Source organism: Elaeis guineensis, chromosome 6, assembly GCF_000442705.2.
Source record: "Elaeis guineensis isolate ETL-2024a chromosome 6, EG11, whole genome shotgun sequence".
NCBI classification, from domain to species: domain Eukaryota; kingdom Viridiplantae; phylum Streptophyta; class Magnoliopsida; order Arecales; family Arecaceae; genus Elaeis; species Elaeis guineensis.
In genome coordinates this window covers 124443722-124515810 of record NC_025998.2, presented here as the reverse complement: position 1 = coordinate 124515810, position 72089 = coordinate 124443722, and the positions used below count along the sequence as shown (strand labels likewise).

Sequence of the window (72089 nt, the reverse complement as noted above, 5' to 3'; positions counted from 1 at the left end):
ACAAAGATGAAAAGACAAATAAGCAAAAGAGGAAGATTACAAAAGCATTGGGCTAGAGAAGGCGAGCGCCCCAGTGCCAGTTGGACTTCATTATCTTCTTTTTTTTTTTGGAACAAGTGGAGGTTAAGGAGTAGCATCAGTCAGTAGTAAGATGGGATATGGCTAACTTGCCTGCATTCATCACATGGGACCTCTTCCTAATACAAGACATGTGAGACCACTAAGTTATCATTACATTTGTTGTGAAGTCTAGCTCTTTTTTAATTGTCTGATTATGATCGAGCACTGATTTCGGTAGTGGAATAAAAACAGTAATCTGTCCAGCTTTCCTTGGTTGAGTTCTAGTCCAAATTATTACCGTACTATATTCTAGTGATGACAACACAATTGCTTTATGAGATTGACTTTAAAGGAACATGCTTGTATTTCCCTTCTTTTTTGTTGTTTCATTTTCAGCAATAATTGAGCTTTTTTTCTCTATGATTGGACTGGCCCACCACTGAGTTGTTGGATTTGACCCGATCAATAATTTTACCACAAAAAATCTATAAAATTTATCAACAATTTATGATTCTATGCACTACAAACTTGCAGATGGTATAGCACTCAAGCAAGCATCTAAATCAAGCTCTCGACATGCAGTCCCAATGAAAGCTGCCATGCCCCCTTCACAAAACAAGAAGAAGACGATGCTAGAGGAAAGTTAGTAATATAAAGAGGTACTGCTTGATATGAACAAATTACAGTGATGTCAATTTTGATTTTTTTTTAGCCAAACACCAACTCAGATCAGGATTATGGATTGAATAATAATCTGATAGACGTCCTCTAACATTTTCTATTATTAAATGCTCACAGTTTGTAACTTTACAAACAAAATTATTTGTTTATAATGTCCTAGCAATGTCTGATATCCGAACGGAAAGAAGTAGACAAACCACGTGCCCGAGGATCCACTTTTTTGAGCCCCAGGTGTAAGTATTGCATGCAATATGCACTAGATGCAATTGGACCGCGCCAAATCCCATGGTAGATAACACACCATGTTATCCTTTGTATTTTTATCAATTTTTGATTGTGCGCTATCCACCTTGCACATGCTCTAAGATTTGCTCCGGATCACTTGGACCAATAATTTCACGTTCAAAGGCCTCCGCCACCCTTTGGAGCTCTTTCTATCTCAAATTCAATATTTTATACATTTTTACTGTAAGAAAAAAAAAACTAAAATTTTTAAAAAAAATAATATTAGATATATAATATCTAAAAATATAATTTATACATACTATTGATCATAAAAAAAGTAGTATACTGCATATTAGTTTATATTTTGATGAGTATTTTTTTAAAAAAATTATATAAAATAATTATTATATTCTCGATAAATTGAAAGATCTTATCCAATTCTATCTAAAAGCTTAAAAATATTTTTTTTAAAAAAATATCTCAATTTTCCATACATAGAAATTGAATTATTCCATATTTCATATAGATTTTTTTTACATAAAATATAAAAATTTTATTTTTATGAAAAAATTGATCTTCTATCACCGTCCTTTGAAAACTTCAACCAAATATAAGATTTTTATCAATTTTTTTGTTGACTATGCTGGCCTCATCCTTTTTCGCGAACCAAACGAGGCCTCTATAATTATTCTCAATCTAGTCCTCTTTCTCTTTACTTGGGAATAAGAATCAACGGCTTTTCTAATACCCAAGAAGCCCTTGCATTTTGCCCTTCTCTTGCCACGATGATGACGAGAAGCAGTAGGTCTCGGCACAGAGCTCTAACACGAGCTACCTCCACCTCAAGCTCGACGTAGGTGCCGCCGCCATCATCCGACAGTGGCTGTACAAAGAGGTGGTTCTCTGCCTCATTTGCTAGTGGAAATGCATCAACTAGATCCACACTGCCATTGCGACCCTCCTCGGCACATCTATAAGGGCCCGGTCCATTGACCAGCCCAAAAACTTGTGCTAGCCCAAAAGAATCTGCACGACTTTTAAAGCAAGGGTGGAAAAGAAAAAAAAAAAAAAAAGAAGAAGAAGTAGAGGAATCGGACTCTTGGAAGGAGTCTGACTTCTTTCCTGATTCTGGTGGAAGGAGGAAATTAGGACTCCATTTTTCACTCGATTAACTTTGGATTTTGACTATAAAAATCGATATTCATCCCCTCTCTAGCATCCATCTTTGAAAATATCTCAATTAGAGTTGTGATTCAAGTGTTTCTGTGAAGAGTTTCTTGGAAATTTTTCTTTGATCCAGCCATAGGATCTCTGTCGGAGTTGAGGTAAAGGCTAAATCTTTCTTCTCCATTCTCTATTCAGTCCTGTGAAGCTTTTCTTTGACCCTACTAGGGCCAGCAAGTCACCCAATTCGTGATAGAACAGGGCTTCCCCTATTTCTTTCTTATGTTCTTCTGACGAGCCAGTCGCCACCATTGGATGATGCCATGCTCAGGCTGTCGAGAGCTGAAGCCGTCATGGATTGTTGCCACTAGGGGTTGCCACCATGGGAGGTGGCTGGCAAAAAAAAAATATTTTCCTTCCCCCTATTTCTCCACGAAGAAGGAGGAAACAAGAAAGGGAAAATAATAATAATAATAATAATAATAATAATAATAATAATAATAATAATAATAATAATAATAATAATAATAATAATAATTTTTTTTTTTTTTTTTGCCTCCTCTCTTTATCTCTCTTCTACACTCTTTCTCTCTCTAAAAATTCTATAGATCAATATAGATGCCTAGGTAAAGTCAGATCAACCAATTGACCTTAGGAGTAAATCTATAGTGTTATGGTCGTTTACCATAAGTTTTTCTGCCCATAATCATCTATGATTTTTGTACTTGATCCTGATTGTATAAAGGGGCTACTGTGGGGCTACTGTCTGTACAAGAAGTTATCAAGTAGAATATCTTTTTTTTGAGTTCGTAAATTAAGAAATTTATTGATTGCTGTACTTCGGTCTGAAATCAATACAGATAAGAATCCCTTTATATGATCATCTGCATGTATATTTTTGTACTATAATGATCATTTCTAGCTTTACATTGAATATATGATTCCTTATTATATGTATCATATGCATGTTGACTTTTTTTGTGGCTGAGAATAAGATAACAGATGTTTTGAGATGGGTAAAAAAATATAGTATGGAATTATTGAATGATTAAATGATTGCATAAGAGGATTAGACTGGCTATGATATGGATGGCCAATCACGAGCTGGATTGTGATGTCTTGATTGTCAATCATAGACCGAAATATAACACCTTAGTTTGCCAGCATGGGCTAAAGTGTGGATATTTTGATTTGTCACCATGGGCCAAATCACGGATATCTTGATTTACCACCTGAGGCCAAAGCGCTGATATCTTGGTTTACCACTGCTTGCTGAAATATGGATTATAGTTTGCCAGATACGGATTGAAGCATGGCCGAGGCTAGTCTAAAATCAAAAGATAACTATTGATTTGGATCATGGTAATAAAATATGAATGATAAGTCATATGAATCCATTGGTGATATTCATGATGGATTTATGATAATATATGATTTATGATATATATTTATATAATTGTTGAGTTATATTGGATACCTGATACGAGATTTCGTGGTTTATATTTTCTATTTGATACTATTTATTTATTATTTTCAAATTATATTACTATATTGATGTAAGTGTGTAATAATTCTTATTAGATTATAAAACTCATACTACCTTTTTCTTTTCCTTTCAGAGTTATCGTATACATAGTTTTGGATGGATTTGATAACGAAGTTTACGTGATGGAGTCATTTTAAAGGGCTTGCATAATCTCTAGGACTTCACTCTGGGATTCATACAGCCATATCACGTGATCGACCTGAATATTGGGTTTAGGGTGTGACAACTTCTCTAAAGCCCAGTGGAAGGACAATGAGCCTTCTGAGTTATGGCTCGACGGCTCCTGCTCCATGAATCCATCGGAGGACTACCTTGGCTGGCTGTCAAAGTTGAGGCCCTATTTGGCTCTATGGGGCTTGTAAACTTAAGAGATACTTAATATTTATGGGTTATAGCCTGACGGCATATTCTGACTTCAACTCGGCCACCTCAGTTAGTTAAATAATATTCCCATGATACTATTATGGTAGTCACTATGAAAGTGCAAGCAAAGTTCTCAGAGACCCTGAAGTCCACGCACATGACGTGCCTAAATACATGCTTTCATGCATGTATTAAGGTACGTAGTTGAGATAGACCAAACTCGTGACCACCTTCATTTTGCTCCCAAGAGTATGTTTGGAATGCCGTTAACTTTACTAAGTTGAAGGTCAGTCTTGGTATAAAGTTGCTTCATTGTGACTTAAACTTTGCTTCATTGTGACTTAAACTTTATAAAGGTCATGGTATAAAATGTGAAAATTGTCTCTCCATATATGGGGATGAAAGTGCATACATATAAACCTCCTAAACTCTGCAATGATAGAAGTCATGTGCATTGAGCTATCTTTTTTTTGTTAACTTTGCTAAGCAGGAATTCCTTAGTGGCATGTTTACATAAACTTTCATGCTTTGTTGGATTCTGTATTAAATACTCATGCATTGACGTAGAGGTTACACCTTTTATCTTGGAGGTAATTAAAGTGGATAGCCCGCCTTAAAGGGTTGCAATTGAGCCCGTTCCGACATGTTTTAATTAATATGTCCAAAGTTATTTAAGCGTCTGTTCCGACATCTCAATAATAGAGAATGGAGTGCTTTATGATTTATGCAAATAGATAGATGATAAAAGACAATATGCTTTAAGATTTATGCAAACAAATGAATTATTGATAATAAAGTGCTTTAAGATCTATGCAAGCGGATAGATATTAGAGGATAGAATGCTTTAAGATTTATATAGACGAATGGATGATAGAAAAGCGAGCATTTTAAGATTTGTGAATGCAAGTGGATCATCAATGAAGTGCTTTGAGATCTTATGTGGGCAAATGGATCACAGATGGAGCATTTTATGATTTGTGCAGGTAATTGGATGACAGAATGAAGCACTTAAACATCTGTGCATGTGGATGGATGATTAAGGTTTGAACACTTTTAACATCTCTATTGGTAAATAAATGATGAATAAGACTGCAAATGGGTCGATTGACCCATGACCCAACATAACCCAACCCACTTAGATCCGATCCGACTCATTTTAAAAGACTCGTGGGGCCTGGTCAGATTTTAAAATTGGATCCATTCAATATTCAGGGTCGGATCTGGATTTACTGAATTAAGATCTGATCCAATTCTATTCAATCTGAATTCAGTATTAAATCAAATATGTAAACTATAGAGCAAATAGAGTAAGATTAGAATTTCAAATACTATTGCAGCATTGTTATTTTATATATAGTTTTACTCAATTTGACCGTAAGATTTTTAAGAAATTATTTATAAATTAATAGCTAAAATAAAGTAATATTTATTTTTTTTTATCATAAACTTCGCATATGTTGGTTTATCATACGAACCGAGCATGATTAGAATTTGAGGCCGAGTTGGATCAAAATTTTTTAGATTAAGATCGGATTATATATGAACCTGATCCGAATCAAATGATCCAATGGTATAGATTTTTTGATCATAAATTCGATCCAATCCGATCTGATTTTCAATTGGATTGGATCTGGGTCCAATATTAGGATCCGATCAAAGAATCGGATCAGATCGGGGTCATTTATGATCCGATCCGATCCATTTGTACCCCTAATGATGAAGGATGGGATGCTTTAAGATCTGTGCAAGTAAATTAATGACAGAGAATAGGGTGCTTTAAAATTTGTACAGGTAAATGAATGACAAAAGACATCTTCTATGAAGCATGAATATTTTTATCTTTTTTATTCTGTTTACGGTGTTAAGATCCAAATAGATGATTGAGCCACGTAACGATAAATTTGAAATTTTAATGGTTAATAGATTTTTTTTTTTTAGGATCTAAATATAAATAACTCAAATCTGGAGGGATAACTTTGTTATTTTCTTAAAAATAAAACGGTATTGCCACCTTGAAATAGAGAGAGAAAGAAAAAGATTGTGTTAGCTCAGTCATGGCCAAGAAATTCAAATTGCAAAAGTGGTTTTATTCCAGAACCAATATCAATAGCCAAAAAGGTTTCGGGTTCTAGAAGTTTACTTTTTCTCTGCTCGTAACCTACCCGTGGGGGAAACTGTGGATTGCCTAACGATGTAACAGGCTTCCTCCCATCTGCTTTACCTTGACACATACATGTACATATCCAAGTAAAATCCACTGTGAGTTGACCAAGTTCATGTTAGCAGAAGTTCTAAACTAGGTAACCAAACCAATTTTCAACTCAAATTCAATTCAGTTAGGGTCTGTTTAGGTAATCCTCTAGAAATATCGTATAGAAATCTGGCTTGTTAGCCTTGCTTGCCCATAATCTTCTAAGAGCCCATCCAAGTCCCAGCTTATGAGCTTGTTAACCCTGCCACATGTGGGTTCTTTTTAACCCTCTCACATGATTCGAGCTGAGAGCATGCAGGTTAATACGAGCCATTCCCAAAATGGGCTGTTAATTAGATTGTTTTGGCGTCCATATATTCAAAATTCTAAATTAAGCAGCCAAACCCATTTTCAACACAAATTCACTTCAGTTAATTAAATTGTTCCCCATCCATATATATTCTCATAGTTATTCATCGAATGTGTAAACAAACATAGTACACATGCATGCATGCATGTTGGACAAATCATGTTTAGAGTAGCCTCGCAGACTTACAAACTAGTGAATTATGCCTAAAGAAATATTTAATATTGATTTTGCAAGGAAAAGATTCGATTTCATTTTTGTCTCCATTTTTTTTTTTTTTTTTTTTGGCAAAGCAATATACATTTAGAGATTCCTAAACAATTTTATTCATGGATCCAACTATGAGTAGGGCAATAGTCTAAAATAAATATGTGTGGGATATTCAAAATTTGAGCCTCAAATATGTAATAAATATCACTAACTGTGTATTGTCTATCTCGTACCTATACCCCGAGAAAAAATTTTCCAGAAACCTCAATGCAAATAATTTTGAAAAAAAATAATTTATTTTTTTGTAAAATCAAAAATTAAATATTTTTTATGCAACGGGCTCACCAATCAGCTCAATATCAAGTTGGCCTAACTTTCACAATGTTATTTGATATTGTCTTACAGCAAGCCTCCTGCCCTAAAATATGGATTCGGTCGGGATGTTGGCCATGTTCCAACAGCCCAAAAGGTTTATCTATTGAGAAATTCTTTATGCACTGTACGTAAACACGTGATGATTGGCTCATGCATAAGACTGATAAAAAAAAAATTCTTCATGCGCTGTCTGACCCCACATGTGAGTCAATCACCGCATCTGCTGACACGTTTGCACACTGCAGCACAAAGAATTTCTCTCTGTTATACTGTACCCAGATTCAAACCTCCTTCTGCCCCTTCTCCTCCTAACCCAAGATGAGGAAGGACTGTTGCATTAGGAAAAATGTGTGTTTTTCAGTGTATTTGACTCTACTTGCTAGCATTGGATTGAAAGTAGTGGAGTTTATATTGATATTTTTATCATATTTCTGTAGTTCATTTCGGACTAGTTTGCATCATATTTATAAAATTTAATTCAAATAGTCGTTGAGTAAATTTCAAGTTGTTGCACATTAAATTGGGAGAATGCCCGTGCATTGCCCATGTTTTAAGCTTATCTTCTTTGTTACTATATATAAAAGTTATCCTTTCTGATGTTATTGTTGTCTATTTTTCACTTTTTCATATTCTTATCATATAATATTAAATTGTAGATGTGCATCTATTTTAAAAACAAGCACATCTACTATTGAGGGTTTGCTTAATTAACCAAAAATATTGCATCTAACTCTGCTAAAAAGTATAAGTATATGCTCATGAGATGGTACAAAGCTGTCAATTGCACAAAATACGCAGGCAACATGCTTTTTATGCTAATACTTCTTCAAAATAGGAGCTTCCAGTAGCTTAAACAGGTCCAGTTCTACATTTCATAATAAAGGGAGAATGCAACCATGATTGTAAAGGAAGCTTTAAAACTGAGATGTTTTAAAAATCGAAAGGATGAAAGTATTTCGATTTGGATTCATCTATCAGCAACTTTGTTTAGATTATTAAAGAAAACAGCTAATGACTACTTGTAAATTTTTGTTAAATTAAAGCTGTACTTAAATTATTCTGTCAAAAATCATTCAAAGCCACATGAACTTGGGCAATGAAATGGTGAGAAATCAACAATTTGTTGATTTAACTTTATTAATTTTAGACTTTAGTTCGACCGTTCTTTATCTAAAATCATTAGCAGTGCATTTGCTCATGCATTATAACCAGTGTGAAAGATTTGCGGGACGTGGTCTGTCCATGGGCCGTGCTTTTGTCGTGGTTATGGTTGAGGCTCCTGGAGTCCTGCTTGGAGTCTATTGACAACTTGACCAACGTCGCACAGACAACTGCTAATTTTATATTGATACTTATTAGGGTTCATTTGATTGGAATATCTCAGATTAGGAAATAATTTGATGATTTTTTAAAATCATTTATTTAAAAAAATATCTATAGAAAAAAATATAATTTTTATCATATTTGGTTAGTAAAAAAATCATTCTGAAAAATAGCACATAGAAATGATTATTATGTTTGATCGGAGATAATTTTATACGGAAGTATTGTCAAATTTTCTATCATACTCTTGCATAAACAATTCAAATAATGATTTTTTTTGTCTAGTCCATTTGTTACCGAATAATGGGGGCATTTCTGTCGACAATGATAATAATTCTAGATTATCTTCACTTGCTAATTTGGCATGGGAAGAAACCCACCTTGTGACGGTGGATCCAATTTTTATTTTATTATATCTATGACATCCTCTTTTTTGCATCAAAACGATAATTTAATTTAAAATTTATTTTTTCATGTCAAATTACTCCCAATCAAACAAGCCTTTGGAATTTCAAGGCCCATTTAGGTCTCCATGCATGTGCATCCAACGGCTTGAGAACTCAAGATATTTCAGAGGCTGTTTTGTGCTGATTAAAGAAGGGAGATCAAATGGTGGAGGCAGATTTAACCTCATACACGCCTAACCAAAAGCAAAGACATCCAAAATATTGAGGCTGCCACATGTCCATGTGGCCCATTTATATGAGGTGATCGCTACGTCTTGAATACAATAAGTATCTTCCTTGTGTTCATTACACCTGTCTTAGCCAAAGTTAGATGTGTAATTAATGTTTCACGAGTTATCGACTTTTCAACAAATCCAACAATTTGATCTCGTCTAGGATTTAATGGACTCACGATACGGTTAAAATTGGATCAAATATTAGCATATCCATATTTATTTTATCTGACGAATATAAATACGGATACGAATATTATTTAAATAAAAAAATTCATATCCATATTTATTTTAAATGAATACAGATATAATTCAGATATGAAAAATAAAGATATAATTATGGATATAATGTAGATAACTAAATTTTATAACTACTGAATCAAAGATATTACTAAATATATAATAAATCAAATTAATAATATATTTATATATTATATATTTTTTAAAAAATTTAATAAATACTATATAAAATTATATAGAATTATATGTATATTCGGATATTCAAATATGGATTGGATAGTTATTTATCTATATCCATATCTATTTTTCTTTGATAGATGTGGATACGAATACGGATATTAATCAAATTATGAAATTTTTATTTATATTCGGATTGAATAAATACAAAAATAGATCTAGATGGATAATATTAATATCACTTTCACCTCTAACTCATAAAAGTAAAACAAATCCCTTCAGCACTGAGGGTTAACTCACATGGCAGAGCAAATTGTATACACTAACATAATAGTCCAAATTCAAACCTTTGTTAGTTTGACCAATAAGAGGGTCACAAGTTGGCTGTGAAACTTTGTTGTTAGCTTATGAACTATGGGTGGCATATCACACCGGATGGAAGAAAAAAAGTTACAAATCGTTGCCTGTGGTTCTCAAAATTTTTCCTTATATGATCAGTCGATACAAACAAAAATCATATAAGGCAGGTACTAGAGAAAAAATTATGAAGTGGACTTCATAATTTATCATATTTCTTTTAAGACTAATCTTAAAGAATAAACCAAGACCTTTTTACTAATGGAATCATCAATCCTGTGATTATATATATATACATATATATATATATATATATATATATATATATAATTTTTTTTAATATATATTTTTTACTGATACATACTACATGGCTATATGATACATACTAAATAAATTAATCATCAAGCAAGTCAATATACACCTCCAAATAAATTGATACATAATTTTTAGAATATAGAGTTCACCAATACACGGTATATGGTCAAGTGATATACATTTAGCAAATTAGTCATATAGCAACTAATATATATTTTTAAATAAATTAATATATAATTTTTAGCATATTATATTTATCAATATACACTACATGGTATGATTATACACACTCATCGACTTCCTACCACATACTACAAGCTTCTTTGGTACATATCCAGTAGTAATCTAATATATATTTTCAGATAAAAAATATGTTCTGAAAACTGTGTATTGATTTTTTTAAAAATATATGTTAGATCATTGCTAGGTATATATCAAAAAAGCTTACAATATATAGCAAAACATCAATGAATATATATCCTCATGCCATTATGTACTGATGAGCATAATATTTTGAAAAATATTTATCAATTTACTTAGAGATATGCATTGCATTGTTAAAAATAACCATTTATTAAGTGTGTATCATCGGCTATATACTATATAATGATAAACTCCATATTCTGGAAACTACATACTGATATACCTAGAAGTGTGTATTGGCTCACTACTACGTATGTATCAAAGAAGCTTATATATGTATTAGAAGGTCAACGAATGTGTATCACCATATCATATAATGTGTATTGATGAATGTAATATTTTGGAGACTACGCATCAATTTGTTTGGTAGTATGTATTAGATTGCTAGATAACTAATTTACTAAGTATATATCATTTGGCCGTATATTGTATATTAGTGAACTCTATATTGTAAAAATTATATATCGATTTATCTAAAAGTATATATTGACTTACTTAATGATTAATCTACTTTGTGTGTATCATTTGGCTATATAATATATATCAATAAAATGCATACTATGAAAATAAAGAAAAAAAGAATATCATTCTTTTTTATTTTTAATTACAAGACTAAGGACTCTATTAGTATGTGGAGTCTTTGACTTTTAGATTTCTACTTTAAGATTAATATTAGAACAAATATGGCAAACTATGAAGTCCGTCTCATAATTTTTCTCTAGTGCCCGCCCCACATGATTTTTTGTTCGTGCAACTATATCTAGATCAACAACTGCCTCATATTTGATTGTATCATCGAAGTCACTTAAAACAGTGCCCCCGCCACCCCCCGTCCTCTGCGTGTGTGTGTGTGTTGGTGCGCAAATACGGGATGAAGGGTTTGTATCTATAAATATAGATCTAATCTAAACTATAATCCTATGATTTTACTAATGATACTGGTCAAACCTATGAATCTTATTGGATTTTCAATCTAATCATCCAAACAAGTGGTAACTTATTCATTTTTACATGAAAAAATTAGAGTAATACATGGAATGGATGCTCCAACATGATCGATCTATAAAAGAAACTCCAACTACAGTTTCCAATTACTTCACAAATATCTTAGATTTTATGGATACAAATACACCACAGACTCTAATCACTTCCTAAGATTCCAAGATTTTATGGGTTCTATATGCTAAACCTTCCAAAACTAGTTATTTAAACCACATATCAAGCAATCTATCGATCTAAATTTATTTTTAACCTTGAAATAAAGCTTTTTATCATTTATATGATCTTATTTTCCTTGATAAATTTTTGTGATCTGAATATTTTGTAGTTTCTTGATCTATAGAAATCCCCATGTTCTCAATTAATTACTGCTTGGTTAGTTTTGTGCTACATTTCTTAGCTAATGAATTACTCACGGATTGACAAAATAAACAAATTTTATGCCAATAAGTGGGAATATCATTTTATAATTTTGATGGTCTGGATGATTTGGGCTCTTACGATTAAATGGTTATTTAATTTGTTTCTTGGTCTAATATACATCACTTATTTATTTTTTATATTTTAAAAATATTTTATTGTTGCCATACAAATGAATGAGTTAACTCATCTACTAGTCCATTCAGATCAGTAGAAATCCAGTGGATCATGGTTCAAGTGGGTGAGTTTCCAAACAGAGGCTCCACTTGGCATTTGATTCTAATAAAATAGATGTCTTCAATATTTTTTCAGATGCAGCCAATAATTACTTCTAGCCCAGTTAGCTGCTCTCTCTTCCCTGTGAGCTTACCCATGGAGGAGGTTCATGTTCAAACCTTGGTTGTGGGTTGTGACCACATTATTACTCAAAAAACTTTCTTTCATACAATTTTGTGGATGACTTTTGAAACTGCTAGGATGAACCAAGCAGTTTAAAGAAAGAATTATGTCACCGCCGTCACTTCCTGTGGTTGGTTAGGCGGTCCCTCTCATCACACCTCACTCCTATGGCCGACCTTGGAGCATTATGGGAGGCTTTATGCTTATCAGCATCTGCAGGACCAAAAAATTTGGCTGAATGAGATTCCTTTGGATCACCAAGTCCATGGTAAGAGCAGAATGCTTTGCAAGACTTCCTCCACCCCTCAATTTTCAAAAAAATTATATCTTACATCATGCACACCATATGATGCCGGTGCACCACATCAATCGCAATCGCTCTTTTCTATAAACTATCAAGCACTCAGTGCACCTCTATAGGAACAAACAGTGCTTATGATTAATGTGGTACACCTTCATGTGGTACACACGATATAGAATATAATTTTTCTAATTTCTTTGCTTTTTTCTTTCTGAGTTAGCTATATCTTCCAAGTAGGCAACCAACCAACCTCTCCAATGAGCTATTTTGTGGGTGATGAGGTCTTCTCTAGTTTTTTTTTTTTATGCATATATAGTGCCGATCTTCAAGTTTTGAAGCTTTCAGCTGGTACATATTCATAAAAAAAAAAAAAAAAAAGTTTAGTTTGTATGATTGGATGTGCGCAGTATGTTGCAACGAAGTTTAACAAAACACGCAATATCTTGGAAAAGAGTAGTTTTATTTGGAAGTAATATTAAATCATATTATTTAGTTCTTGCTCGCAAAATAACTGGCAAGCCTAGACTATCCAAGCGGTAAAATGACGAATATGGTAGACAATTTTGGAATTAGTTTGTGGTGGTGGGGCTGCATGATAAATTGATGGAACCCGCTTTGCCAGTCTGCCACATGCATCCGAGAGGTACAATGATGAATGTTGCCTACCAGATCTGAAGTAATTTGTCATTGTGGGCATGCATGATGAACCATTCTTCTATAAATTAGCTGGCTTGAAACAGTGCACATGCGAACCAAAACTACAATGAGACAATTTTTCTCTTTTGCAAAGCCTGCTACCAGGGGAAACATTGCATTCAACTACTTTCTTATTTCAAGAAAATTGTTTCATGACACATGGGACCAACACAAACATAATATCTGATTGGTGCATATGGCAAAACTTACTAAGATTATTGCCTAAAGCATTTGTAATCACATCATTTTCAGATTTGATGTGCCAGAACTTTTCTTATTTTCAGCCATCCTTTGTCAGAATTAACATGTTTATAGAGAATGCACATGTTTTGATAATTTGTGATGCTAAAAATTTTTTAGAATTTAATCTGCCAATCTCTAGGAGTTAAAAATACCCGGCAATCTGAGATTTCGAGATAGCCTATTAACCCATAACCACTACCAGTAGTTTCATGTGCATAAACAAGTGCACAATACCATCATCATGCTACAAACTAATATTCTGCTCCTCTTCTTACCACAAAAAAAGAAAAAGTTTACATACTAATATCAAGTATTTTGCCAAACATAGTGTCCTACACTAATGATAAGCGCCATTCCACCAGCATTCACATATTTAACCACCTGCCAACACAAAGAATGAAATGTAGAGCTTGCAAAGGGGCCATCCAATATGATTGCAGGTTTAATTATAGAGACAATGACACATGATTAAATTATTTGATAATTTTAAGTTAAAAATTCAATAAACACGCATCTACTTCTGCAGTCGTTAATGGCGATCCTGCTTACATTTTTGCATCCTTTGCACGTGCATGGTGGAAGCGCCAATATCTCTGACCCGTCAACTAATCTTCCCGAAAACGCCCTCAAGACCAAACAAAAATGACCAACCAATCCCTCCGTGCCGCCGCCGCCTCAAAAGCTGGCTCTTTTCAACGATGTCAGCTTCACCGACGAGCCCAGCGCCGACGAGCCCACCTCGATCTCGAAGGAGTCGTAGCGGAGGAATAGCTCCACCACCAGCATCCGCGCCACCAGCACCACGAAGTCCTTGCCCGCGCACTGCTTGTTCTCCGTCGTCGGCGCCTCCGTCTCGGGCCCGTTCGACCACAGAACGTGGCGGAGCATCGCCTCCCCCGCCTCCCCGACGAACCGCTCCGCCACGAACTCCTCCGCCCGGTCGAACACCCTCGGGTCCTTGGTCGCGAAGGGCTGGTACCCGAAGAGCATCTCCCCGGCCCGCACCTCGAACCGGGAGTCGTGACTCTCCACCACCAGGTCTCGCTTCGCCCGCCCATACTGGAGCGGCACGGGGGGCTCGATCCGGAGCGTCTCGTACACCACCGACTTCATCAGCGGCATCGCCTCCATCGCCCTCATGCTCACCTCGCCGCCGTTGGCCCTCACCGCCGAGCGGATCTCGTCCGCCAGCCGGCCGTGGAGCCGCGCTCCGGCACGCCCCACCCACTTGATCAAGCTCGGGAACAGGATCTTCATCCCGCCGAAGGCGTTGAAGCTGGTAGCGAAGAGGATGTTGTGGACCGCCTCTGCTCTCGAGATCCCAAGCCGCTCCGCCTCATCCAGCGCCGGGCCCGCGAATTCCCGGAAGAAATCGGCGAGCCGGTTATAGTCGGCCCGGACCAGCGCTGGCGGGAGGCGGAAGGAATGGAGGAAGAAATCCTCTAAATAGTTGGGGAGGCCTAAAGTCAACAGGGGACCGAGCTGGAAGAGGACCCATTTGGTGATCAATTTGGGGCCGTCAAGGCCGAGCTTGGTCTCGACAGGATCCTTGCCTAGGAGCGATCTTGCGAGGAAATCGAAAGCCGCCTGGTCGTTGGCTTCCCCAAAGTCGGCCTTCCCCTTCTTGGCGAGCTCTGCTTCGAGAGTATCAAAGAGGGACCCAAAAGTCCGGCGGAACTCGGGGATGATGGCGTGGCGGCGGGAGGAGAGGAGGAAAAAGAGGAGCTTTTTGAGGGGGGCGTGGTTGGGCTCAGAGGGGTCGAGGTAGGAGAGCACGCGGTAGCCACCGGTGAGTTCGGTGGAAGGCATGAAGGTGCCTGTAAAGAGGTCGCGCTTCTCGACGAGGCCGGTGTCGAAGAGGACGGGGAAGCTGACGGCGTCGAGGAGGGCGACGACACGGGGGTCGGGGGCGACAAGGGGACCTGGGGGCATGTTGACTCGGAACACCGTTGACCCGTGCTGCCGGATCCGGGAGTTGAAGAACTCGTCGCGGCCCTCGAAGTAGAAGTAGTTGAGGCGGTCGCGAAGTGGGCCGATGAAGGGAAGCCCGTAGTCTCCGGGGATTTTCCGTAACGGGAGCTTGGAAGACGGCGAGGAGGAGGAGGGAGCTGCTGTAACAGGTTTTTCCGATACGGAAGCGGCAATACGGGTAGAGATCGGGCGGCGCGGGTTGATGCGAGTTTGATAGCGGCGCGGGATGGTGGGAGAGGAGAAGGAAAGGGAGGCGGAGGCCATTTTTTGTTCACTTGTTCTTCTTTCTTTTCTTTTCTCTTTCTTGGATCAAAGGGCGTATTATTGTTATTACAAAAGAAGAGGGGAGGTGAGGATCCGGCGGCACTCGCAGCGGTTGGGTTGGACGCAGAGAGGGTGGGGTAGTATTTGAGAGGGAAAAGATGGCTGGGCCACTGTTGTTGCCCAAAGCCGTGCAGCGACCGTGGATCGTGGATGGGAAACGTGCTTTTGATCGGCTGGGGTTTTAGACTTTGGATCCGCTGCAACATGAAAACTTTTATTACTCATGCACACGAATCATCGCGAAAGCACTCGTGGTTCGGGACGGACGCTCGAGCATTACGTGTAGCGCTCGGATACCCGCACCACTCTGCGATCCTCCCATCGAGGCATGCATCTCGGGCCAGCACGATCTTTGAAGCCCTGCGTGTGTCGCGCCGGGATCCGAAATGTAGCTAAACTTTCCGCCGGCTTGGCGGAGGGGACGCGCGCCGAGGTTGCTCAGTTGGTGGCGGTAAAGCGAGGGGGAAGGTGAGAGCTGGTCGGTGCGAGCACGAAACACGGCAGCTTGTGAGTAAACGCACAACACGTGTCCGTCAGGTGTCAGCACGCGGGAGCCGCGGCCGAGAGCCGGTCTTTGGCACCGAGTGGAACCGGCCAGAGTGGACGTAAACGGATGGGTCCAATTTGGGGACTACAACCGACGTAAGAAGCCTGGGGGTTAGTCTCGTTTGAGAAAGATTTAGTCTTTGTGACGGATCTGAATGGGGTGGAGGAACGGTGATGTCAAAGCCACGAGGGGGAAAAGTATACGGAGGGAGTACCTTTTGGACAAAGGCCTTATGTTTAGAAGCTATATGTCAACCCTCAGAATTGAGCCATGGTCCCATGGAAAACGCTTTTGGAATGCAGGATTTCAAGCAGCGTGTGGAAATGTGATTCCATTCGTTGGTCGCATTTCAACACATTGTGAATGAGCAGTCGAACACATTGAGCTCATGCATTGATCGCTAGACGGGTAAGAGTAGCCTTTATTGAGCTAGTGGGAAGTCGTCTAGAAAAGTAAAGAGATGGGAAAAGTCTGATGTGCCGCGTGTAGCGCTGAGTGTTCCACCGTGTTTAGTTTGGATAAAAGGAGCTAAGGATAAGAAAGACTTGTTTTAGCCACTTATTCTAATGGTCATTTCACTATGATATTTAATGAAGTTATGTATGTGTGTTGTTGCGGCCAATCGCCTCGTCGCCCGATCGCCGGGAAGCGTGCACCTGCAAGAGGAAGTCCGCACTGACCGGAGGCGGCTCCGGCGGGGACCCTCCGACGGTCAAGTCAGAGAGGTGACTGGGCAACAGTGAAATGCAGACAGAGAGCTCTGAGAAAGAGAAGAGGAAGAGAGAGAGAGGAGCGAGCCTGCGTATGCGGGAGAGACGGGGGGATCGATCCTTTGCACTGTTGCCTTCCCCGGTATATATAGTGGAGCACGGTATGGCGCCGTCATTAATGGCGCGGACAAGTGAGGAACTGTCAACTCACTGTAGACTGTCAGAGCCGCCGTGAAAATGTCATGTCGCCGCGTAGCCGTCTAATCACCAGGGTTGACCCGGCTCTCGGCGGGACAATGCCCCTAGGTAACTGTGCCGCATGTCCGTGTCAGAGCTGACAACGTCTGGCGGCCGTACGATGGTTGGTGGAGTCGGCCGACCCAAGGTCGGTGGCCAGCAAAGTGGCGTCGGACTCCTCCGTCGGTCGGCGAGCTTCGTGTGGGTCGGCTACCGGACCTCTGGGTTTAGTCGGTCGGGAATGGACCGTGGAATGGCCGTAGTTAGCCGCTGATGGCGTCCGACGGCCTGTCGCCCGACCGTAGTTAGCCGCTGATGGCGTCCATCGGCCTGTCGTCCGACCTACGATCGGCCAGTCAGAGTCGTCCGTTGGGCCGTTGGCTAGTCGGTCGGGCTGCCAGCCGGTCGGGCCCTCCGATAGTCGGTCGGTCGGTCGGGCCGCCAGCCGGTCGGGCCCTCCGATAGTCGGTCGGTCGGTCGGGCCGCCAGCCGGTCGGGCCCTCCGATAGTCGGTCGGTCGGTCGGTGGGTATCCCCCAACAGTTGCCCCCCTCCACTCCTAAGTCGGGTGGAGAGCTGGCCGATGCCTTCATTCGGGTAGCAAGACCGGACGACTAGGAGTGGATTTGTCGCATATGCAGATCCGACCGTACCGCCGGCTGATCCGTTGTCAGACACCTCACGAATCCCAAGGGATCCGAACGTCTAGTCGATGCTAGAAGTCGTGCCGGCGTCCGGTGTCAGACGCCGCGTCTTGTCGTCGTCAGTCGTCACGTCGGTGTCAGAAGATCGGGTGCCGGACGATACGGCGTCAGTCGATCGGATATTCGGCACCGATCGCGGGTGAGGCGTCCCATCGGGAACGCGGACCGGCGCGGGCGGCCGACTGCGGAGCCAACCCCCGCGCGTCGCGTGTCAAGGTGGTTGGCTGGCGCCCGCTCCGGCATTTAATGCGGGCGGTGCGGGCGTCCCGGGACGAAGCGCGCCGAATCCTCAGCCAACCGGCGGGCGTCACGCGTCGCGCATCTGGAGGTCTTTGGTCGGCGCGGGAGCATCTCGGCCGTCGGTTGGCCCTATATATATAGGACCTCCCGGACCCTGACCCACATTTGCCATTTGCTGGGGGAAACTCTGTCCGGGCGATTTCTCGGTCGTCGCGGGCAGAGCTCTTCTCTACTTCCGGAGGGTCCATCGGTTCGTGGTCCTCCTTCCCCCTCTTCCTTCCTTTCTTCTCTTTCTCCTCTTTCGGTCCCTGCACAATGACCAGGAAACCGACTCAGGGAGCTCGGTCGGGGAACCCGACCGACGACACCCGATCGGCTCCGGAAGATGAGGCCTCCTCGCTTTCGGGGCCGAACGTCGATCAGCTTCGGGAGCACTATCGCATCCCGGAGCAGTTTCGGCTCTCTGCTCCAGGGGCCGACGGTCGGGTCAACAACCCTCCGCCTGGCGACCTGGCGCTGTATGTCGAAGACCTTCGCGCGGGTCTTCGGCTCCCGATTCCGGAGTTCGTCCGGAATCTGCTTGATTACTACGGACTCTGTCCGGCGCAACTGGCGCCGAACTCTGTCCGGCTAATCATTTCTTTCGCGCTGTTGTGTCAGCTCTTGCCGACCAACCCCCGCGTTTCCCTCTTCCGGGCCTTTTTTGTGCTCCGACCCCACCCTAAAGCCCGAGGGTGGTGGCTCTTCAACCCCCGGAAGGGTCTTGCTTTCATAACCGGTCTTCCATCGTCCATTCATGGATGGAAGAACCAGTTTTTCTTTGTTTCCTCTACCTCCTCTTGGGGCTTTCCTTCTCGCTGGGGTGTACCCCGAACTGAGGCCAACGACAACAGTCGGGTCGATGTGGACGACCGGGAGGACTTCCACCGACTCAAAGACATGTCGGTCCCGAAGCAGAGGGAGCTTGTTACCGAGCAAGCTCTCTATGATGCTGGCCTGAGTCTGGTCCCCCGAATAGGTATCGCCCGATCCCCCAGCTTTTCTTTCTGTTCGGCTTTAGGGTAGTTCTGGTTCGGCCTTTGACATTGGTCGGTTTTGCAGGGACACCGCCGAGGATGAGGCCGACCGATGCCGAGATTCGTCAGTTTGCCACCGCGAGGAAGAGGCCAGCGTCGGGGGCTGGCCCTTCACGCCCTTCCAAGAGACCAGCCCCGGTCCTGCCGACCGTGGAAGCGTCGGCGACCGAGGGGTCGGAGCCGATCATAGCCCTCGCGGCTCCGACTGTCCGAGTCGAGGAGAGGCCGACCGAGGAAGTGGCCGAAGGAGTGTCGGCGGTTTTGCCGCCGCGGGTGGAGCCGGATGTCGTTCGGGAAGCCGAACATCGTCCGGAGGCATCCGCTGGCGCAACGGGGGGCGCCGGGTCGAACTCCAGCGTCCCATCGCTGCCAGCCCCGTCGGTCGGGGCAGCTGATCGGGGGAAAGCCCCGATGGAGCCCTCGGAGGAGGAGAGATCAATGCCCCCCAGCGCATACTACCCTGAGGGTGCATCGGCCTTGGCCGACCACAACCTTGCGAGGAGGTTGTGCCAGGGGATCCTCCTTCCTACCGACGTTCAGTCGTTGCGGTCTCGGCAGGTGACCGAGATGCTGTCGCGGTTCTACCCGATAATGGTGGAGGTAAGCTTCGCGTCCCCTTTTTTCTTAGAAGAATTTTTGCTTGCCACATAATTCTGACAAAGCTTTTTTCCGTCCGCAGCTGATCTTCACCATGTCCGAGTTGGAGGCCGGATACCGAAGGTTCGGCGACGTTCGGGCAGCCTTTAAGGAAAGGTCGGCGGCGGCCGAGGCCGAAAGAGTGAGGCTGGTCGACCAACTGCAGGAGTCGGTCGACCGGGAGGCCAAGTTGACGGACGAGGTCTCCCGGCTTATGGCCGAACTGAAGTCGGCCAAGAAGGAGGCCAAGCACAAAGGTCGGGTCGTGCGTCGTCTTCGACGCGAACAGGACGGTGCCACCTCCGAACTCCAAGGGGAACGCGAGCAACTTCGGGCCAGCCTGGGGAAGCTCGCGGAAGCCGAAGAGGATTTGTCCATCGCCCAGATCGACGCCGAAATTGCTAGGGCCGAGGCGGAGTTGGCGAGGGAGGAGCTGGCCCACACTGAGGACGAGGCACGGTCGGCGAGGGAGTCGGCCGATCGTGCGGTTGAGGACTTCCGGGCCTCCGACCGATACAAGGAGGAGATGCTTGAGTCGGGCTTCGCCTCCTACCGGGTCGGGTTCGAGGACGGTCGGGATGCCGTCCGTGCCTTGTACCCGGAGGTGGACGTCAGCCGAGTCGTCCCGCTACTCGCCGAAGAGGAGAGAACCGAAGAGGAGGCCGACCATCTGTCGGGAGGCGTCATCCCAGCGGAGGAAGCAGTCCCGGAGCAGGAGCCGACCGAAGGTCCCTTGCCGACTGAAGGACATCCTCCTGCCGTTGACCCAGCGTCGCTTACGGTCGAGACGCCGATCCTTCCCGATCCTCCGTCGGTCGAAGAGATGAACCAGGACGAATGATCGGTCCAGCCGACCGTCTTCCTTTTGTTTCTTCTTGAAAACACATGTAATCGGGCTTCGGCCCGACTTTGTAATTTCCTTTGATCAATGAATGAAATTGTCTTTTCTTGTCTTTTGTTTGAAATGTCTCTTATTGCTGTAATGTCGAACCTTAGTTACCAACTTAGAGAAGTCGCCAACTCGGGTAAGTCGGTAGGACTTAACCGGCTTGCACAGCTCCGAAGTAGCTTGTGTCCCGACTTTAGGTCGGCTTTCGATAATTATAGTCGCCAACTCGGGTAAGTCGGTAGGACTTAACCGGCTTGCACAGCTCCGAAGTAGCTTGTGTCCCGACTTTAGGTCGGCTTTCGATAATTATAGTCGCCGTTCGGGCGCATCTGCTAAGTCGGGAGCCGACCGAACCTGGTAAAGGTTCGGCAGCCGGACCTCCGTAGATGCCTTAGTCAATCATCGTCCGGAGCAGTGTCGGGGGCACGATAGTAAGTCGGGTCCCCATGCTCTTGCGTCGGGTTTCATGTCCTTTGACAGACGGTGGCGAGCCGAGTGTCGTTCAGCCGGCCGTAGGTCGGTCGGCGAGTAGTGGGTGCGACTAAGGTCGCATCATGTGATAGACGGTGGTAAGCTGAATATCCCTCGACCGGCCGTAGCCTGGTCGGAAGTCGCGGCAATAGCCGCGTGGGCCTTTAGCCTTTCTTCGGTCGGGGCCCGATCGGCCAGTCGGCCGAAGGATTCTGCCCGAAAATTCGACCGTAGAAGGAGTATGAACTCCCGTCATCGTGGATGCATCGGTCCGTGTAAGGGGCCGACGTGTCGTTGGTGCCAGGTCCGCGTCGATGCGTCGGGGCTGAGCGCCGATCAGTAGTCGAAGAGTTAGAACTCCGATTTTTCAAACTGAACATGTATTCCGACAATTGAATTACAGAATTCACTGGCAATACAGCTTCAAGTTGTCGGCGTTCCAAATCTGGAGAATGGTTTTTCCCTCAAGGGTCTCCAGCCGGTAGGCCCTCGGCCCGAAGGTGTCAGCAACCTTGTAGGGTCCTTCCCAGTTGGGAGCCAACTTCCCTTGGTCCAAGGGCTTCGACACCTCCGCCTTCCTCAAGACTAGGTCGCCAGGCCTGAAGAGCTTTGGTCTGACCTTGGCGTTGTAGCACCGGGCGACCCTCTGTCGGTATGAGGCCATTCGGATTTGAGCCTCATTTCGCAGTTCGGGGAGAAGGTCAAGGTCGGCCCTCCGGCTTTCGGAGTTGTCCGGCTCGCGGTACTGCTCGACCCTTGAAGATGGCAGGCCAATCTCGAGCGGGATCATGGCTTCCGTCCCGTAGGCCAAACTGAACGGCGACTCTCCAGTTGGGACGCGGGGGGTCGTTCGGTAAGCCCACAGGACGGAGCCCAGCTCGTCGACCCAGAGGCCTTTGGCTTCGTTCAGTCGGGTCTTGAGTCCATGGAGCAGGGTTCGGTTCGTCACCTCAACCTCGCCGTTGGATTGTGGGTGCCCGACTGAAGTTAGTCGATGACGGATGTGGAACCTGGCGCAGAAGTCCTTGAAGTCTTGGTTGTCGAATTGCCGTCCGTTGTCGGTGATGATGGTGTGCGGCAATCCGAACCTGAAGATGATGGACTTTTGGACGAAGTCCTCCATCTTCCGCTCGGTGATCTGCGCCAAGGGCTCGGCCTCGACCCACTTCGTGAAGTAGTCGATGGCGACAATGATGAACTTCCTCTGGCCTGACGCCGGTGGGAAGGGGCCGAGAATATCGACTCCCCACTGAGCGAAGGGCCATGGAGCGACAATGGGAGTGATTTGGCTGGCCGGTTGGTGCTGAATATTGGCATACTTCTGGCATGGCTCGCACCTTCGGACCAACTCTGCCGCATCCTTCCTCATGGTCGGCCAGTAGTAGCCCTGTCGTAAGACCTTGAAGGCTAAGGACTTGCCCCCCAAGTGATTCCCACAAATTCCTTCGTGAACCTCTCGGAGGGCGTAGTCAGCGTCGGTCGGTCCCAAGCACCTGAGCAGAGGGAGGGAGAACGACCTCTTGTAGAGTCGGCCGTCCATGATCACATATTGCGACGCCGACCATCGGAGTCGCTTGGCCTCCGCGGGATCCTCGGGACTGGTCCCGTCGGACAGGTACCGGACGATCGGGTCCATCCAACTTGGTTCAGACGTCAGCTGCTGTACTTCTTCGACCCGATCGATGCTCGGCTGTTGGAGGTTTTCGACAAACGTCCGACCCAAAGAATCATAGGCCGACGTTGCCAATCTGGAGAGAGCATCGGCACGGGCGTTCTCCGTCCTGGGGATGTGGGAGATCTCGAAATGCTCGAGGCGGGCCACGAGATCCTTTACCTTCTTAAGATACTTGATCATGGTCGGATCTCGTGCCTCGAAGTCGCCTTTGACCTGCCCCACGATTAGCTGAGAGTCAGAGAATGCCCGGAGGCTGTCGACGCCCAGTTCCTTCGCCATCCTCAAGCCCGCGAGGAGTGCCTCGTATTCGGCTTGATTGTTGGAGGCCTTGAAGTCGAACCAGAGGGCGTATTCGGTGACTACCCCATCCGAGTTCGTGAGCAGGAGCCCGGCCCCGCTTCCCTGAGCGTTGGAGGCTCCGTCGATGTGGAGTACCCATGTGGAGATCGGGTCTGGCTCAGAGACCGAATCTCGTCCCGGGCCTTCAGCTCCCGACCTTCGGTCGGTCGTCGGGCATTCAGCGATGAAGTCGGCCAGGACCTGAGCCTTCAAGGCAGGCCTCGGTCGGTACTGAATGTCGAACTCGCTAAGCTTCATTGCCCACTTAGCGAGTCGTCCGGATGTGTCGGGTCGGCGCAGTACGGCCCTCAGGGGCTGGTTGGTGAGTACCACGATGGCGTGGGCCTGGAAGTATAGTCGGAGCCGTTGCGCGGAGACGGTCAGGGCGAAGACCATCTTTTCCGTCTCCGAGTATCTGGCTTCGGCGCCGTGGAGCACTTTGCTGGTGTAGTAGATGGGCTGATGGGTTCGGCACTCGTTTTCCCGAACGAGCACCGAACTGATCGCCTCAGAAGATGTGGCCAAGTAGAGATACAAGGTCTCCCCGACCTGCGGCTTTACGAGCAGCGGCGGGGAAGCCAGGTACCTTTTCAGGTCTTCAAAGGCCTGTTCGCATTCATCCGACCAAGAGAAACCGTTCGCCTGACGCAGGGTCTTGAAGAACGGGAGGCACCTTTCAGCTGATCGGGAAATGAATCGGCTAAGAGCGACGATTCTTCCGTTCAGTTGTTGGACCTCCTTCTTGGTGTTCGGATGACGCATGTCGAGGATCGCCTTTATCTTCTCAGGGTTGGCCTCGATCCCTCTCTGAGAAATGAGGAATCCGAGGAACTTCCCCGAGGTCACCCCGAAGGCGCATTTGGTTGGGTTGAGCTTCATTCGGTGTCGTCGAAGGGTGCGGAAGGTCTCCTCGAGATCCTGAACATGGTCCGGGATCTGCGTGCTCTTTACCAGCATGTCGTCCACGTATACCTCCATGTTACGCCCGATCTGGTCTTTGAAGACCTTATTGACGAGTCGCTGGTAGGTGGCGGGGCATTCTTCAATCCAAAGGGCATCACCCGATAACAGTAGAGGCCCTTGGGGGTCACGAACGCGGTTCGCTCCTCGTCTTCAGGCGCCATCCGGATCTGATTGTACCCGGCGAAGGCGTCCATGAAGCTGAGCAGTCGAAATCCGGACGTCGCATCCACCAGCTGGTCGATCTTCGGGAGTGGAAAACTATCCTTCGGGCATGCTCGGTTGAGGTCGGTATAGTCGATGCAGATCCTCCATTTCCCGTTGGCTTTCTTGACCATGACGACATTGGCGAGCCAATCGGGATATGTGGATTCCCGAATGAAGCCTGCTTCGAGCAGCTTGTCCACTTCTTCGTCAATGGCCTTCTGCCTTTCTGGGGCGAAGGACCTTTTCTTCTGCCTCACCGGCTTCATTGTCGGGTCGATGTTGAGTCGGTGAGTAATTGTTTCTGGAGGGATGCCCGACATATCTGCTGCCGACCATGCGAATATGTCGGCGTTGGCCGTCAGCAACTCCGCCAGTCGGTGGCGTTCGGTGTCGGGCAATTGAGACCCGACCCAAACTTTTCTGTCGGGATTTTCTCCTACCGGGATCGCCTCGAGCTGCTCGGCCGGCGAACCCCGCTCTTCCTCCTCCCGTTGATCCAGTTTGTCGATTGTCAGGGGATCCTTTGTCTCGTCGCATTGGGCGGAGATTTGGAAGCATCGTCGGGCGAGCTGTTGATCTCCGCGCATCTCTCCGACTCCGTTTTTGGTCGGAAATCGAACAAGAAGATGGTACGTCGAGACGATCGCCCTGAGGGCGTTCAGTCCGGGTCGCCCGAGTATGGCGTTGTAGGCCGAAGGAACTTGGACGACCGCGAAAATGAGGGAGATCGTTCTTTGCCGTGGTTCGGTACCGACCGTCACGGGCAGGGTGATTTCTCCTTCTGTCGTGACGGTGTCTCCGGCAAAGCCGATCAAGGGGGTGGAGATCCCACTAAGTCGATCAGTCGGTAGTCGCATTCGGGAGAAGGTCGAGTAAAACAAAACATTTGTCGAACTTCCATTATCAACAAAAATTCGTTTTACATCATAGTTGGCTATTGTTGCCGACACAACAACAGCGTCGTCGTGGGAAGTCTGGATGCCCCGAACGTCGTCTTCCGAGAAGGTAATCACATCGTCCGGGCGTGGCTTTTTCGTCGGCTCCCCCCCTGTAGACGTCCCCGATCCCAGCCGCTTGGAGATCATGTTGATGACTCCAGCCGTCGGCTGGTTAGTCGGCGCCTCTTCAGTCGGCTGGGGGCGTCGATCGGCAGTCGGTCGGGTCGGCGGACCCTTTCGAAATTTGCCGAGATACCCCCGGTGGATGAGATTTTCGATCTCATCTTTCAACTGGATGCATCGCTCGGTGTCGTGGCCGTGGCTCCGATGGAACCGGCAGTACTTCCGATGGTCGAGGCCCTTTGCCTTCAGAGGCGGAGGCCGTCGCAGGTATTCTTCCCCTTCGATCTCCATCAGGATCTGCGCGCGGGGAGCGGAGAGAGGAGTGTAGGAGTCATACCTGGGACGCACCGGCCTCGGGGTCTGTCGGCGAGGTGATTTTTGGATCTGTCGGGGTGGAGAAAGCCGACTATTGGCCGGGGGCCTGCTTGGTTCGGCGGGCTCCCGACCCTTTCTTCGCTTCTCCTTCGGACCTCTGGGCTCGACCAAGCGTCGGTCGGACGCTCCTTCGTCCGCGCACATATACTTGTACGCGCGCTCCAGTAGTTCGGCGTATGTTCGGGGGAGGGTCTTGTCCAGAGAATAAGTAAACCGGGACGACCTCAGGCCCCGCTTCATGGCTGAAACCGCCATGTCTTCGTTGAGGTCCCGGACCTCGAGCGTGGCCGCGTTGAAACGCGCCACGAAGTGTCGGAGCGTCTCGTTTTCCCCCTGCTTGAGGGAGAAAAGGCTATCCGACGTTCGCGGCGGCTTTCGGCTGGTGCTGAAATGGGCCACGAACGAGTGCTCGAGCTGCGCGAAGGAATGGACACTGCCCGATCGAAGACCGGAGTACCAAGCCCTGGCAGCCTTGCGAAGTGTGGCGGGGAAGCCGATGCAAAAAAGAGCGTCGGTTGCCCCTTGAATCGTCATGAGAGCTTTATAGCTCTCGAGGTGGTCGACTGGGTCGGTGGAGCCGTCGTATGGCTCCACGTTCGGCATTTTGAACCGACTGGGAATCGGCTCATCAAGGACCAGTCGAGAGAGAGGCTGGGCGGTCTGGAAGTCGACGTCGTTCGAAGACTTCTGGCCGTCCATCTGCAGTTGGGCGAGCCGGCGGTCGATCTCCTCGAACCGTCGCTCGTAGTCGTCCGCTCGTCGATGCTGGGAGACCCCAGGGGTGGAGCCTCCGGAGGATTCTGAAAGAGAGGCCGACGGTGTGCGCGGCCGCTTTTCCTTCCTCGCCCGTTCCAACGGGGAAGGAGAGGGCCGCTGAGACCGTCGGTCGTCGCGCCGTGGTCGCCCCTCCTCCTCTCCGTGGGAGCGCTGTTGAGAGCGCTCGCATGGAGGCGACAGGGGTCGGCGCGGCCGTCGGCGGCTGCTCCTGGAAGGCATAGGTCGGGCCGCCGGTTGTTGCTGGAGGCTTTTGACTGCGTCGGTCAGTACGGTCATCTGCCGTACGATGGCCGCAATCTGGGCCTCCGTGGTCACTGCAGGGCGCGGAGAGCTAGGCTCCGCCGCCGGTGGTGGTGGGGAGGCTTCTTCCCGACGGGAAGAGCGCCTGGCCGACCCAGTGACTCTCGATCGTTGAGCTCTTGTCTTTGTCATGCTGCTCCCCCCTACCTGGCGCGCCAATCTGTTGCGGCCAATCGCCTCGTCGCCCGATCGCCGGGAAGCGTGCACCTGCAAGAGGAAGTCCGCACTGACCGGAGGCGGCTCCGGCGGGGACCCTCCGACGGTCAAGTCAGAGAGGTGACTGGGCAACAGTGAAATGCAGACAGAGAGCTCTGAGAAAGAGAAGAGGAAGAGAGAGAGAGGAGCGAGCCTGCGTATGCGGGAGAGACGGGGGGATCGATCCTTTGCACTGTTGCCTTCCCCGGTATATATAGTGGAGCACGGTATGGCGCCGTCATTAATGGCGCGGACAAGTGAGGAACTGTCAACTCACTGTAGACTGTCAGAGCCGCCGTGAAAATGTCATGTCGCCGCGTAGCCGTCTAATCACCAGGGTTGACCCGGCTCTCGGCGGGACAATGCCCCTAGGTAACTGTGCCGCATGTCCGTGTCAGAGCTGACAACGTCTGGCGGCCGTACGATGGTTGGTGGAGTCGGCCGACCCAAGGTCGGTGGCCAGCAAAGTGGCGTCGGACTCCTCCGTCGGTCGGCGAGCTTCGTGTGGGTCGGCTACCGGACCTCTGGGTTTAGTCGGTCGGGAATGGACCGTGGAATGGCCGTAGTTAGCCGCTGATGGCGTCCGACGGCCTGTCGCCCGACCGTAGTTAGCCGCTGATGGCGTCCATCGGCCTGTCGCCCGACCTACGATCGGCCAGTCAGAGTCGTCCGTTGGGCCGTTGGCTAGTCGGTCGGGCTGCCAGCCGGTCGGGCCCTCCGATAGTCGGTCGGTCGGTCGGGCCGTCAGCCGGTCGGGCCCTCCGATAGTCGGTCGGTCGGTCGGTGGGTATCCCCCAACATGTATGAAGCATATGTGATTGCAAATCAAATTGGATGAGATCAAGCAAAGGAGGGGAAAAACCCAATTAAGCACACGCAGTTAGCGATATGACTGAGTGCACAGATGCTAGAGGTCCAGCTGAGGAAGGGGGGACAGATATGCACCCATAAAGGTGGTGGGGATAGGAGAAATAAAGGATATACAACAGCCAAGAATCTCCATGTATTGTTGTGGAAGGGTCTAGCAAAACAGTATTCAACTTGGACTATCGAACAAATTCACATTCAATGTAGTTTGGATATCAAAGACTCAATCATTTGTACGACGCCGGTGGTTGCAATTATCCAACATCAAAGGTGATAGATGACAGCTTGCACCCACTTTCACTATTAGCATGAAGCTGATCGATTGCCAATTACTTGTTAGTCAATACAATATCGCAAATCCAATGATATATTTAGGCAGGTGTTCTTAAATTCATAGTTGAATTAAAGCCAAACTGTAAAAACTCAGTTAGATTAAGTTAAATGTGATTAGGAGTAGTAACCAATGAACACGTACCTGACATGGTTTGGTACGAAATGAGCCATGTATATGAAATCAAAATATCAAATGCAATTTTCAGGTCATCCGGAATTGGACAAATTAACTTCAACCAAGAAAGCCTCTGTCTTGAATCTATAAAGATCTCCCGATCTTATAATATTTGAAGCAGGTACTATACTCTTGTGTTGATACAAGAGACTTGGATTCAATGCTGCCCTTATTTTAATTTCTAGCCAGACTTCCATGTTGGTTCTGATGAAAGAAAAAAAAAAAACAGCGAGAGAGAGAGAGAGAGAGATTTACAGTTCCATTTTTTTATCCATATATGTAATTTTTAGTTACATTTTTTTGAGTTTTTTTATTTGTTTGGTAACCTTTCATAGAATAATCAAAAGACTCGTAAGAATGTCTTGAACAATCTTGTACTATTGTTTTTGTCGATGTAGATTGTTGATTTTACAAGTTTTCGCTATCAAGCTAATTCTAATTTCACTAATTGGTGATAATTCTAATGGATGATCTTGATCACGTTGATTCTTGCAAGTTGCTTATTGAATTCTTTATGATGATGCTAATTGACCTTAACATGATAATGTCAATTCATGTAAGTCCCCAATTGAAAACTAGCTGCTCTTTATCTTTAATAAAAGCGATGTCACAACTTATTTGCCCTTAAGTTTGTAGGCATCACCATCCACTTTAATAAGATATATATAATATCTTATTATATATACAATACTTTACCAAAAATAAAAAAAAAGATATATATAATAGGGTTATTGTTTAAATAAGCTACATGATTAACATTCTTACTTAATTTGGCTATATGCGTTGTCACACGTGAAGCCACAACAAGTTACCAAAATAATTAAATATATCAATTTACAAGTTGAGAATCTAGTTTAAAAAATAATAATTAAAAATGATTGGCTTCCATCACCACTTGATATATGTTTTACTTTCATTTTGCAATGTGATATGTCTAAGTTAAGCTCCTATCCGCGATTCTTTAAGCTTGATACAGACACATGCTCATAGATCCTTTTTTAAACCATGCTCATTAACCAAACCAAGCCACAAGGAGTGCAGCTTCTATAGTTATCCAAAGAAATCTTCTTGAGGTTCTCATTTGACAACGTGTTAGCAATTGTAATCTAATCACCTCTTTTCCTACTTTGTTTAGTCTAGTTTTGTCATAGAACAACATACGATGTACATGGGAATGTTATCATAAACAATTCACCACCAACCCTATATGTTATCAGACAAGCAACACCCTACAAACCCTATTTGGTCATACCCAAAAAAAAAAACCCTATTTGGGCATTTTGCTTGGATTATTTCAAATAAAATCTACTCAGCTTAGAATTCACAGTTAATAATAAAAAAGTTTTTGTCATCCTGATTTCTATGGCCTTGTTCATCCAACATAAGAAATGTCATTTGTTAAGCTCATCAAGCCGCGATCACTTTTTTTTCTATTTATTATCTTCATGTTTTCCTAATAGGTGTGCTTCAAGCAAATTATGGAGCACCTTTCTTGCTAGTTTCGAAGCTTTGATGCAAAGTCCTGCATGTAATCTTGAAAGCTTGTTATCAAAACACTGACAAACGGGAGTACAAGTTCCTAATGGCCCAGAAACAATTCAGAATGCAACACATTAAACCTGTGGCATCACAGGCAAACAGAACCCACACTTGAAACAAGAAGTTCCATCTGTGGATCTGAATCTAGTTCAACCTAGATCCAATCTGAATTAACTTCAGGTTTAAGGTTTATAGTTTCAAATACAACATATCCCCTTCACAGATCATGGACTGCAGTTTTCATATGCACGATCCATTATGATCCTATGCCGTACATATGATTGGCCAGCATAGTGATGGCGCATATTGCTTGTGGGTCCATGCTCAACACCCATGGCATGGGTTCATCATGCACATGGCCACACAATGTGGGCACAAACCATTGACATCTGATATAAATTATGGACCCTTTTGCAGGTAGCTCAAGCTTTTTGGTTTCAAGTGGTTGGTTGATATGGTACTAAGGTGTCCCCTTCCATGATAACTTAAAAACTTTTAGGATCTAGTGATTGGTTAACTCAAAGCACAAGCCACTCTTTGAGGTAGAAAGCCTGTAAACAATTTCATTGAACAATCTCCTTACAATTTAATCGATTCGTGTCCCACTTAAAAAATGCACAATAAGAAAGGTAAAGAGGAGGAAAATAAGATTGCAATATGTATCGACATCATGTTTAGCTAGCAATTGAGCACCTTCATTTGAAATATGAGGAAAGTAAGACACTCCAGATAGTATGTTTAAGGTACTCCCAACTTGGGTCCTTCGAGTGTCCTTCCCTCCATAAATACTTGTGTTCCCAATGACCATATATAAGAAAGCAAGAAAATACCTGTACATGAACTTGACGTTCTAATTGGTGCTGCCATCAAAGACATTCTAATTGGTGCGGAGCAGCTATCAATAATGTAAAGCATATCTAATAACCATGACCTCTAGAATCAACAACTTGTTGCACTTTTCTGGATTCTGCACTAGAGTACTGACCAACAACTCGGGCAGGAGGTACTGTGGGTTCACCATTAGGAAGGGCAGCAACATTCTGAAGAAAATATTGCTTCAGAAATCGGCCTACAACATTCCCCTCCTCATTTCCGTCTTTATCCAAGAAGGCAAAATGGGGGATGCCCGCTACTCTTGCTCCCACTTCGTGTTATCAATATTCAACATAACAATATTCACCCGATCTCTGAAAAGAAAAAAAAAAAGTGTCATGTTGATGTATCTCAAATGCAGATGGGAAAGAAAAAACGAAGACTGAAACAAGAATTGAAACTCAAATGTATATTTTCTTAGTTGACTGATTTGCATATGGAAATTATTGTGTTGTAGATTATCTTCTGCAGTGATACCAAGCATAGAAAAAGCTTGGAGACCGCAGAAACTTGCAGTACAGAAATGAGAATGCAGGTAGAATTGATGTACAAGTTCAAACCACAAATCAGGTTTAAAAAGACAAGCAGTTAAGCAGTTGCAATGTCCATGTCAATTCAAGTATCATACAACTACTACCATGCCATGTTAAATGTATCTCAAATTGAGATGAAGAAACTAAGACTTCAATAAAAAATCTAGACAGATCAATATTTGTACAAGGGAATTGAGTTGAAGTTGTATCTTCTGCTACCATAGCAAGTGTAAACTTGGAGACTGCAGAAACTTCAAGTCTGAAATAAGAACAGAGTTATAATTGAGGTACAAGTTCATACGACAAATCAAGCTTAAAAGGACAAGTAGTTCATCAGCTACAATGTCTAATGATATGTCAATTCAAGTGTTATACTACTATTCTACTGCTACTGCTGCTATCTGTACTGCTGATCGACTTTATAAATATCTGGAGCTAATTCCCGACAGACTTCACACCAATCTGCATAAAACTCGACAACAGTGGGCATTCCATTTGAAATCTTGTAAGCCTCTGCACATTAATCTTCTGAGCATCTTCCTCTCCGAAGGCCAGGTGCTGAAATCATTGTTTTTCAGTACATGCATATAAATCTTCTGAGTCTCTGCTAAGGCCCTTAAGATGTAGCTGAGATCCCAAATTCATCTAGCCTGCCTCTTGCCACTATTATTAGAGTTAACTATCTTAAGCAGTTTCCCTCATTATTCTCTGTAGTGACTTCTAAGCTTCCAATACTGTACTCCTCTTTAGATATACCTCCTCTTTATATCAATATCCTTACTCATGTTACATGATCATCTTATATGCCTCCATACTACCTAACATTTTGAAACATACTAATTATTAGTTTCCTTCGTGGCATCCTGTAAGTCTAAATGGTAGAAACAATCATGCAAAACAATACAGGCATAGTTCCACTTTATCCAATATGATTAAGTACTATCAACGACATTTCAGTTTCTCCTTCCCTCCATCTTTCTGCAGAAATTATTACTAGTTATGACTAGAAACAGGCTGGGGTCATCCTGCAGGATAAGCAAGTCAAGGATTTGAGTGTAGCCAGGCCTAAATCTCAAGGCTTGAAATGACTTATACCAAGGTTTGATCCACTACTGGTGTAACCCAAAAGCCCAACAGTGTTTATTAAATATAATTTAATACTGCATACATTGATAGTTTATTTCAGTATGGTTGATAGGTCCAACCTTCTTGTTTTCATCTTTTCATGTCTTAGCATTAGAGAAACAAAAACCAAAAAGGAGTTCATTTTTAGAAAAGAAACTTGTTTTTAACTGCTTTAAAATAACTAAATCTAAAGAATATCTACACAAGTAGAGCCATCATTACCTTGCCCCAAGGGGGCCATCCATGGGAAGCTGCACAACTTTCAACAGGCAACCACATGCCAAATATCACAGGTCCCTAATGCCATTAGTAAGTCATTTGTCTCCTCAATGTTGGCCATCTCTTAAAATATTTGGTGAGGCTCCACGTTGGCAGGGGCCCAACCTGAAGCAGGCCATTACTAAACTCAGTATGAGGTTTAAAAAAGTTTTGTTTGGACAGCTCTATGACAAGGATAGGTTCTAGTTATATTTGCCTTTGTTGCACTGTGCACATCTGAAACTTTGGTTAGTTCCGATCCAAGAAATGCTAGTATAACTAAAATAAACCAAGATGCTTTGTCTAAGCATTCTAGCTTCAAAAAAAAAAAAAAATCCAAAACTATGCTAAGTGATGTTGTCAAGCTGCATACCAAATACCTCAATGAGGCAAAATACAAAACTCATGATATAGTAATTTCCAACAAAGAACTCAGACATGGTTTTTTTGATTAAATATCATGTAAAAATTCCTTGCACTTGTTGAGCATCAAGTCATATGGTAGTTATGCATTGATTCCTTTTGTGTGTGCATGTGTTCATGGTGCAACATCCATCTTTTTGGAATTTGGCATGTTACCCACGTCCATGTTAACATTTGACATCCATGCACATGCAGCCATATCAAAGATCTTAATTTCATGCCATACCAAAACAAAGGAAAACAACTAGAAAATTCAGGGGAAAATACCAAATTGTTTAATGCAGTGAAATATTTTGTATTGAGCACCCAATATATGCTCAACTTCTGAACAAAGAACTCCAAGTTATGAATTTTATATTTAACTTGAAGTCAAATATAATTTAATTGGTGGTAAGAAATAAGGCAGGGGGAATAGTTAACCACATAAAATAGGAAACTGTAAGAAGAGCTGACCACTTCATATGGTACAGCAACAGTAGATAGATCATTAAGAGCAACTCCAAATTCTAATCTTGTTGATAGAAAGGGTCCTACTGCAGCAACAGAAGAAGCCAAAGCAATCCATATATTAATACCTTTATTTTGAAATTCTGCAATTTCAGTTTTTTTGGGTTACACTAGCAGCTTGTCCTTCCACCTTGATTGTCGCAGAATCGACAACTGGCTTATCCTGCGGTGCCAAAAATATGCAATCAAGCAACTAAAAGCATTTTATATCAATAAAACAAGAACGCCATAGTTTTGAGGGAAAGCAGGGATCTTTTATCCAAAAAACTGGAAAAACAAAGACGTCATTGTCTAGACTGATATAAAAAGAAAAATGTCCAGACATCTTCATGTTGGCTTGTTTGGGAACTTTGAGAATTGAAGAAACAAAGTCAAAAAACTTTTCCAGAAAACATAAATCAACACCTTATTTGATGTCTTCTTGATTCAAATAGAGTGATGGTATTGTTTTCTTGTAATATAACTCAATCAGGAATATTAAGTGTAAGGTGTGCTTCACAGTATGTTCCTTTTTTATCTGGTCCAAATTTTTATGGACCCTAAAAGTTGTGAAAGGTTTTACAATATATGTGCTTGTGCAGCCATGATTGAGGTACTTCTGTTTATTGATTATGGTGCAACTTTGGCAAAATATCAAAATCCTTGTCACTCTTGGGCAAACAGAACTTTCAAGCCAAGATTCGAAAATTTGACATTGTTTTTACAATGAATAAATTGTTGTTATAATCTCTATTAAGGTAGAATGCATAATTTTGTCACGTTCCCGGTCCGAGATCGCGAGCAAGAGGTCGTGGCAACTACTGCATACTTATAAGAACTCTCTCCACAAACATACAAGGCATCTCATCATGATATCAATACATCACAGCGGAATAAAATTAATTAATTATTATTTAATTTTAATTTAAATAATTAAATCAACTGTCTTACATCCAATAAAGTTTCACTAAAAATAAAATAATAAATCTAATTTCAATGAAGTTGACAACGCGAAATCTCGCCTATAAAAGCTCTATCCCAACATTATTACCAACGCTCGCAATTAATTATCTGAATCTGAAAAATAGAAAGAAAGGTAATGAGCTAGACAGTCCAGTAAGTAACAAATATCTCAACTAGATATTTTAGATATTATATAATTTTCAAAAATAATACTATAAATAAACATAAAAGTATATTTCATACTGATTTAATATAAATCCAATCTTTTCAAATATTCATATATAATATAATCATAAATCCGATTCAATTCAAAACACTCGTAACTCAACAGCCTCGACTATGACCAATGTTTAACCTCCATTGGTGGGGTCCACTGAATACCAGCGCACAACACCCACTGACAGGGTCCACCAAATACCAGCGCACAATGCCCACTGGTAGGGTCCACTGAATACCAACGTATAATCTCTATTGACGGGACCTACTGAAACATAGTTAGGCTGAGAGCATAAATCCGATCTGTATCAAAATATTTTTCTATCACAACATATCATAATTTCTATTGAACATGTGTATAATCAATAAACTCATAGTATTTTAGAATCACTTTTCGTTCAAAATACAATTTCATAAATCATGCATAATTTTAAAAAATAATTATTTACTTTCAGAATAAATATAAAATATTTCGAGAAAATGATTCATTACTTATCTTTCACAAACCACTAAACAAATATATCGATTAATCTCTAAAAGATTCTTTAATGCCTATTATCCAAAATTATATTTTTATATTAATTTTATTTTAAAATTAAATCTAACAAATCACAGATCAAAATCCTACTTATGATTGGACTCTTCATTAAACTCGATCAGAATCATCAAAAAGAAGTCTTTTACTATGCTAATCTTAGAAAGATAACTTTGAAAGAGAAACATCTATCGAGAGAGAGAAATAATCTAGAGAAAGAAAGTCAAATTCTAGAGAGAGAAAATAAGGATTCAGACTGAAAGAAGAGAGAGAAAAGAGAAAAACTTTCTCTCATTTTTATTCTATTATTTATTTATTTTTTCTTTTTTTTTCTTTTTCTTTTCTTTTTTTTTTCTTTTCTTTTCCTTCTTCTTCTTGTGGCCTCCCATGGGTGAAACAGGTAAAACAGGGGACCATGAGGTCCCCTTATAAGGTTGGCCGACTGACGGTCGGCTAGCACAGGAATGGCCGACGGTCGGAGGAGAGTGCACCGCCATCAAAAGAAACTCGAAATCATGGCTGGCGGCGATCACCGGCGTCCCAAAAACTAGAAAAAAATTGAACCTTTATTTTGACAAAATCCGACGACCCCGATCGCCGACGAGCGTGCACGTTGGCATGGGAAGAAAGGGAGAGAGGAGAGGAAGAGAACCATATGCAAACCTCGAGCTCCGACGACCTCTCCGGTGAGGAATCACAGCGAGCACGGTGATGGTTTTCACAGGCAATTTCTAGCGATCTTCGCCATTTCGCTCCGAGTTTCTTTAGTGGAAAGAAGGGAGAAGAGTCTCCCCCTTAAATAGAGCCAGAGGGGAGGAGTTTGACTCCTCCCCGGCAAGATTTTTCAACTCCGATTAGGAGCCGATCGGGAGAAGAAGAAGACTCCCTGAGGGAGTCTTCTTCTTTTTTTTGGGGGGGGGCTTTGTGGGTTGAGTTTAAGATCCAAGTGGGCTGGATATTATATTCTTCTCTCCTAAAAATAAATTTCATCCTCAAAATTTTTTTTTTTCTGCTTAAGTTCTCAAAAATTTAGATTACTTTTACGTTAAATCATGTCATCCTCTAATTCTAAAATCGGATCTTTCATTATAATATCTATCAAATCAAATTACTGTTCCAATCAGTTTGAGAACAATTCAGACCACTATGCTCCCATTGCGTACTCTGATTTAGTCCACTAGTATACTTGTGTCAATTTAAGTTTCTAAATTATATCATAGTTAGTATAAGTCATTGTCCCAATATCTCTAGTGTCTACCCACCTACACTCATGTCTGATTCTATATGTCATATAGTTTATCCACTTATGCTCTGATACCATATTAATTGTCATACCTCCGATCCGAGATCGTGAGCAGGAGGTCGCGGCAACCACCGCATACTTATGAAGAACTCTCTCCACAAGCATGCAAGGCATCTCATCATGATATCAATGCATCATAGCAAAATAAAATCAATTAATTATTATTTAATTTTAATTTAAATAATTAAATTAACTATCTTATATCCAATAAAGTTTCACTAAAAATAAAATAATAGATCTAATTTCAATGAAGTTGACAACGCTAAATCTCGCCTTTAAAAGCTCTGTCCCAACATTATTACCCACGCTCATAATTAATTATCTGAATCTGAAAAATAGAAAGAAAGGTAATGAGCTAGACAGCCCAGTAAGTAACAAATATCTCAACTAGATATTTCAGATATTATATAATTTTTAAGAATAATACTATAAATAAACATAAAAATATATTTCTTGCTGATTTAATGTAAATCCAATCTTTTCAAATATTCACATATAATATAATCATAAATTCGATTCGATTCAAAATACTCGTAACTCAACAGCTTCGAATATGACCAACATTTAACCCCCATTGGTGAGGTCCATTGAATACCAATACACAACACCTACTGGCAGGATCCACTAAACACCAGTGCACAACCCCCACTGACAGGGTCCACTGAGTACCAATGTATAATCTTTATTGGCAAGACCCACTGAAACATAGTTAGACTGAGAGCATAAATCCGATCTGTATCAAAATACTTTTGTATCATAACATATCATAATTTCTATTGAACATGTGTATAATCAATAAACTCATAATATTTCAGAATTACTTTTCGTTCAAAACACAATTTTATAAATCATGCATAATTTCAAAAAATAATTATTTACTTTCAAAATAAATATGAAATATCTTGAGAAAATGATTCATTACTTACCTTTCACAGACCACTGAACGAATAAATCGATTAATCTCTAGGAGATTCTTCAGTACCTATTATCTAAAATTATATTTTTGTATTAATTTTATTGCAAAATTAAATCTAATAAATCACAGATCAAAATCCTACTTAGGATTGGACTCTTCACTAAACTCGATCAGAATCATCAAAAGGAAGTCTTTCACTATGCTAATCTTAGAAAGATAACTTTGAAAGATAAACATCTATTAAGAGAGAAAAATTTTAGAGAGAGAAAGTAAAGAGAGAAAGTCCAATTTTAGAAAGAGAAAGTAAGGGTTCAGACTGAAGGAAGAGAGAAGAGAGAGAAACTTTCTCTCATTTTTATTTTATTATTTATTTATTTATTTTCTTTTCTTTCCTTTTTTTTTTCTTTTTTCTTTTCTTTTCCTTCTTCCTGTGGCCTTCCATGGGTGAAACAGGTGAAACAGGGGACCATGAGGTCCCCTTATAAGGTTGGCCGATCGGTAGCTGACCGACATGAGAATGGCCAATGGCTAGAGGAGAGTGCACCGCCATCAAAAGAAACCTGAAATCATGGCTGGCGGCGACCACCGATGTTCCAAAAACTAGAAAAAAATCAAACCTTTATTTTGACAAAATCCGACGACCCCGATCGTCGGTGAGCGTGCACATTGGCACGGGAAGGAAGAGAGAGAGGAGAGGAAGAGAACCATATGCTTATCTCGAGCTCCGATGACCTCTCCAGTAAGGAATCATGGCGAGAACAGTGATGATTTTCACGGGCGATTTCTGGCGATCTTCGCTGTTTCGCTCCGAGTTTCTTTGGTGGGAAGAAGGAAGAAGGGTCTCCCCCTTAAATAGAGCTAGACGGGAGGAGTTTGACTCCTCCCCGATAAGGTTTTTCGACTCCGATTAGGAGCCGGTCGGGAGAAGAAGAAGACTCCTTGGGGGAGTCTTCTTTTTTTTTGGGGGGGGGCTTTGTGGGCTGGTTTTAAGGCCCAAGTGGGCCAGGTATTACAAATTTAGTGACGAATATGAGGAGGAAAAGATTTTTCTTTATTTTTTTTCATATATAAGAGGGTATACAAGAGGCCTATAAATACAGGTATGTAGATCCAAATATAGATAGGGAATAACAAAAATATGCCAAGAAATAATATTCAAGGATCTTTAATTAGACACCTTTCTAATTAGATCCAATCCTTCCAACACTCTCCCTTAAGATGAGGTGAAGATATCTCGAAGCCCCATCTTGTCAATCAATCCAGAAAAAGAGAATAAGCTAAGTCCTTTGGTCAGAATATCCACCATCTGACCAGATGATCGAATGAAGGTAATGCAGATCCGACCCTGATCAACCTTCTCCTTGATAAAGTGGCGGTCAATCTCGATGTGTTTGGTATGATCATGCTATATCGGATTGCTTACAATCTCAATTACCGTCTTGCTGTCACAATACAACTGAAGAGAAAACTTGTTCAGAAGTTGTAACTCCCGAAGCAGCTTCTAAAGTCAGAGAAGTTCACATATGCCTAGGGCCATTGCTCTATACTCAGCTTCTGCCGATGATCTAGCCACCACTGATTATTTTTTGCTCCTCCAAGTAACTAAATTACGCCCTACATATGTGCAATACCTAGAGGTAAATCGTCTATCATCCAGTGACCCAGCCCAATCTGCATCAGTAAATCCCTCTACCCAAAAGGTGTTGTGTCGTGAGAACAATAAACCACGACTAGGACATCCTTTCAAGTAGCGCAATACTCTGAAAGCTCCCTCTATGTGAGATTCTCATGGATCATACATATACTGACTGATGACACTGACAGCATAGGCTATGTCAAATCTCGTATGTGAGAGATATATCAACTTTCCAACCAGTCGCTGATACCTTCTTCGATTAATAGGAGCTCCACCATCTATCACTATCTGATGATTCTGGTTTATCGAGATAGCAGCAGGCTTACACTCCAACATCCCAGTCTCAGAAAGCAAATCTAGTACATACTTTCGTTGTGACAGAAAAATCTCTCTGGATGATCGTGCAACTTCTATGCCCAGAAAATACCTTAGTGGATCCAGGTCTTTCACCTCGAATGCTTGCTTCAATTTTTCTTTGAGTTTTTTAATCTCATAATGGTCATCTTCTATTATTACAATATCATTAACATAAACCAAGAGTATAGTTTTTTTTTCCTTGAAATGCTTATAGAATAGAGTATCATCTGCATTACTCTATTTATATCCCATTCCTTTCACAGTCTGACTGAATCGATCAAACCAAATCCGAGGAGATTGTTTGAGACCATATAGTAAGCACTTTAGCTTGCAGACTTTTTCAGCAATTGCTTTGGTCTCAAATTTCGGTGGTATCTGCATGTATACCTTTTCCTGAAGGTCTCCGTAAAGAAATGCATTCTTCATATCTAACTGATGTAATTTTTAGCCAAAGTTAGCAGTACATGATATCAATGTTCGAACAGAGTTCATCTTGGTCACTGGAGCAAAGGTCTCATCATAGTTTACCCCATATGTTTGAGTGTAGCCTTTTGCTACTAGCCGAGCTTGTGAAAAAATTCAGTGCAGGGATAAAATGATAATTTTAAATTTTTTTCAAAATCACTATTTTACAACAAAAATTATTAATTAATCTAATTAATTAATAAAAATTTATCCTACACTAAGATCTAAATATGATATATAGCATGCATGCATTTAAATTTGAAATTCGAATTTGAATAGTAAACACTTTACTGTAATGTGTTCAAAATACAATACCTTTATGCGGATAGTAGATCGCCGCAATCTGATCACCGTCGGAAGAGTCTGATCATCATGATGCAACCACACAGTGTGTCTGGCCTCTGTGGATCGTCCACACGAAGCTTTCGATCTGATCGACTCCTCACAAGTGCTAGCTCGTTGTAGAGCCCTTTCGACGGCTGATGCTGATCGAACTCCTTTGATCGATGTCTGTCGATTCTTTGGATACTCTGGATTATCAGCAGATGTGTTTGAGAGGATGTTGAAGATCTTCCTAAAATTTGGTGGGCTCACGACATTCGTAGCTCACCTTCTCACTTCCCGAACTCCAGGCTGAAACCCTGAAGAACTCACTGAAATCCTACGCATACTTTTTCTTTCTTTTCTTTCTTTTTCTCTCGGAAGGATATAGACCTTCACCTTGCACACAAGGATTCCTCACACCCAGATTTTCTCTCCAAATTTTTTTTTTCACACGCCCCACTCTTCTCCTCCTTTTAAAATAACGTCAAAATGTCTTATCCACGTGAGAGGATAAAGATGAGTAATTGCACATTTGAATTCAAATCAAATTTTGAATTCAAATGGAAACTAATTTATCCCTATCCACTAAGGGCGTGAGAAGAGGAGGGCATGGCTTAATTTGTGCATAAGTGATTTCATGAGAAATATTTTCTCGTATAATAAATGGGGTGCTAAAAGAGGATAAGGTCAAGGCGCTAAGATTGGTTGCTCATTCAAATTCAAACTTTATTTTGAATTTGAATGGCCAACCAATCATCCTTATCCACTCATTTGGCGCATTAAAGTAGGGCATGAGGAGGGCTTTGCGTGAGAAAAAATTCATGAGAACTTCCTTCTCGTGAATTCAAATGGGCGCAGTGGAAGTGAGGTGGCGCAGGGAGAATGGGTCAAGGTGGTTTCATTATTTAAACCAACCTAATTGAACCAAATAAGTTAGACCCAATTAGACTAATTTAAATCCAACTAAATTAGGCTTAATTAGGCTCAATAAAATCCTAATCAAATCAGGAATTGATTAAGTTCAGCCCCTGATCAAATCAGAGACCAAACCATCTCGACAATTAGATCAACTCTTAACCTAATCGGGTCAAACCCAACTGAATCCAATTCAATTGGACTTGATCCAAAAATAATTACTCAATTAAATTGAGTTAATTAGCGATCAAATCACTAATTAAACCTCTCATAAATATTGAGTCCAAATCCGATGGGTAATCGGGCATCAGAATTCATCGATATGTAATCCTGATCGAAGAGTCCCAAACCAGTGGGACTCTTGACCCCGATACCCAAAATGTGTGGGACTCGTGATTAGAGAATCCTGATTCTCGATCACAGAGTCCCAGACACGTAGGACTCATAGTCCACGAGCATTAGGACTCTTCATCAGCCATCAGATCAGATAGGAACCTCTAATATGTGTGATCCTGCAGGTTCGAACCTAAGCCGGTAGCACAGGAATCAATTCTTGTACTAATCGAAGTGACCATCTAGCAATGGTACCCAACGATCGGATAGGTCAAATAGTCGCAATCGCAACACTCAGAACCTACGTGAATATGGTTACTGTATAATTCATCCTTTTGACCTCTGTGTTTAGGACGACTCAGGGTTAAACTGTCAACCCTGATTAGATCATCCGAATCGTGCTCAACTCAAACAGTCCTGTGACTCCTCACAAAGACTACCCTGGTCAAGATTTTGCTAAATTGAAATATGACTGTACACAGCTCCTGAACTGAAGTGGTCAATCCCATCTTGACACACGCACCGACAAGTCAAGTGCTTGACTACACCCAGCAGCCTTCCGTCACTGAATTAGAAATTCAGGTAGTCCGGTGCCTAAGTATAGTCAGTTGCTTGCAAGTCACCGTGGCGGTCTCAGGTCGGAGGGACATTTATACCCATATTCCATCGGAGTAAATCTTGACAGCAGAAATAGCTCCGGAGTCGGTTACGTTCAGTGCAGATGTACCCTTACATTTCACCTGCATGCCATACCAGTGTCTCCACACTCATTGGTTAAGAGGACAACCAACCTATATGGCACACAACGACCTACACTTGATAAATGTTGTCATTCTTGGTAACAACGTATCATTTGGTCGCGAACAGATTTATAGACTAAACGACAAATCCTCCTTGGTCGAGTCTAAATAGTCCTAAGGACTTCACCACAACATAGGAGTTCATTAGAAGATGAAATATTTTGGGATGAAAAATATCAAAATAATTTTTATTAATTCATAATTCATGTACATATACAAAAATGAGCACAACCGTCAACAGGCTGACGATTGACTTTGGAACACTATTCCCAACAATCTCCCACTTGGCCTAAAGCCAATCGGTGCAGTATCTAATACCCATCTTCGACTTGTAGTTGTCGAACTCCTTCACCACAATGGCTTTAGTGAATGGGTCGGCCAGGTTCTCCTTTCTGTCAATCTTCTGAAGGTCGACGTCACCTCGATCCATAATTTCTCGGATGAGATGGTAGCGGCGCAGAATATGCTTCGTCTGCTGGTGTGCCTTGGGTTCCTTCATCTGAGCAATGGCTCCAGAGCTGTCACAGTAGAGCAGAACTGGACCAACAAGGGAGGGTGCTACTCTGAGCTCGATGATGAATTTTCTCAGCCACACCGCTTCTTTGGCAGCATCTGATGCAGTGACATACTCCACCTCGCAAACTGAATCAGCTACTGTGAGTTACTTGAAACTCTTCCAGTAGATAGCCCCACCATTAAGGGTAAAAATAAATCTCGACACACTTTTACTATCATCATGATCAGACTGAAAACTAGAGTCTATAAACCCTATAAGTCTCAAGTCCGATTCACCATAAACAAACCACTGTGAGTTACTTGGAACTCTTCCAGCAGATAGCCCCACCATTAAGGGTAAAAATAAATCTCGACACACTTTTGCTGTCATCATGATCAGACTGGAAACTAGAGTCTGTAAACCCTATAAGTCTCTAGTCTGATTCACCATAAACAAGCCGCTGGTCCTTAGTATATCTTAAATACTTCAGGATGGTTTTAACAACCTTCCAGTGATTCTCTCCTGGATCAGATTGGTATTTACTCACTACCCCTAGTGAGTATGCCACATCTGGTCATGTACATGTTATGGCGTACATGATAGATCCCACTGCTGAAGCAAATAGAATCTTACCCATACGCTCTCTCTCTTGAGGTGTTGTCGGACAATCCCTCTTCGAGAGAGAAATTCCATGGTCTATCGGTAGATAGCCTTTCTTGAAATTCTCCATGCTGAACCTCTTCAACATAGTATCTATGTACGTAGACTGGGATAAACCAAGCAATCTTTTAGATCTATCCCTATAGATCCTCATCCCTAGGATGTAGGAAGCTTCTCCCAGATCCTTCATGGAGAACTGTGACAACAGCCAAATCTTTATTCCCTGTAATGCAGGGATATCATTTCCCATTAAGAGAATGTCATCCACATACAATACAAGAAATACTACTACTGGACCATTAGCCCACTTATAAATGCAGGACTCTTCTCCGTTCTTAACGAAGCCATACGTCTTGATCATCCTATCAAAACGTATGTTCCAACTCCGGGATGCCTGCTTAAGTCCATAAATGGACCTCTGTAGTCTGCACACCTTAGACTCATCTGTGAATGTGAATCCTTCAGGTTGTATCATATACACGTCTTCGTCCAGCTCTCCGTTTAGGAAAGCTATCTTCACATCCATCTGCCAGATTTCATAGTCCAGATGGGCAGCTATCGCAAGCATAATCTGAATGGATTTGAGCATTGCCACAGGAGAAAATGTCTCGTCATAGTCTATACCATAATGTTGACGATATCCCTTGGCAACCAGACAGGCTTTATAGGTTTCCACCTTTCCGTTTGCGCCCCTCTTCCTCTTGAAGACCAACTTACACCCTATGGGTTTTACTCCTTCGGGTGGGTCAACCAATGTCCACACATCGTTGACTTTCATGGACTCCATTTCGGATTTCATGGCCTCTAGCCATTTCTCAGAGTCGGGTCTCTGCATTGCATCCATGTAGGTGATCGGATCCTCATCATTTTCATCAAGTTCGATAGGATCGTCGTCCCGGATCAAGAAACCATAGTATCTGTCCGGTTGATGTGGTACTCTACCAGATCGCCTTAAGGGTGCTTGAACAATGGGCTCTGGATCTGATCTAATCAAATCTGGTTCAAGTTCAGCAGCTTGTGTCGGATTTTCCATCTGTCGAATTTCGTCAAGTTCGACCTTAGAGGCAACAGTCCCTTCACCAAGGAACTTCCTTTCCAAAAAGATTTCCTTAAGGCTGACAAACACTTTTTGCTCATCAGCTAGGTAGAAGTAATACCCTTTGGTCTCTTTTGGGTACCCTATAAAATTACACTTGTCAGACCTAGGTCTTAGCTTGTCCGTAATTAAACGTTTAACATAAGCCGGACACCCCCAAATCCTTAGGTGCGAGAGTACTGGCTTACGTCCTATCCATATCTCATATGACGTTTTGGTTACAGACTTACTCGGAACTCTTTTTAGAAGGTAACAAGCCGATTCGAGTGTATATTCTCAGAGGGAGATCGGCAGACCAGCAAACCCCATCATGGATTGAACCATGTCCAACAACGTTCGATTCCTCCTTTCAGATACACCATTATGCTGTGGTGTTCCAAGAGGAGTCCATTGAGAGAGAATCTCATTCTCCCCAAGATATGTCAGAAACTCATTGGAAAGGTATTCATCTCCTCAATCAGATCGAAGAGTTTTAATACACTTTCCAGTTTATTTTTCTCTCTCATTTCAGAATAGTTTGAACATTTCAAATGACTCCGACTTATGCTTCATTAAATAGACATACCCATACCTCGATAGGTCGTCTGTGAAGATTATGAAGTAGAAATATCTATCTCTTGCACTTGAGCTCATGGGTCCACATACATCAGAATGTACCAGAGCCAAGAGTTCACTGGCTCGCTCACCTTTTTCAGTAAAAAGTGACTTGGTCATTTTACCAAGAAGACAGGACTCACAGGTTGAAAGTGATTCATAATCACCTATTTCAAGAATTCCTTCTTGAGCCAATCTGTTTATCCTGTTCTTATTGATATGACCTAGCCTACAGTGCTAAAGGTAGACTTCTGACACATTATCTATTCTAGGGCGTTTACCGGAGGTTTGAACCACATTAACAGATTGTGATAGAAAGTAAATTCCATTATAAAGTTGTCCAATAAATATTGTAACACCATTCAAAATGATATTGTAAATATTTTTTTTTATTAAAAATTGATAATCGTTCATGGCCAAAAGGCCTACAGAAATAATATTTAATAAAAAGCTTGGACAATAGTGATATTCACTCAGAATTATATTTCAAGAATTGATTACAAGGTTCATTATTCCTAATGCTAGAACTGAAACTTTGCTTCCATCTCCAACATTCATGAACCTTTCGCCTTTATCAAATCTCCTACTAACCTGCAAACCCTTCATCGAATTGCAAATATGATAACGGCTTCTGGTATCCAATTCTCAAGCAGTAGTATCACAAATAAAAAAGTTGCAAGGTGTTATCATATAAGTACCTTGCTTCTTCTTTGACCTGTTCGGATCCAGTGAGGCAATGTATAGAGGACAGTTCCTCTTCCAGTGCCCCTGCTTCTTGTAAAAGAAGCACTCCGTCTGGCTCTGGTCGGGCTTGCGCTTCTTGGTCTGACCCTGTGCAGACGTCCCAGCATGCAGCTGCACCTTCTTATTCTTCTTCTTCTTGTTCTTCTTTCCTTTCTTAAAGGGTCGATGACCAGAAGAAGACCCTCCCACAACATTCACCGACTCCTTATGGAGCTGGTGATCCTTCTCAAAGTTCTGCAGCAACCCCAACAAGCCGTGGTAGTTCACTGCAGGCTTTGTCATTCGAAAATGAGTAAGGAAGGGAAGGTAGGACTCGGGTAGAGAATTAAGGATCGCATCCTTACCGAGCTGCTTGTGCAGGAAAAAACCCAGTTTACTTAGGTACTCAATCATTTCGATCATGTACAGTACATGATCAGTGACTGAGGCTCCATCCCTCATCCAAGCATTGAAAATGGCACAACTAGTTTTGTGCCTTTCAACGTCGTCAGGCATGCCAAAAGAGTCGTTCAACATTTGAAGCATCTCCTATGGCTGGGCATTCTCGAACCTGCGACTGAACTCATCATTCATTGCCGCCAGCATTATGCACCGGACGTTGGTGCGGTCATTGAGCCACTTCTGATAAGTGTCTCGGACCATCCCTCTAGCGTTCAGGGCTGGCTCCTCAGGTGCCGGATCCGTTACTACATAAAGGATCCGCTCATGCTCAAGGATAATTTTTAATTTTTGATACCAGCTATCGAAATAAGGTCCCATGAGTTTGTCATTATCTAATAATGACCGGAGCAACAGGATAGTGGCCATAGCTGCATAAAAAAAAATCAGACCTATATTAGTACATAAATTATTAATACTAAAGACTTGGACTTTAGTCTAAAGTTTCTCCCATTATTTTTACGAATTGGTAGTCTCAACCTCCAATTCGAAGAATTACTTTAATTTCTTAGTGGGTACTAGAATCCACACAGACTACACATGAGCCCAACTTTGGTTGGTCAACCCATGTGCATCTATGGGTAGGTTCATAACCATTTATTTCTCTAAACAACTTCTAGTAATTAATTTTGCCCCAGAACCTAATCAGTAGGCTTTGGCCTCCACTAAAAAAATCTGGTTAGGTCCAACCATTAACATGATTTGATTTGGTGAATCGGACCAATAAATGATCAAGCTCGACTTTGATCGGCCAACCTAACCACCATCAGAAAGACTCAAACCAAATTATCATACTATGAATGATAATTTCATTAGTCAATAAGCACCAGGCCTTTGGGCCTCCAATGATTATTAAACTAATAGACTCATTATCACTCACTTAATGGGAGGCTATGACTTAGTTATCAATATAACTTAATCATTTTTAGGATCTAATAATTTTGAAGATTTTATTAAAGAATCGAAGAGAAGAAAATATCCAGCCAATTTCAATCCTCCCACTGACTTCACCAAGTCAGATTAAAAAAGATTTACTTAAAACTGGCATTAGGAGCACCTAAATCAGTCAAACTGATTTACCTAATGACATGAATGAGCCCTAATCACCAAGTGATCTAATCAAAACCTAATTCACCAGATTGGCCAGGTAAGTGAGATCAGTGGTGGGGATAAGCCATTAACTCGTCAGAGATCAAATCACTGCGAGTAGCTCCCGCTTAAAAATCACTGGTCAAACTGCCAAACTTATCTTAGACACCAACCGATTCATCAGTTTTAATTTGATCAACTTAGTAAATAGGGTTCCACCGTATAGCCATGAATTAAGTCTATCTTGGTCTAGTTAAAGACATGGACCCATTCAACTACAACTATTGGAGTTGAGTCTAAAGTATCCTTGACCTAATCTAATTCAACTTTTGATTAGATTTAATCAATTACTCTAATTTAGTCCATTTCTTTAAGCTAACCTTAGGTCTAACCCAATTATGGACCTAATCCATCTAACCCATTGACCCACAAGTTTATGCAATTGTCTTAGATCTTAATTCATAATTCTAGACCTACTAGACAACACTTAATTCTTTTAATTAAGTATTTGGGCTGATGGGTCAGGGTTTGGCATTTTAAAAATAATTTTTAATTTTGAATGGTTTTATTTTCTGTTCACCAAATATGTTGACTCATTACACAAATAGATCAGCACATTTCATAAATAGCAATCCTATTGCTAATTACATAATAGAAAATAACTCAATCAAAATAAATCATGAATATTCCTTTCGCTACTTCATCTGCATAGGATATAATTGCATCGGCACCCCTACCACCATAGGACACCCCATCGAATGGGAAGAGAGGGCCTTTAAACCCTACTTTTCTCCTATGACCGGACGGCCATAGCAACCAACCCAATTCGATTACTTGCTACTTGGATCAAGTATATCTAAATATACTAATTTTAAAATTTAAATTTTAAATTTCAAATTTTAAATTTTGAATTTTAAATTTCAAATAAATTCCAAATTTCACATTTCAAATTTTTGAATTTCAAATTTTGAATTTCAAATTTTAAATTTTAAATTTTGAATTTCAAATTTAAAATTTTAACCAAATTTCAAATTTCAAATTTTTGAATTTCAAATTTTTGAATTTTGAATTTTGAATTTCAAAATTCAAATTTCAAAATTTGAATTTCAAATTTTTGAATTTTGAATTTCGAACAACTTTCAAAATTTAAATTTTAAATTTTAAATTTTAAATTTAAATTTTTAGATTACAACTTAATCTACGCATGTAAATATATATATCATATCTAAGAACCTGCTCTAATACCATTTGTGGGATAATTCAGTGCAGGGGTAAAATGATAATTTTAAATTTTTTTTAAAATCACTATTATACAGTGAAAATTATTAATTAATCTAATTAATTAATAAAAATTTATCCTATACTAGGATCTAAATATGATATATAGCATGCATGCATTTAAATTTGAAATTCGAATTTGAACAGTAAATAATTTACTGTAATGTGTTCAGAACACAATACCTTTGTGCGGGTAGTAGATCGTCATAATCTGATCACCGTCGGAAGAGTCTGATCATCACGATACAGCCACACAGCGTGTCTAGCCTCTGCAGATCATCCACACGAAGCTCCCGGTCTGATCGACTCCTCACGAGTGCTAGCTCGTTGTAGAGCCCTTTCGACGGTCGATGCTGATCGAACTCTTTCGATCGATGTCTGTCGATTCTTTGGATGCTCTGGATCATCAGCAGATGTGCTTGAGAGGATGTTAAAGATATCTTTGAAATTTGGTGGGCTCACGACATTCGTAGCTCACCTTCTCACTTCCCGAACTCCAAGCTGAAACCCGGAAGAACTCACTGAAACCCTGCGCACACTTTTTCTTTCTTTTCTTTCTTTTTCTCTTGGAAGGATATAGACCTTCACCTTACACACAAGGATTCCTCATGCCCAGATTTTCTCTCCAAATTTTTTTTTTCACACACCCCACTCTTCTCCTCCTTTTAAAACAACGTCAAAACGTCTTATCCACGTGAGAGGATAAAGATGAGTAATTGCATATTTGAATTCAAATCAAATTTTGAATTCAAATAGAAACTAATTTATCCCTATCCACTAAGGGCATGAGAAGAGGAGGGCGTGGCTTAATTTGTGCGTGAGTGATTTCATGAGAAACATTTTTTGTGTAATAAATGGGGCACTAAAAGAGGATAAGTCAAGGTGCTAAGATTGGTTGCTCATTCAAATTCAAACTTTATTTTGAATTTGAATGGCCAACCAATCATCCTTATCCACTCATTTGGCACATTAAAGTAGGGCGTGAGGAGGGCTTTGCATGAGGAAAAATTTATGAGAACTTCCTTATTTAAACCAACCTAATTGAACCAAATAAGTTAAGCCCAATTAGACTAATTTAAATCCAACCAAATTAGGCTTAATTAGGCTCAATAAAATCCTAATCAAATCAGAAATTGATTAAGCTCAATCCTTAATCAAATCAGAGACCAAACTATCTCGACGATTAGGTCAACTCTTAACCTAATCGGGTCAAACCCAACTGAATCCAATTCAATTGGACTTGATCCAAAAATAATTACTCAATCAAATTGAGTTAATTAGTGATCAAATCACTAATTAAACCTCTCATAAATATTGAGTCCAAATTCGATGGGTAATCGGACATCAGAATTCATCAATATGTAATCCTGATCGAAAAGTCCCAAACCAGTGGGACTCTTGACGTCGGTACCCAAAATGTGTGGGACTCATGATCAGAGAATCCTGATTCTCGATCACAGAGTCTCAGACACGTAGGACTCATAGTCCACGAGCATTAAGACTCTTCATCAGCCATCAGATCAGATAGGAACCTCTAATGTGTGTGACCCCGCAAGTTCGAACCTAAGCCGGTAGCACAGGAACCAATTCCTGTACTAATCGAAGTGACCATCTAGCAATGGTACCCGATGATCGGATAGGTCAAATAGTCACAATCGCAACACTCAGAACCTACGTGAATATGGTTACTGTATAATTCATCCTTTTGACCTCTGTGTTTAAGATGACTCAGGGTTAAACTGTCAACCCTGATTAGATCATCCGAATCGTGCTCAACTCAAATAATCCTGTGACTCCTCACAAAGACTACCCTGATTAAGGTTTTGCTAAATTGAAACACGATTGTACACAGCTCCTGAACTGGAGTGGTCAATCCCATCTTGACGCACGCACTGACAAGTCAAGTACTTGACTACACCCAGCAGCCTTCCGTCATTGAATTAGAAATTCAGGTAGTCCAGTGCCTAAGTGCAGTGAGTTGCTTGCAAGTCACCGTGACGGTCTCAGGTCGGAGGGACCTTTATATTCATATTCCATCAGAGCAAATCTTGACAGCAGAAATAGCTTCGGAGTCGGTCACGTTCAGTGCAGATGTACCCTTACATCTCACCTGTATGCCATACCAGTGTCTTCACACTCATTGGTTAAGAGGACAACCAACCTATATGGCACACAATGACCTATGCTTGATAAACGTTGTCGTCCTTGGTAACAACGTATCATTTGGTCGTGAACAGATTTAAGGACTAAACGACAAATCCTCCTTTGTCGAGTCTAAATAGTCCTAAGGACTTCACCACAATATAAGAGTTCATTAGAAGATGAAATATTTTGTGATGAAAAATATCAAAATAATTTTTATTAATTCATAATTTATGTACATATACAAAAATGAGCATAACCGTCAACAGGCTGACGATTGGCTTTGGGACACTATTCCCAACAGGGCTTTGTATCTTTCCACCTTGCCTTCTGGAGTCTGCTTTATGATGTATATCCACTTACACCCCACAGGATGCTTACCAACTGGTAGAGTGACCAAATCTCACGTCTGATTTTTAGATAAAGCATTCATCTCTTCTAACTTTGCTTCCTTCCACTTAGGTTCTGCCATAGCCTTTTGCCTGGTACTAGGAATACAGATGGAGTCTAATGCAGCTACAAAGCTTTGATAAGATAAAAATACATTCTTATATGAAATATAGTTAGCTATATCATAACGGTAATGAGCAGGAGGAATAATTGGACGAGTACCCTTCTGCTTTGCAATAAGTATATCAAGATCAGAATTGAAAGGAGTAGTAGAAATAGAAGAAGCTTCAAGCAGTGGAGGCACCTGGGTGGTTGGTGAATGCACACTGGACTCTTCAGCTATCCCAATACCAGGCTCCCCCTAGACATCATTACTATGATACTCCCCCTGGACACCAGAATATCCAGGAGTGCAGGGAGAGTCACCCGAAAGAAGTAATTCTAGTATCCCACTATCAGATGGATGACTTCCATGGTAGGCTTCAGTTTCTCAAAAAGTAACATCCATAGTAACAAGCATTCGCCGCTCAGGGGGGTAATAACACTTATACCCCTTCTGAGTAGTAGAGCAACCGACAAAGACACACTTTAATGCTCATGGATCTAGTTTTCCTACTGAGGGTCTATGATCTCGAGCAAAACAAACACACCCAAAGACTCTAGGAAGGACCACATAATCGGTAGACCCTTTCAAGCACTGTATGGGGGACTGAAACCCGAGTGTCCTGAGAGGCATACGATTGATCAAGTATGCAGCAGTCAAGACAGCCTCACCCTATAAGAACTTAAAAACTTGCATGGTAAAGAGTAAAGACCGAACTACTTCCAATAAGTGCCTATTTTTTCGCTCGGCAACTCTATTTTGAGTAGGAGTATCAACACAAGTGATTTGATGAAGAATTTCGTGAGTGTGAAGATACGCACGGAACTCCTAATTAATATATTCGGTGCCATTGTCAGAACACAGAATCTTAATCTTGGCACCGAACTGAGTACCCACAAGTTTATGAAACTCCGTAAAGCAGTTTAAAACTTTAATCTTTTTCTTTAATAAATAGACCCAAGTTACTCAACTAAAACTATCAATAAAAGTAACAAACCACCTATGGCCCATAGGATTAGTAGTACTACATAGACCTCATACATCAGAGTGAATTATAACAAAAGGTTTAGAATTTTTAACCCCAGAGATAGGAAACACTCCCCTAGTGTGTTTAGCCAACTCACAATGATCACAAACTAATAAATTTTTGTTACAATTATTTGATAAAGAAGGAAATAAATGACTAAGAACAGAAAAAGGAATATGACCCAGTCTACGATGGTGTAACATAAGTTCTGAAGTGGCACCTCCAGCAGACAATGCATACCCCTTCAAAGAAGATTCCATACTGTTCTCATCAGCTGATAAGTAATAAAGTCTATTGTGCAGCCTACCACCCTCAAGTATCTTCTCTATTTTCAGCTTCTGAAATAGACAATGAAAAGACCAAAATGTGACAGTGCAATTCAAATCTCTAGTAACAGAGCTAATAGAGAGTAAATTTATAGAAAATGATGAAACATGCAATACTGATGACAATCTCAAACTAGAGGTACAGTCAATGGATCCTTTCCTTGAAATAGAGGTAAAGGATCCATCAGCTATTCGAATTTTGTCCTGACCTGAACATGGTGAATATGAAATAAAACTATTAGATGCCCCTATCATGTGACTAGATGCTCTCAAGTCTATTATCCAGGAGTTGGATGTTCCATTTACACAAGTAAATACATGTGATAAACTATATGGAGTACCTGAGTGGGCAAAAAGAGAGGAATCAAGATATCCATCCTGGTGGCTCGGCTATCCCAGAGTAGAGGGTGTGATGCTAGAAGATGACTCATACTTTTTCATTATTCGTCGGAGGCTCTGCTACTCCTCTGTAGATAAGCTGTGTACAGCACTCTTAGTCTCTTCAGAGAGATTGGCTTAGGTAGGTCCACGACCATGACTCTGACCTCCAGTTCTTTCACCACTACGATGACCACCACGACCCCGACTACCATGCCCAGGCTGAATTGGGCAACCATGAAGATCCCAGCAAAATACCTTGGTGTGCCCAGATTTATTACAATGAAAACACACCTTCTCATCTATCTACTATGGCTGCACAGTAAGAGCAGATCTTATAGGACTACTGGATTCAGTGGTCACTCATCGTCGTGTCTCCTCGCTCAAAATAATAGAAAAGATTTGATCCAAATTAGGCAACATATCTCTAGCGAGAAGCTAAACTTTGACAGACTCAAATTTCAGATTCAGACCATATAGAAAGTCTTGAACCCATTCTTCCTCTAAATACTTCTGAAATCCATTAACATCAATAGGCATTGTGGAACAAAAGTTATATAATGATCAATCTCAAACCAGAGACGCTTCAACTCGATGGTATATTCAGTGATAGATAAATCTCCCTGATGAAGCTGACGCAATTGAGAATGGATCTCAAATACTTGAGCAAAATTCTACTTCTGTGAGAATATTTGGGCCACCATCTCTCAGACCTCCTGTACAGTCTCCAGCAGCTGCACACTTTTGACTACACTCTATGTCATGGTATTAAGAAGAAATGCCAGAACAACAGAGTTCTTCATTCTCCATTGAGCCATATCCTGCTCACCATTAGCAGGTTTCCTTTTTGTGCTGATGAGAGATCTTTCCAAACCTCATCCTTGAACAAACAGATGAGTGCTCCTCTCCTATTACAGATATGTTGCTAGGCCATCAAGTTTTACAGCCACCTGAAGAGCATTCAACAATCCACTATCTCTTGACGAACCATCAGATTGAGTGGCAACTGTAATAAGTCGATCCAGTAGACTTTCAAGATCTTGCATAGAAATTGGATTGGCCATCTCAAAGTACGATAATCTCACCGACACACTATCAATCAATCACCGAATACTCTTTAACTACAGACTTCCAAGCATCCAGCCATAAAATCTCTCCATCCTTTTTTTTTTGAAAAGAAAGAAGAAGAATAAATCAAAGGAAGGGGCTAACCCATCCCTTCCATGATGCCATGGCTCTCAGAGGGTGCAACGGAGGGTGCAGAGGGACGGTCGTGCGGCATGCAAGATGGGTGACATACGAGTCACCGGAGGGGTGCAGAGAGGCAATCGGCGGGCACAGAGGTGAGAAGACAGGCGGAGATCGGACGACAGGTGCAGATGTGCGAGTTGTCGGAGAAGGGGCGCGCAAGATGCCGGAGGGGCATGCAGGAAGATGGGAGATGCGGGAGTCTGTGTGCGAGGTGCTCGATGGGGCAGCGGATCAGGAGATCGGGAAGAGAGAGATAAGAGGGAAAGGGAAAGGAGAAGAAAAAGGGAAAAAAAATTACGATCGGGAGGAACGAGGTGGTGCCAGGGAGGGTGGCGTCGGAACCGGGGAAGAAGAGTGGAGGTTTGAAGGCACAGGAGCTACTTGGAGGTTATTTTTTTTTTCTTTCTTTCTTTTCCTTTTTTTCTTGGAGAAAAAAAAAAAGAAAGGAAGTTAACTAGAAGTTACCTTGCCTGTGAACAGCGACGGACGACTGTCCGGGGTGCAGGAGGAGGTTGCACGGGTGCCCGAAGCCTGGTGAAGGAGCAAGCACGACGGCGAAGCATGGGGTGCGGAGCAGGGATAGTGGGGGTGCGGGTTGCGGTGGGCGATCGCACGAGGTGCCCAGAGCCGAGGAAGAGGAGGGAAGGATAGCGGGGAACGGACGGCACAGAGGTGATGGCGGATGGGTTAGGAGGAACAGCGATGAAGGGGGGGCAGATCTGCGGTGTTAGAAAATCAGGAATGGGAATGGGTTGATAGATTGGGAAGGGGAGATAGTGAGAGAAAAAAAAAGAAAAAGTTATGGATCAGAACCTGAGAGCTCTGATACCATGATGAATATGAGGAGGAAAAAATTTTTCTTTATTTTTTTTCAGATATAAGAGGGTATACAAGAAGCCTATAAATATAGGTATGTAAACTCAAATATAGATAGGGAATAACAAAAATATATCAAGGAATAATATCCAAGGATCTTTAATTAGATACCTTTCTAATTAGATCCAATCCTTCCAACATTTAGTGAGCAAGGAGGCTCTAGCATTCTTAAAAGTTGTATTTTTTTGGTCTTGAGTGTTTGAATTCATAATTTTGAACTGTCTAAACTACTGGAAAAACTAACCCATCATTTAAAAATAAAGTCAATAGGCATGTTCACCTCTCTTCTCTTACAAATAGGCATATTCAGCTCAAGGAGAACTTTAGCTTAGAATGGCATCTTCATATGAGGATCAAAGTTCCCTATAGTTATGACATCTTAGCATGGACTCGTGCCAGGACCAAAATCTGCATCAGGTTACCAGAATTGACGGGAAATTTTACCATGAAATTACTAGTGAAAAGGAAAAACGGACAACAACAACATATTTCTTTTAAACATCAAGATCTTGTGTACAGAAACTTCACAAGAACGTTGGTTGTCCTTGGAGCTTTTTTTATTCTTTTGAAATGACAGTTCAATCAGAAATGACTCCACAATTTTTTTTAAGAAAAGGCAAAAGGCTTACTAAAAACTGATCTTGATATAAAATTTTGGTTCCCTCTCATTAACACCATTGTTAAAAAAATGATGGCAACAAAAGGTTAACCATGAATTTAACAGTATCTGTATGCACTAGGATCATACAGTTTCACATTAACTCTAAAAAACTGAAATGAGGTCCACTTTTCACTGTATGCAGAATCGTTTTTTGCTACCAAAGTAATTGATCTTCCTGATATGTACAAAAAACTGAATCAGACCATGCATTTCGAGGTACGCTGTTGATGGCAGCAAAAAGTGTCCAATACTTGGCACTTTTACTTGAAGTAACATGCAGGGTATTCTAAATTTGAGTGTGGGACACTTACGATGAGGTGTCCTTACATTTTTCTAGATACTTCAAGTGAAATGTCCTTGAGTTTTTTCTGACACTTCAAGCAAAAGTTCTTATACATTTATAATAAAGTTATCAAGGTTATATGGATACTTTAAGTAAAATATCATAATGTTCTAAATATCAATATGTCACAGTTTTCAATTCAGGTATCTCAAAACATCTTAAATCTTAAAAAACTTGTTCTACCCAAAAAAAAAAAAAATCTTAAAAAACTTGCAAATTGATGACTGTTACAAAAACTAATTCTTAAATAATATGTATAATTCTAAGTTTCTTTATTTTTTTTTTTTTGAATAAACATCAAAATATATAAATAGATTGCGCAATCGCGCGCACACACACATTCATATGCCTTGTCCCCGTGCCTAGATTTTTAGAGACTGTCGTATCTGAAACTTGAGAACACTCGGCACCCATGCCAAGTGTCTAGGTAACATTGGTAGGAATGGTCTGCAGAAAAAAATCTGGAGACAAATGGATTTAGAGAGATTGTGATAGACTTAATTTAACCATGGAAATTTCGATGAGTTCTACTCTGACCTTATCAAACAGTCAGCATTGAAACAGAAATGCTTGAACCGTAGGAAGGACTTCATAGAGAAAAGGTATGATATTTTTTTTTCCCTGTATGTACCAAAGGGTTTGGACCTTATGGACCTTATCAAACATGTTCAACCTGTGACCTCATCAAACAATCAGCATTGAAAAATAATGGGTTGAATTGTCGGAAAGACTTCATGGAGAAAAGGTATGAGGCTTCTTTTTTTTCTAGGTGCTTAGGTGTTTTGGTTGGGGGAAGGAACTTGAGCATAGCATCACTTCAAATATGACCCCATGGTTATCTCCTCCATGCACATGTAAGCGTAATTCCATAACGAGTTAGAAGCAGTATTCCTTTCATTAAAAAAAAAAAGAAAAGTTAGAAGAAGTATCCAGAACATCAGTAATATTAAAAAAAAAATATTTACCATTGGAGAGATGTAAACATTATTTGAAATCATGCAGATCACTACTCAATTTCTCAGCAATTCAATATGCTCACAAAACCTTCCTCCAATAGTGCTCCCTTCCTGGTCTCGATGCCCTCCTGAATGCCGAGGAGCATAAACTTACCTTTCTCCCCATTTAATCTCAGTACATGTCCCTCTTCCAATCCATTCCATACTTCTAGTGTATAATCTATCAGTTTGGACTATATTTAATGATCTCAAGATTTCAAAAAATCTCTAGCCTAAAGTTTTCTTTTTTAAGTACAAAACTATTCAATTTTTCTCGAAAAAATTACAGGAATACCCTCGTAACTTTATCCCAATTTCACTTACACCCTCTGTACTTTAAAAAATATTAAACTGACCCTTCTAGTTATCTATATGTTCCAATATGGTCCAACAGTCTATCTCCGTTAACGAAAAAATGTCACATAACCATCATATGCTACCATTATTTTATAAAATAAGAAAAATACTCTTATCATCTCCTCCTTCCTCCTTCCTCTCTTCTCTTCAGTTGATCCCCTCCTCCGTCATCGACGTCTCTCTTTCTCCCTCCTTCCTCCTTCTTCCTCCTCACCCATTTCTCCTCTTTCATAATAGCTCTTTCCATCTCTATTCATTCCTCCATTGCCTCTCCTACCTCTTCATCGTCCTCATCTTCATTATCCTCCTCCTCTCTCCTCTAGATTGATCCTCTCCTCCTCCGTTGTCGATATCCCTCTTTCTTCTTGCTTCTTTCTCCTCCCCTTTCTCCTCACTCCATGGAATATTAAAAGCTTTATTATGTTGGATAAATTATTTTTTATTCCATCAAGTAGATAGTAATTGTGATAATAATTTTGCAAACAATCAAGGAATACATGATCGTATATATGTTAAATAGAACACCAAGTATTATAAAAGAGAGGCAGGTACATATACTTGTTTGAGCCATAGTTGATGTGAGGCTGTTATTGGCTGCGTGACTACTTAGTCTTCCTCTTTAAGACCTAGAATTTCAATGACAGCTTTCAATGGGACAAGCAACTCAGTCTAGATTAGAGAGGAACCTAGTATGCATATAAATAGATGTCTTATTGGGTCCTCCCATCGTGGGCTTTACTCAGATCCAGGTCTATATTTAACCGTCCAACTAGATTTTTATAGAAAAGATGCTACAGCCCAATCCCACAAGATCATAAATAAAATGGACAAACAACTTAATGGACTATCCATCAACCTTTTTTTTTTATAAAATAAATAAATCAATTAATGTAAGATGTTTTTCCAACATTCTCTCACTTAGACTATATTAATTATTTGGTTGAAAATATTTTATTTCTTTGAAAATGGGCTCTTGGGCTATGATAACATAGAAAAACAATATGTGGCCATACTTTTAAAATAATAGTCATAAGATAGTATCTTAAAACTGATCTGGTCCAACATAATCTTAATATCGGATTCAGATTATAGCGATCAATATGTTCTTGTCATCAACGTACAGCCATCTATAGCCACAATGCTAACAATTAAATCGACATGGATCATAAGTCTAGTAGTGTAGTAAGAAATAATGCCGATATGTGATCATAATATAATATATACTATTTAGTACAAAAATATTAAATATTAGCGATGATATTAGCGACGGTGAATTGGGATTATTAGCAACAAAAATTTTACCATCATTAATAATTTTTTTAAAAAAATCTGAATAATAATTTAAAAAAATAATACTTTATGAAAATATTATTAGCGACGGCGATGCTTTTCCATTGCTAATAATCCAGAAAATGATTTGAGTTCAATTCGAACCCAATTCGGATCTAATTCGAAATTCTATCAAATCTAATTTAATTAGGCTTTGAATCCAAGTCCTATTTGGATTGTAAAATTTAATTACCTTCAAATTAAGTCAAGCCTAATTAAATTTAATCTAATTTAAATTAATTAAAAAGATAATTTTTAATTTAGGTTCGATTCGAATCCAATTCAAATTCGATTCGAATCCAATTCAAAATCCTGTCAAACCTAATTCAATTAGATTTTGAATTCAAGTCCTAATTAGATTGTAAAATCTAATTACCCTCAAATTAAGTCAAATCCAGTTAAATTTAATCTGATTTAAATCAATTAGAAGAATATAATTTTTAATTTGGATTCAATTCGAATCCAATTCGAATCCGATTCGAATCTAATTCAAAATTCTATCAAATCTAATTCAATTAGGTTTTGAATTCAAGTTCAAAACCCAATTAGCCTCAAATTAAGTCAACCCAACTTAAATTAAATCTAATTTAAATCAATTAGAACTTGATCTATAATTCAATTTGAATCCAATTTGAACCTGATTTGAATCTAATTCGAAATTTTGTCAAATCTAATTCAATTAGGCTTTGAATTCAAGTCCTACTTGGATTATAATATCCAATTAGTATCAAATAAAGTCAAGCCTAATTAAATTAAATATGATTTAAGTCAACTAGGATTTGATCCATGATTCAATTTAAATCCAATTCAAACTCGATTCAAATTCAATTCGAAATCTTGTCAAACCTAATTCAATTAAGCTTTGAATCCAAGTCCTACTTAGATTATAAAATCCAATTAGCCTCAAATTAAGTCAAATTTGATTAAATTAAATCTAATTTAAATCAATTAGGACTTGATCCATGATTCAATTCGAATCTAATTTGAATTCAATTCGAAATCTTATCAAACCTAATTCAATTAGACTTTGAATCTAAGTCTTACTTAGATTATAAAATCCAATTAGCTTCAAATTAAGTCAAACCTAATTAAGTTAAATTTGATCTAAATCAATTAGGACTTGATCCATGATTCAATTCGAATTCAATTTGAAATTCTGTCAAACTTAATTCAATTAGGCTTTGAATCCAAGTCCTATTTGAAATATTAAAATCTAATTAGCCTCAAATTAAGTTAAACCTAATTAAATTAAATCTAATTTAAATAAATTAAAATTTGATCCATAAATTAATTAAGTTTAGAAATTTAATAAAATTTAATGATGATTTTTAACCACCCAAAAAATGATCAAAAAAATTAATATTAAAATTTAATATTAAAAAAATTAATAGTATTAACGATGGCATTAGTGATGGAATAATTTACCATCGTTAATAATTTAAAAAAATATATTATTTTAAAAATTTTGAAGAGAATTTAATATTAAAATTTAATAGTTTTAAAAAATTAATAGTATTAGCGATGGTAGATGGGTATTAAAAATGAAAACTACCATCACTAATATTCTGATATATAAAATAGAGTTTTACCGACCGTATTATCGATGGTCGCATTACCGTCGATAATAGTCCCCAGCCCATCGGAGGAAAAAAAATTCATGCTCATTCTCCTCCTTCCCATGAATCCCCTCTTGTTCTCCTCCTTCCCGACTCTTCCCCACCTCGCCAGCACCTCCTCCTGATCGATGGTGACCCCTCTCCCCAGCATGTCCTTCTCGACGTTCCCCACTCCCCTTGCGTCCTCCTTTCTGATGTCCTGACCCCATCGGTGCCTCCTACGCTGTGGCCCCAAACCCACCACCTCGGCCTCGCCTCACCCACAGCTGCCCTGACCCCATTAGCACCTCCTACACTGCGGCCCCAAGCCAACCGTCCTAGTCCCGCCTCACCTGCGGTCGTCCAATCCCATCGGTGCCTCCTACACCGCGGCCCTGAGCTAGCCACCCCAACCCCGCCAATCAGACCCTGCGGCCCCTGCCTCATCGGCCTCCCCATGGCCCTATTCCCGCCGACCTCTCCATGACCCGAGCATAAGTGATGAAGAAATATCAATACAATATTCAAAAAACTTTACATGTTGGCTCCATCAATTTGTAAGCATTCATTGTCATTTTATATGTTTTAATTTTTTTTAATTTATTTTTTTATAATATATAGATCATTTAAGGGAGCGAGTCCATACCAATGAAGCTAAGACCATTAGATCATGGGCCTGAAAAATATGTGACATGCTATAATGGCTGTAATATAAATGGTTTCAAATTTCACACCTAGCAATATGGAAATTATCAAAGCACAATGAACAGTGGTATGTGTATAAAAGGCAGCAAGAAGGAAGATAAGGCAGAGAGTGACTATTTTGAAATTCTCGAAGAAGTGATTAAGATGAGCTACATTAGAGGTAATAGTATCATTCTATTTAAATCCCAATAGTTCGATACCGATAATGGTATGAAGGTTAATCCATGGCAAGGGCTTATTGAAATCAAATATAGATCAAAAGTTTATGTCAATGAGCCATTTGTACTAGCTACACAAGATACTCAAGTGTATTATACTCTTCCATCAAGGGAAAGAGGAAGGAAAGATTGATAAACTGTATGCAAAATTAAATTTCGAGCCATTCATTACATGCTTAAAAAAGAAGAAGAGCCTCAATTACCAGAATACTTTCAAGAGGATGAGACAGTGGGAGTTCATTAATCCTTCGATGATGTAAAATTGGATGCTCCAGAAATTCTTCTATGTAAAGATGGCCAACATGAGGAGGTAAATCCAATTGAGATTATTTTAAAGGACAATCCTCTCCAAGAAGGAGAAGAAGAGGAAGAGGTGAAAGAAGAGGAAGAAGAAGAAGAATCGAAAGAAGATTCTGAAGGATATCAAACATCTGAAGAAGCCAATGAGTAGTGCTAAGTATATAATTCTTGAATCATTTTAATTATTTATCTTGCATCATTTTAAATCTTGCATTGCCATCCATAATTATATAATTAATTTAGTGAATCTATTTATTTTTATTTCAAAGAGTATACATCATATCTTTCAAAGGTCGGAGCCGCACCATCCAAGGATAGAGCTCTCGAGGAGAGAGCAATCACGCAGCCAGCTCGCATGGTTCTGCACCTCTCACATCGGATGGTAAGCTCTAACACTTTATATATTCTCATTTATATTATTTTATCATTTGTTAACTAATATAACATTCTTTGTATTAGATATTTGATGCTCAAGTTCGGAGGACAGAGGGTCACCAGTGACCCTACAGTCGCATGCAGCAGCAACCATCGGCTCTCAGACACAGCATCATGGTCGAGGATCTTTCCGACTCGCGGCACCTCCAACTCGATCGGAGGATAGAGAGATCCTCCATGTCTAGAGCCACTCGTAAGTATTACATACTCAATTAATATGTTTAGAATTTAGCAATTTTAGAGTTAACATTTATTCTTTGAAATCAATTTCTCAGCATATTCAGAGAGTCTTCTACATCTCATGTCGTTACCAAGATCATACACTGATTGATGCAGGGACCGATGAACGAATTCTCGAGTTGACCGTCGGGAGCTCATGATGCAGCCTGAGAGATGTATTTGATAAGTCAAAACTAGTTTAATTTTTAAATCTTCAGTATGTTGGTATTTTAATTATATATTAATACATACTTGCTTCTATCTTACAGGAATACTACTGATTCGAGACTCCTCAAGATGAGGAGGCTGGCCGTCGAACCTTCAAGGAGGTGGCCACATAGAGGCTTTGATATGGCTTCTACAATCTCAGGTAGTCCGCCATCCAGCATTTCGATTCTCAGTCACTATCAGACTGGAGGTCCTTCACAGATCATTGGATACGGACGGATATATGGCAGGCCCTCTGTGATCAGTAGAGCAGCGAGGAGTACTCTGATTGGTGGCAAAGGGTCCAGCAGAATCAAACCATCCAGTAGGATCCGATCAGGCATACTTGTGGCTCAATCAGCATACATGTTGTGACCAATAGACTGATAGAAAATCTATACCAAAACTCTTCACTAGAACTGTAAAAACTCTTATATGCATGCTTTAATTAATTTAATTTTATTATTTACTTATTGTAGATATGGTAGCTGGGTCATCCACCAGACCAGCTGCAGTTATGGTGGGCCACATACCAGTCTAATATATTTTTGAACTGTGTAGATACGTTACGCGACATATGTTGTTGAGAGGTACGACGATGACCCATCTTCTCAGCCTCCCTTAACCTTGAGGGATGGCTCAATGCCATCAGAGGGGTGAGTAGGAGCCGGATCATATGATTCGATCATAGTTTCGATCCTCTGGTTCGATATTCTTCGGCGTCCTCATAGGCCTTGACATCCTAGACCTGGAGCGATGTGCATATGGAAGAGGTCGTGTAGAGGCTTCTGAGCCAACGACCTCAGAGCCTCCTGGATGCCATTTGCAGTACGATCATGGAGCTTCTTTGGGATCCGCAGCTGTGTGATCGGTTGGGCTCGTCATTCTAGCCATCATATCAGATAATTATATTACTAAATTCTTATACTTATTTTAAGTTTTTATATTTAGAAGCTTCATATATTTATATTTAAATCCAAAAAGAAGATCTAGGGGCTAAAAATTCAATCTAACCATCCAATCGATAGATCGGTGGTGTCTATAGCTCCATATCATTGAATGAAATGTGTAGAAATAATCTATTCGAGAATCGAAAGAGTATATCGAAAGATATGCCTCCATATCGAAAAATATATCTTCATATCGAAAGATACACCTCCGTATCGAAACTTACTAATATTATTTAATTTTTTTATTACAGGATATTGGGACATTCGGCTCTCATCCACTAGCTACTAAAGAGGAGTAGGAGGAGGAGGCAGATGACGATGGGGATCGAACTTTTTTTTTATGTATTATATTTTTTTGGTATTGCTTGCAAAAAAAATTATATAATATATATTTTTAATATAATATAATTAATTTTTAATTTTTGATTATCATATTATCTTAGGATTTTAATTATAATAGATATTAGAAATCATAATTCATTGTGATTAATTAAAATAGATTTTAAAAAATATTATTATTATTTTAAAAAAAATAAAATTAATTTTAATTATTAATGATGATATTAGCAATGAAAAATACTGTCGCTAATACTTATTAGCAATGACATTAGCGACGATAATACCATTGTTAATATTTTTTTTAAAAAAATTATTTAATTTAAAAAATAAAAAAAATAGAGACGATATTAGCGACAGTATTATTGGTTACTAATAATTATTAGCGACGATATTAACCACGAAAATATCATCGCTAATATTTTTTTAAAAATTTAATTTAAAAATTAAAAAATAATAAATGATAGAAAAATTTAATCACTAAAGCCATCACTAGTAGCCTTATTAGCGATGGTTAGAATTTTCGTCACTAATAAGAACATTTAGCGATCAGATTTTTTCAGATTGGCTATTATGACGGAATTAGCGATAGTGAGATTATTAGCGACGGCATGTAGATTATTAGCAACGGTAAGTTACCATCGCTAATAGTCTGAATTCTTGTATAGTGATTTCTTATTGATTTTTATTATAACTTTTGAACTGAATGAAATGCATGGCTACACAGCCTGTATATCTCAAAATCCTACATCTCGAGTCTTTAAGCAGCTGACATAGAGACATATCACAAATACAACTATCATTCTTAAGACTTGGCTACATGCCTTAAGATAGCATGTTATATTCCATTTTCAATTATACAACATATAATAAACAACAATAATAATCATCAAATAATATAGCTCATCAACCAAATGACATAATAGTAATGTACAGTCTGCATACAAAATTATTCAAAAAATTCAAATCATATAAACTCCCACTAATTCAAGAAATCCAAAGGCCCAAAATTCCCATGTTCTCAATATGTTCTTTAAACACTATGGATCCGAAACTTTTGATCAAAAGATCAGCTATCATGGACTATATTCTAATGTTGTCTATTACAATATCTTCCTTTCTAACTAAGTCCTTGACCATAAGATATTTGATTTCTAAATACTTAGACCCACTACTTATTTTATTATTCTTAAAGTAGAACATAGCTGCACTATTATCATAGTAAATTACCATGGGTCTAGAGATAGAATCAATAATTTTCAATTGCAAAATCAAATTTTTAAGCCAAACAGCTTGGGAGGATGCACCATAGCATACAACAAACTCGACATAAATAGTGGAAGATTCAATCAGGCTCTACTTAATATTTTTCTAAGAAATAGCTCCATTAGTCAGCATGAAAATACACCTTGAAGTAGATTTTCTATCATCTGAACAATCACCAAAATCAGAATCTGAATATCCAACCACCTCAAGATTATCGATCCTTTCGTACACAAGCGTAAAATCATTTGTCTTTTATAGATACCTCATAACTTTCTTGGCTGCAATCTAGTAATCATGATTTGGATTTGACAAATACCACCTAAGAATATTTACTGCGAAGGCAATATCAGGCTTTGTGCATACCTGTGCATACATTAGGGTACCAATTGCACTAGCATACAATACATTCTTCATTGCCTCCTTTTCAAAATCATTTTTTTTGGCCACTGCTTGTTGCTCAATTTATCCTCTTTCACAATAAGAACTTCACTAGACTTACATATCTGCATATTGAATCTTTTAAGCATAAGATCTATATAAGCCTTTTGAGAAAGTCCTAGGACATTCCGATATCTATCTCGATGAATCTCGATGCCCAAAACAAAAGAAGTTTCCTCGAGATTTTTTATATCAAATTTTATAGACAAAAAATCTTTAGTGCCATTAAGAATTAGGTCTGCATTGCTATTGATAATTAAAGTATCATCCACATAAAGTATCAAAACAATAAATTTGCTCCCACTGACCTTCATATAGATGCACTGATCAAACTTATTCTCTTCAAAACTAAAGGATGTCATCACTTTATCAAACTTTAGATACCATTGATGAGATGCTTGCTTGAGACCATAGATGAATCTCTCTAATCTGCATACCATGTGCTCCATGCCACTTTCTTTAAATCCCTTAGGATGCATCGTATAAACTTCCTCACTCAAATCTCCATTGAGGAAAGTCATTTTAACATCCATTTGATGAAGCTCCAAAATGAGCCACCAACACCATGATTATTGTAAAAGAAACTTTTGTATATCTGGTGAGAAGGTCTCTATAAAATCAATATCTTCTCTTTATGTGTAGCCCTTAGCAACCAATCTAGCCTTGAATCTCTCTATATTCTCATTGTTGTCTTTCTTAATCTTGAATATTCATTTATAGCCAATAGATTTATGCCCATTAGGTAGACCAACAAGGTCCCAAACTTCATTATTTGATATGGATTTCATCTCATCTTTCATTGTAACTTATCTGCTAGATGACTATTGAGGGCTTCATTATAAGTTGCCAAGTCCACAGCATGACCAGTGTCATATTCCCCTTCTCCAAGATAGACATAATAATCACTGGAAATTGCCGATCTCCTTTTCCTTTGGGATCTTCTCAAGGGTATCTCTGAAATTGGCTCATTTATTAGAGGAATCTCATTTACTATAGAGGCTCCATCAATAATTGGCAAGTTGCTAGGTTCCACTTCCTACTGACTTTCCAATCTATCACTTGCTTCTCTAAGGTTGTCATTCAAAATAGGCATGGGTATAGAAATAAAATTATCTGGCTCATTCCTTTCAAAGGATTGAGAATAACTTTCTTTAGCAACATCTAGTTCTAAAAATTTAGCTGTCTGTGATTCAACAACTCTAGTTTCATGAATAAAAATCTGTACCCTTTCAAATAACTAGGGTACCAATAAAATAGCATCGAGTGATCTTGGATTCTATCTTCTTTTGAGAAAGATCATAAATTTTTACCTCAGCAGGACATCCTTATATGCAAAAATGATTCAAACTGAATTTTCTACCTATCCATAACTCAAAAGGTGCTTTAGGCATTGATTTATTAGGCACACGATTCAAGATATAAGTTGCTATTTTAATGACTTCACCCCATAAATACTCAGGCAAGTTAGATCTACTCATCATGCTCCTCTTCATTTTCATGAATGTACGATTGCACCTTTCTGCAACCCATTCTGTTTAGGGCTTTCGAGCATTGTGTATTGGGCGACAATCCTGCATTCTTATAAATATTTAGCAAAAGATCCCAATTATTATCCAGTTTCAGTATACTTTTCATAATACTCACCACTATGATCAGATCTCGTAATCTTGATCCTTTTTCTAACTATTTTTTAGCTTCAGTTTGAAATACTTTAAACATATCAAGGACATCAATTTTTTCTTTAATCAAATAAATGTAATCATATTAAAAAAAATCATCAATGAAGGTAATGAAATATTTATTTTCATATAAAGAAGTCGAGTAAGGCCCACTGATATTTGGATGTATTATTTCTAATAGATTCTAACTACGAGTGGCTCCTTTCCTTTTGGTCTTTGTTAATTTTCCTCTCACACAATCAACATAGATTCCCAAATTATCTAAACCAAGAGGAGGTAGAATTTCTATTTGAACTAATCTCTCAAATCATTCTTTAGAGATATGCCTCAAATGCTTATGCCACAACAACTAAGATTTTTTCTTGATCAAAGATCTTTTAGTCATATTTTTCTCAATATTGAAAGAAGAATTAAAACCATCGAGAAAAAAAGATAATTTATATAGCCCATCAGATAAATTACCACTATCAATAACTTTGGAGTCATAAATCAAGTCAACCTTTTTATTCTCAAAACTAAAACAATGTCCAGCTTTGTCAAGCAAAAAAAGAGAAACTAAATTTCTTCTAAAGAAGGTACATAAAAGGTATTATTCAAAACAAGTTGAAAATCAGAGTTTAAATGCAAAACAACTATTTCCACACATTGCACCATGAATCAAAAGGAATATCAACCAAATTCGATTCAAACAAATATAAGCAAAAGACTTATCTTGTTCCTTATTTTTTTTTCTATCTAGGCCTTAAATTTATGACAGTCGATTCTTCTATGATCCTTCTTCTTGCAATGAAAATATCTGAAATTCTTATCCTTTAATTCACTATTAGCCTGTTTCTGACCCTCACCCTTCTTCTTGAATTACTCATCTTTCTTAGGAGCATGAGAGTTTGATTTCTTAAAACTTTCCTTTTCCTTAGCAAAATATGGCTTGCCATGAGAAATAAAATGAGCTGATTCACTCTTCTCCTTTCTCAATTTCTCTTCCTCAGCCATACATTTTGAAATCAAATCATTCACATTCCAAGACTGGTTGTGAGTATTATAGGCTGTCTTGATTTGGCTGAAGTCAGATGGCAGAGAATTAAGGGCATAATGAACAACAAAATCATCAAGAAGAGAAATATTATGTGTCTTGAGTTTAGACTGGACATGCACCATTTTCAATATGAATTCTCTGACACCCTTAGTCTCATCATATTTCATGTTAGCCAATTCACTCATCAACTATCCAGCCTCTATCTTTTCTGATACCTCTCTCCCATAGTAGTAAGAAACTCATTGGCACTATTGGTTTCTGCTAAATCACTAAGAAGGTGCTCAACTATTGATCTCTTCATAGCTATAAAACTTAGCAGTTGGATTTTTTCAATCTGGCATGATGATTTTTCTCATCATTGGTGCTCTGTTTGGTGGGTTTCAATGGTTCATACTCATGCAGAGCCAAATCCATGTCTACTATACCCAAAGCAAACTCAATGTCTTGCCTCCATCTCTTATAATTGGAATCGGTCAGGACTTCAATTGTGGCATTGTTATTGTTCACAGCAACAAAGACTATTTATACATAATGCAACAAGATCAATCATAGATAATAAATAAATAGTTGCTTATAATAAGCGATGTCACAAGAGAATCAATTGTGCTATCATAAACCCTCCTTTGGACAAAGAATATAATATACAATTAGAATCTAAACATGAAGTTGAATAAAATTAAGAGAATATGTAACCATTGAAAATCCATCCTCTTTGGGCAGATCGATCCTCCAAGCCATATATCTCTATCAAAAATAAATAATCATTAAAATCTATCTCCTTCGGGCAAATATATTTTTCAGATCATTTGTCTCAACCATTACAATTCATGTAACTTCCAAATTAACATACATGATAACCCCCTTTAGACAGGTGATTATGCATATTAATTTAGAAACTTTCCCATCAATAGGAGGAACTCAATGCCAATGCAAATCTTGATGGTTATACCATTTTGGTGATGAAAACCTCAACAATTTGCAATTAATGTTCCTCAATTGATAAAAATAAATAATATTATCCAATTTATTATCTTGCATATTAAATATATATGTATGTGATCAAACAAAATGAAGCATTTTGCAACATGCATGCACTTCTAATGATCACCAATAGTTGCATAAACTAAACAACAATAATCGCCACAACTCAAAATGCCCATTATAAAATGCATATAATCAAGTTTTTTCAATCACACAAAAGCAAAGTGCAGGCATTTTAATTTTAATATAAAAAAATATGAAATCAAGAGCAGGTACTAGCGGAAAGAGTGAGGATGGTGCCGCCCGGAGCATGCAGTGGTGGGTGGAAGGGAGAGAGCACACAGTGGTGAGGGTTCCGCCACAAGCAGATCCAGCAGCGACAGAATGCTCCACAAGCAAAGAAGTAGCCATCGCCACCATTGCCGCTACGAGCAAATAGGATTCAGCCACAGCCACCGCCACCTATAAAGGCATAGTCTTTTTTTTTCTTACTCACTCAACAGTATTCGATGGAATGTCTACTAATGTCTTCAATTCGATATGGTGTTCTGACCTTAAAATAATGATTCAATTTGATCCGTAGAGATAGATTACACAAATCATGGAGTCTAAGAATATATATATCTACTGGCTCTGATACCATGTGTGACAATAATTTTGGAAACAATCAAGGAATATGGGATCATATATATGTTAAATAGAACACCAAGTTTTGTAAAGGAGAGGTAGATATGCATACTTGTTTGAGCCATAGTTGATGTGATGCTATTGTTGGCTGCATGACTGCTTGATCTGAAGGAACCAGATCTAGGATTTCAGAGTTAGATCTTGAAATTTTTCTAAGATCAGACAGCGAAAGACTAAAATAAATCAAAATTTATCTTATAAAACTAGAGAATCCCTAGATCTAAGCTCCTATTACATGATTATTACATGATATTAAATCAAAAATTAAAATACAAAGGGCAAGAACTACATGTTAATCATATCAATATGTTTCTATACTACATCTAATGTATGTAAAATATAATAGATCAGATCTATTACCTTGCAAGTTAGACTTTCTAACTTTGCTGATCCGGGCTTTAAAATGATGTTGCGAGCTGCACATGCGTCCGGCCTCTAAGAGTCATCCACACGAACCCACGAATCACGATCAGAAATTCTGATCCAAGAAATTAGCACAGTATGCTAGTACTGCGCTGATCCTTCTTCGATGGTCGATCAGATGCCTCCTTCTTGATTTAGACTCTTCCAAGATGAGAAGTAGGAGAAGGAGTTTTAGATGAGACACTCTCAGAAAACTTACAGATGAAGGAAGGGAAGAGATGGACCCAGCAACTCTACAAGAAGACCCTCTTCTTCTTCTCTTTGCTCTAACCCAGACATCTAATTTTCTGTCTATTAGATCTCCACACCCCAAGACTCTTTCTCCTTGAATTTTGGATACCCCAAAGGTCTCTCAATACTTTGTGTTTCACGAAAATTTTAAGAAAAAATTTATTTTAAATAGAGAGATATGAAGAGTCTTTGTCTAGGTCAAATATCTAGTCAAGAATTATCCAAACAAGGTAAGACAAGGGTGAAGCAAAATTTGAGTGCAGGGGTAAAATGGTAATTTTAAATTTTTTTCAAAATCATTATTTTACAGTAAAAATTATAAATTAATCTAATTAATTAATAATATTTATCCTACACTAGGATCTAAATATGATATATAGCATGCATACATTTAAATTTGAAATTTAAATTCGAACAGTAAACAATTCACTATTCTGTGTTCAGAACACAATACCTTTATGCGGATAGTCGATCTCCACAATTTGATCACCATCGAAAGGATCTGATCATTGCAATGCAGCCACACAGCGTGTCTGACCTCTGTGGATCATCCACACGAAGCTTCCGGTCTGATCAGCTCCTCAGAGTGCTAGCTCGTTGTAGAGCCCTTTCGACGATCGATACTGATCGAACTCCTTCGATCGATGTCTGCCGACTCCTCGGATACTTTGGATCATCAGCAAGTGTGCTTGAGAGATTGATGAATCTCTCTCTAAAATTTGGTGGGCTCACGACATTCGTAGCTCACCTTCTCACTTCCCGAACCCCAAGCTGAAACCCTAGGGAACTCATTGAAAAACCCTGCGCCCACTATTCTTTCTTTTCTTTCTTTTTCTCTCGGAAGTTTTAGACTTTCTACTCATGCAAAAGGGTTTCTCACGCCCCACTTTCTCTCTCTAAAATTTTTTACGCACACCCCACCTCCCTATCTCTTTTAAAATAGTTCAAAACGTGTCTTATCCGCGTGAGAGGATAAAGATAAGTGGTT

At 40.4% G+C, this 72089-nt stretch overlaps 1 protein-coding gene and 1 pseudogene across 1 annotated transcript; both read right to left on the bottom strand.

Moving 5' to 3' along the window:
- Nucleotides 1–14158: 14158 nt before the first annotated feature.
- On the bottom strand, nucleotides 14159–16121 carry LOC105060026 (allene oxide synthase 1, chloroplastic). The gene has a single exon (XM_010943595.4). It carries the CDS (start codon nucleotides 15987–15989, stop codon nucleotides 14430–14432), a length of 1560 nt encoding a protein of 519 aa, XP_010941897.1. The 5' UTR covers nucleotides 15990–16121; the 3' UTR covers nucleotides 14159–14429.
- A 15050-nt stretch (nucleotides 16122–31171) lies between these two features.
- On the bottom strand, nucleotides 31172–54647 carry LOC105060126 (thioredoxin-like protein HCF164, chloroplastic; annotated as a pseudogene).
- Nucleotides 54648–72089: the final 17442 nt, after the last annotated feature.

What these genes read in the sequence shown, in the direction of transcription:
- LOC105060026 (XM_010943595.4), bottom strand. Translation starts at nt 15,989, where the DNA reads ATGGCCTCCGCCTCCCTTTCCTTCTCCTCTCCCACCATCCCGCGCCGC.